The 71485-nt window shown below is 42.6% G+C and overlaps 3 protein-coding genes and 1 long non-coding RNA gene across 8 annotated transcripts; 2 read left to right on the forward strand and 2 right to left on the reverse strand.

The window, feature by feature from the left end:
- Window positions 1–1253: 1253 nt before the first annotated feature.
- Window positions 1254–17409, reverse strand: LOC106579266 (pleckstrin homology domain-containing family M member 1). The gene is made up of 12 exons (XM_014159021.3): window positions 17149–17409; window positions 15939–16030; window positions 13807–14054; window positions 12739–13386; window positions 11982–12411; window positions 10971–11148; window positions 8650–9618; window positions 4818–4963; window positions 4370–4563; window positions 3717–3780; window positions 3371–3528; window positions 1254–3267 (listed from the first exon to the last, which is right to left on the reverse strand). Exons 2-12 carry the CDS (start codon window positions 15990–15992, stop codon window positions 3159–3161), a joined length of 3198 nt encoding a protein of 1065 aa, XP_014014496.2. The 5' UTR covers window positions 15993–16030; window positions 17149–17409; the 3' UTR covers window positions 1254–3158.
- A 568-nt stretch (window positions 17410–17977) lies between these two features.
- On the forward strand, window positions 17978–32026 carry LOC106579267 (histone acetyltransferase KAT7). Of its 4 annotated transcripts, none has more exons than XM_014159024.3 (14): window positions 17978–18089; window positions 20536–20686; window positions 20889–21137; window positions 21288–21370; window positions 21493–21573; window positions 22075–22173; window positions 22474–22584; window positions 22733–22924; window positions 24859–24948; window positions 25313–25453; window positions 25612–25705; window positions 26025–26171; window positions 26732–26838; window positions 30919–32026. In XM_014159024.3, the coding sequence occupies exons 1-14, from the start codon at window positions 17994–17996 to the stop codon at window positions 31018–31020; spliced, it is 1743 nt and encodes a 580-aa protein (XP_014014499.3). In that variant the 5' UTR covers window positions 17978–17993; the 3' UTR covers window positions 31021–32026. The 4 variants fall into 4 exon arrangements, with proteins under 4 accessions (XP_014014499.3, XP_082821967.1, XP_014014501.3 ...); XM_082965841.1 differs by having other exon boundaries at window positions 17979–18089; window positions 22474–22582; window positions 22719–22924; XM_014159026.3 differs by lacking the exon at window positions 17978–18089 and adding an exon at window positions 19748–19981.
- On the reverse strand, window positions 31725–33659 carry LOC106579270 (uncharacterized). 2 transcript variants are annotated; one of them, XM_014159027.3, is made up of 6 exons: window positions 33342–33659; window positions 33066–33162; window positions 32837–32872; window positions 32547–32600; window positions 32186–32260; window positions 31725–31992 (listed from the first exon to the last, which is right to left on the reverse strand). In XM_014159027.3, exons 1-6 carry the CDS (start codon window positions 33453–33455, stop codon window positions 31955–31957), a joined length of 414 nt encoding a protein of 137 aa, XP_014014502.1. In that variant the 5' UTR covers window positions 33456–33659; the 3' UTR covers window positions 31725–31954. The 2 variants fall into 2 exon arrangements, with proteins under 2 accessions (XP_014014502.1, XP_014014503.1); XM_014159028.3 differs by lacking the exon at window positions 32837–32872.
- A 7766-nt stretch (window positions 33660–41425) lies between these two features.
- On the forward strand, window positions 41426–46820 carry LOC106579265 (uncharacterized). The gene is made up of 3 exons (XR_001322618.3): window positions 41426–45321; window positions 45420–45552; window positions 45679–46820. It is a non-coding gene; the product is annotated as an uncharacterized LOC106579265 (long non-coding RNA).
- The last annotated feature ends 24665 nt before the right edge of the window (window positions 46821–71485 follow it).

Raw genomic sequence — 71485 nt, forward strand, 5'->3', positions numbered from 1 at the left:
TTGCTGGACACTACTTCAATGTGATGAAAGCAATGAAAATTCTAAAATAATACAGTAATGGAAAAAGTACCCAATTTTCATACTTGAGTAAATGCATAGATAGCTTAACAGAAAGTTACTCAAATGAAAGTTAAACTCACCAAGTAAAATACTAATTGAGTAAAAGTCTAAAAGTATTTGGTTCTAAATGTACTTAAGTATCAAAAGTAAATATAATTGCTAACATATACTTAAGTATCAAAAGTAAAAGTAGAAGTCATTTCAAATTCCTTATATTAAGCAAAGCAGACAGCACCATTTTCTTGTTTTTAAAATTTACGGACAGTCAAGGGTATACACTCGAACACTCCGACATAATTTACTTTGCTGCAGGAGGGTCTGGTGCACGTCACAAAATAGATGGCATTATGAGGAAGGGAAATTATGTGGATACATTGAAGCAACATCTCAAGACATCAGTCAGGATGTAAAAGCTTGATCGCAAATGGGTCTTCCAAATGGACAATGACACCAAGCATACTTCCAAAGTTGTAGGAAAATGGCTTAAGGACAACAAAGTCAAGGTATTGGAGTGGCCATCACAAAACCCTGACCTCCATCCTGTAGAAAATTTGTGGGCTGAACTGAAAAGAACATGTGTGAGCAAGGAGGCCAACAAACCTGACTCAGTTACACCAGCTCTGTCAGGAGGAATGGGCCAAAATTCACCCAACTTATTGTGGGAAGCTTGTGGAAGGCTACCTGAAACATTTTACCCAAGTTAAACAATTTAAAGGCAATGCTACCAAATATGAATTGAGTGTATGTAAACTTCTGACCCACTGGGAATGTGATGAAATAAATAAAAACTGAAATAAATCATTCTACTATTATTCTGACATTTCACATTCTTAAAATAAAGTGGTGATTCTAACTGATCTAAGACAGGGAATATTTACTTGGATTAAATGTCAGGAATTGTGAAAACCTGAGTTTAAATGTATTTGGCTAAGGTGTATGTAAACTTCCGACTTCAACTGTAGCTAATACTTTTGGGTGTCAGGGAAAATGTATGGAGTAAAAAGTACATTATTTTCTTTAGCAATGTAGTGAAGTGAAATAGTAAAGTACAGCCACCCCAAATAATGACTTAAGTAGTACTTTAAAGTATTTTTACTTAAGTACTTTACACCACTGGTAGTACAATAGTACACACTTTCTACACAGACAAACTATTTTGGAAAATGTGAATGATGCAATGGAACTACAAAGCGAACGATAACTAGATAGTCTTTATTCTTATGTTCATCATAATATAATAATTAGCATTTATAAAATGACCACACGAATAGAGACCTTCACACCAAGAGCAGTCCCCATCAGAAGCTGTCAAGACTAGAGACTTCATGCCATATTTTTTGCTTAAACTTTTTTCTTTCTTTTTTGTCTGTATACTGCAATTCAGCTTTTAGCTGTGAATGTGTACAAATCAGTCTAACTACTAATAAAACCTTGATATATGTCATAAAAACATGGGAAAAAGAGATGTAATGATATTCTGGTACCTCGTGAGTAACCATTGGAGCCCAGTGGCATAGTGTAACATAATTTCAGGACTGCTTTCAGTATGTAATTCTGCTTTACACATCGTCTTACATGATCTCGGCATCAGATATCAGGAAAGCCATCCGTTTCCTTCAGTTAACATTTAAAATAATGACATCTTCTCACAATGGTTGAATGGTAAAAGCATTCCCACACAAAATGATACATTAAATAATTAAAAAGGCCATATACCCTTTGAAAAAAAATCATGATTTCTCTGGGAGGACAACTGGCTGAAACTATTGAATGAAATAACTACAGGATAAACGCAGACCAATGTGTTAAGGTGCAAGTATGCAAAATGATTTAGAATATCCTGAAACATTGAGAAGTTCAGTTACGAAGCAAGAACATTAACGAACCAACACTCACTCTACAAAGCTGCTTTTTGGTTTTGCTGCAACATAAGCATTTTTTGTTATGTTAATCAACATCCTGTTATTTCATATGGCTTATCATACTGGTAGCATACCATAATGGGTGGGGAACACATTTCTGAAGACTATAAGCTTCTTTTCAATGCTAGCCTGGAACTAGTCTGATATTTTGCAGCAAAAGGGTTTCGGGGTAAAGTGGAGCATAAATCCTAACCCAATGCATCTAATTAATGACTAGCTCTTATAACTTGGACAGAATAATTTTTCTTTATGTGGTCAGAACTTATCAGATGGTGATAACATCAAGACATTAATTAAGAAATTCCCATTCTGAATTAATGGATTTGTATCAAGATGTAAGTACTCACAAATGTTGACATTTGGCAACTAACATTCAATAATGACAATCTACGCTTTGACCCTACAGTACCTAAAATCGCCCGTTTCTTAATTTTCTGTTTGTGTCACAACTTCATTGATGTTGCATGATACATAATTCTACAATCAATGGAACATTATGTTTTTGAGTGTAAAAGTTAAAAATAAAAATGAAGGCACGATCTAAGTTTGAGAACATTTTCAAGTGCAGATTTTTTTGCAGGTGTATATATGTATCCCGTCTTGTGGAACTGGAAGCAGTTTAATATTTATTTTATATGAGTGACTTGCTCCTTTGAGCTTCCCAGAAAGTTCTGTACAAATTTACAGCGAGCGTTTCCTGTAAACATGAAATAACTAGGTAACAAAACACCACAAGCCCCCAAACAATGACAACATCAATGTATAAATGTCATAGAAATTGCATCAAGGAGATTCTTGGCATCATCCTTTACTGGATTATATTGTTCATATGATTCCTTGGCTTGGACACTCAAGACATAGAGCTAATTCAGAGAGGTAAGAACATATCAGCTTGCTTCACCTTGTCAACCATGTCAATAGCAGAAACCTCTCTATGTTAGTGCAAGTTGACGAATAGCTCCTGGCTCTACCACTATCCAGTTCGGTTGATCACGTTTGGTCTGTGGTCGGTCCATACAGTCACACTTCCTAATTGCACTTGAGGTTAGTTCATGTAGAAAAAAAGAACCTAGAAGCAGGATGTCAATGTCTGCTCTTGTCGTTTGTCATTTCATAGGTCTCTGCAGCTATGGGAAGCCCACTGGGTCACAAAGAGCATTCCTGCAGGGTTGCCGGTTAGTCCTGCAGATCTCTCTCGAGGTACCTCTGAAGACGCAGGCATCGTGGACAGGAAGGCGACTTGGCCTTGCAGGTTGCGTGAAACACGGCCTTACAGTCTTTACACCTGTGTGGGAGACAGAGGGAGAGTATGTGAGGGGGGGTTGGGGGTAGGGTCAGTGAGTGATTACATTTCAGTGTATTGAAGTGATAAATGTCCAGGGCCCTACCTGGTGGTGGTGTCAAACTGGAAGGGGAAGATGATGTCACTGGCATGACACATCTGGCAGATGAAGCCCCTCTGGGTGCAAAGGTCACAGTGGTGGACGTGGTTGGAGGCAAACTGGATCAAAATGTTCAGGTAGGCCACATACATTCCCTCCGCTATCTGAACGAACACACACACACACACACACACACACACACACACAGAGAGAGAGAAAAAGCAAATTGAAACTTTTTACCTCCATCTACTTGGTTTTTTGGTGGTGTAGTTTTGCAGGTAAATAATGTGCATTGTTTCATTTAAAAGTGAATTGACTAACAGGGATAATTAAGTAATGACTGTATTGATACCTGTCGTAAGTCCATGACACTGTAGAGATGGCTTGACTCTAATAAGTATGTTCTTGGACCCAGTCTTGAGAGAAAAATAACAACACAATAGTTAAACAATAAAGGTTTACTGGTATGTGGAAATCATTAATCTAATCTTTGCCGTTTGGCCCAAGTCCAGATCACCTGAAGAATGACCTAGATGACCCGAGTTCTCAGGAAGCAGGATCAATATGTTAACCAGCTCACTTTGATAAACTTTCATTCTGCAATACTTAAAGATGCACTATGCAGAAATCGCTCCGCCATTTCCTGGTTGCTAAAATTAAAATAGTTTCGCTTAATTTCAGTTTATGTGACAAAACAAGCAGGCATAGTTTAGAGAATCATTTTACCATCTAAACTGCTGTGAAATATATTTTCCATATCCCAAACTATTTTATTTTCAGCTGGTATTCAAAACCGAAAGTAAAAGACGCAAAAACGCAACTTAAGGGATGCATAGAAATAGCACACATAGAACATATCTACCACTAATTAGACTTGCTTTCAATGAGAATGACAGTTCTCTAACATACATATCTATGTGGATTTGGTCAGGTCACCCAAAAAGTTACATATTGCAGCTTTAAACAAAAAAGACAAACATACAAAAGTGGATCACACACACACACCTGGTCTGGATGTTCTTGCACGCTCCGCTGCGGCAGGTGAGCAGGTAGTCTCCTAGGAGACGCAGCCTCTGTCTGAGGCTCTGTGCCTGGGCCATGGCCTCAGCATGCTGCCACAGGTCAGGGTTCAAAAGGTCAAGGTTGAGCAGGGGCTCATGTTCAATCTGAGCCAGCAGTTTAAGGGCATGCCTGGAGACCTACATTTACACAACCAGGGCAAAGGATGCATACAAGAGCATTTTAACAACAAACACAAATAATATTAAGGACAACAGTACTGGTTTAGTTCAATGTCAAAGGTAAAAGAAAAAAAAAAGTTATGCAAGGAGGAAGTTACGGTATGTTTCCATTATGATTATGTTGGAAAATTATTTTTATTTTTTATTGACCATTGATATACTTTGGCACAAATACTGTGTGTGTGTGTGGTCCATAGACCCTTGAGACTCACCTCCCGAGGTGCGAGGTCCCAGTTGTGCACCATGCGGGAGGGTATGACGATGGTGTCGCCCTGGTGACAAGCGACGCAGTAGTACTGCCCTGAGAACTCACACAGTCTGGCTTTCCCTCGGGAGACGCCGATCACCTTTGGACAACCTGCAGAGAAGAAAGGCGTTAATACAGTTAAAGTCGGAAGTTTACATACAGTGAGGGAAAAACGTATTTGATCTCCTGCTGATTTTGTACGTTTGCCCACTGACAAAGAAATTATCAGTCTATAATTTTAATGAACAGTGAGAGACAGAATAACAACAACAACAAAAAATCCAGAAAAACGCATGTCAAGAATGTTATAAAATGATTTGCATTTTAATGAGGGAAATAAGTATTTGACCCCCTCTCAATCAGAAAGATTTCTGGCTCCCAGGTGTCTTTTATACAGGTAACGAGCTGAGATTAGGAGCTCACTCTGAAAGGGAGTGCTCCTAATCTCAGCTTGTTACCTGTATAAAGGACACCTGTCCACAGAAGCAATCAATCAATCAGATTCCAAACTCTCCACCATGGCCAAGACCAAAGAGCTCTCCAAGGATGTTAGGGACAAGATTGTAGACCTACACAAGGCTGGAATGGGCTACAAGACCATCGCCAAGCAGCTTGGTAAGAAGGTCACAACAGTTGGTGCGATTATTCGCAATGGAAGAAACACAAAAGAACTGTCAATCTCCCTCGGCCTGGGGCTCCATGCAAGATCTCACCTCGTGGAGTTGCAATGATCATGAGAACGGTGAGGAATCAGCCCAGAACTACACGGGAGAATTTTGTCAATGATCTCAAGGCAGCTGGGACCATAGTCACCAAGAAAACAATTGGTAACACACTACGCCGTGAAGGACTGAAATCCTGCAGCACCGCAAGGTCCCCCTGCTCAAGAAAGCACATATACATGCCCGTCTGAAGTTTGCCAATGAACATCTGAATGATTCAGAGGACAACTGGGTGAAAGTGTTGTGGTCAGATGATACCAAAATGGAGCTCTTTGGCATCAACTCAACTCGCCGTGTTTGGAGGAGGAGGAATGCTGCCCATGACCCCAAGAACACCATCCCCACCGTCAAACATGGAGGTGGAAACATTATGCTTTGGGGGTGTTATTCTGCTAAGGGGACAGGACAACTTCACTGCATTAAAGGGATGATGGACGGGGCCATGTACCGTCAAATCTTGGGTGAGAACCTCCTTCCCTCAGCCAGTGCATTGAAAATGGGTCGTGGATGGGTATTCCAGCATGACAATGACCCAAAACACACAGCCAAGGCAACAAAGAAGTTGCTTAAGAAGAAGCACATTAAGGTCCTGGAGTGGCCTAGCCAGTCTCCAGACCTTAATCCCATAGAAAATCTGCGGAGGGAGCTGAAGGTTCGAGTTGCCAAACGTCAGCCTCGAAACCTTAATGACTTGGAGAAGATCTGCAAAGAGGAGTGGGACAAAATCCCTCCTGAGATGTGTGCAAACCTGGTGGCCAACTACAAGAAACATCTGACCTCTGATTGCCAACAAGGGTTTTGCCACCAAATACTAAGTCATGTTTTGCAGAGGGGTCAAATACTTATTACCCTCATTAAAATGCAAAACATTTTATAAAAATTTTGACATGCGTTTTTCTGGATTTTTTTGTTGTTATTCTGTCTCTCACTGTTCAAATAAACCTACCATTAAAATTATAGACTGATCATTTCTTTGTCAGTGGGCAAATGTACAAAATCAGCAGGGGATCAAATACTTTTTTCCCTCACTGTACACCTAAGCCAAATACATTTAAACTCAGTTTTTTACAATTCCTGACATTTAGTCCATGTTTAAGGTCAGTTAGGAACACAACTTTATTTTAAGAATGTGAAATGTCAAAATAATAGTAGAGAGAATTATTTATTTCAGTTTTTATTTCTTTCATCACATTCCCAGTGGGTCAGAAGTTTACATACACTCAATTAGTATTTGGTAGCATTGCCTTTAAATTGCTTAACTTGGGTCAAACGTTTTGGGTGGCCTTCCACAAGCTTCCCACAATAAGTTGGGTGAATTTTGGCCCATTCCTCCTGACAGAGCTGGTGTAACTGAGTCAGGTTTGTAGGCCTCCTTGCTCCCACACACTTTTTCAGTTCTGCCCACACATTTTCTATAGGATTGAGGTCAGGGCTTTGTGATGGCCACTCCAATACCTTGACTTTGTTGTCCTTTAGCCATTTTGCTACAACTTTGGAAGTATGCTTGGGGTCATTGTCCATTTGGAAGACCCATTTGCGACCAAGCTTTAACTTCCTGACTGATGTCTTGAGATGTTGCTTCAATATAACCACAATTTTCCTACCTCATGATGCCATCTATTTTGTGAAGTGCACCAGTCCCTCCTGCAGAAAAGCACCCCTACAACATGATGCTGCCACCCCCGTACTTCACGGTTGGGATGGTGTTCTTCGGCTTGCAAGCCTCCCCCTTTATCCTCAAACATAACGGTGGTCATTATGGCCAAACAGTTCTATTTTTGTTTCATCAGACCAGAGGACATTTCTCCAAAAAGTACGATCTTTGTCCCCATGTGCAGCTGCAAACCGTAGTCTGGCTTTTTTATGGCGGTTTTGGAGCAGTGGCTTCTTCCTTGCTGAGCCGCCTTTCAGGTTATGTCGCTACAGGACTCTTTTGACTGTGGATATAGATACTTTTTTACCTGTTTCCTCCAGCATCTTCACAAGGTCCTTTACTGTTGTTCTGGGATTGATTTGCACTTTTCACACCAAAGTACGTTCATCTCTAGGAGACAGAACGCATCTCCTTCCTGAGCAGTATGACGGCTGCGTGGTCCCATGGTGTTTATACTTGCGTACTATTGTTTGTACAGATGAACGTGGTACCTTCAGGCATTTGGAAATTGTTCCCAAGGATGAACCAGACTTGTGGAGGTCTACAATTTTTTTTTCTGAGGTCTTAGCTGATTTTTTATTTTTTTTCCCCATGATGTCAAGCAAAGAGGTACTGAGTTTGGGGGTAGGCCTTGAAATACATCCAAGGGTAGACCTCCAATTGACTCAAATGATGTCAATTAGCCTATCGGAAGCTTCTAAAGCCATGACATAATTTTCTGGAATTTTCCAAGCTGTTTAAAAGGCACAGTCAACTTTGTGTATGTAAACTTCTGACCCACTGGAATTGTGATACAGTGAATTATAAGTGAAATAATCTGTCTGTAAACAATTGTTGGAAAAATGACTTGTGTCATGCACAAAGTAGATGTCCTAACCGACTTGCCAAAACTATAGTTTGTTAACAAGAAATTTGTGGAGTGGTTGAAAAACGAGTTTTGATGACTCTAACCTAAGTGTATGTAAACCTCCTACTTCAACTGTACACACACGGTCTCTCCCATTAACGGCATGGTAAGGTAACTTAATGGAAACTAAAGTGTTGCCTGGTTAAGGGCAATTCCACGGTAACAGATTGACACAGACTAAGATTTGTCACTTAAAAAATAATTATGATTGCAAAGTTAAACAAACCATACAACTCTATGGACAAGGTCCACTTTTAGCAATTTCCACTGAAAATTTTACAAAAAACACTTGAAAAACAGTGGAGATGCAAGTTTGGTAACAAAATGACAGTTTGTGCCGTCATTTTGTTACCAAACTTTGCATATGCATTGTTCTTTAAGTAAATGTGTTTTTGTAAAATGTTCTTGTTTGCAATCCTTTGTTTTTGCTTGACTTGAAAAATCTGAGCATCAGTGTCACTGTTACTGTGGTATTGCCTGTAACAACTAGTAGGTTGATGAGATTTAGAGCTACCTGCACACTTGAAGCCCTGAAGGTCCAGTCCCTTCTCTGTGGGCACTGTGCATAGATGGGCCAGCAGCACCCCGTCCCCCTTCAGTCTATGCTGCACCAGTCTGTGGATGTTCCCTCCCGCCCCAGGTGCCACCCCGGGGCTCTCAGGCTCCCAGTCTTCTCCACTTTCCAGGTAGGAGTCCAGGGCTCCCCTGATGAGGCCCCTCCAGGCACGTGCCTCCTCAGAGCTCTTGGCCCTCAGCTTGAGCGTATCCCTGGCCGTTACAACCCTAAAGAAGGCTGGTCCACCCAGAGAAACGTCTGGGACCACGTCTCGGATCCCCTCGATTGGGTGGGAGCAGCGCAGCACCTTCTGCCCGCCTTGCATCCAGAAGCCCTTGAGAGTTTCTAAGGAGAGGGAGAAGACGAGAGGAGTCCAGTTGCGAGCCTCGGAGTCCTGGCAGAAGTACAGCACCGCTTCCTTAATGGCGTCTGACTCTGGGTCTGTGGGACGCGTCCAGTCCAGCTCCAGCTGTTGCTCCTGCTCAACCACAGTCCCCCCTCGCTCGGGACTGGCGGGTACGGAGGAGGTGGATGAAGGGGAAGATTTTGGGGGCTCATCCTGGGTTACACTGCTGTCAGAGAGCTGCAGCACCTCCCACTGGTCATCAATGAGGTGAAGCGGGCGGCACTTGTTGACGGCTTCAGCAATGCGGTCCACCCAGTCCTCGGCCTCATCGAGGTTGGCCGCCCGCATGAGGAGCCTTTTCCCGGGGAAGGCAAGGTCGAAGCGGCCCTCGGCCGAGGTGACGCGGGCGTCCTCGCAACGCAACAGGGAGCAATTGTCGCAGCAGGTGCGCTCCTCTGCATTCAGGTAGAGGCGGAACTCGAAGGGCGAGAGTTCGCAGTAGTAGTCGCGCCACATGCCCACCGTGCCCCGCCGCTCCAGGTGGCCCAGCTTCAGCAGTCCGCGGAAAGGGTTGGAGAGGCCTGAAGGACAGAGAGAAAGAGTGAAAGAGAAGAGGGAGAGAAAGAACGAGTTAAGTCAACAAGGATGCTATAGAAAAACTGCACAACAGATCTCTAAAGTGCATGGGTCTAATTTCTGTCCAGATAAAAATTTGCATGCCACCCAAAAAAAACTTATTTTTTTAATGACACTAAACCGGTATAACAGGTTTTATCTGAACATGAAACCACCGGGCAAAAATGATATTCAAACATACCATAAGGAGGAAGTACCAATAATTCTGTGAAGTTGTCAGCAAAAACGAGGAAGCACGATCATATACCAAAAAGGTAAGAGAATTCATGAACATTACTGGTAGGACTAAAAAGTTCTTCCTGGTTTGAGCCTAGATATTTGTTTCACAATTGACCCTTTGCTAAGCCCCGCCCCATACATTTGAGCAACCAACCGCAGTGCTCCAATGGACACATCGGACAAGCTCACGTTTCAAACGCATTAAAGCCACTGAAAGCTATGGAAAAACGGAGAGCATTCATGAAAAAGAAGACAAATTGTTTAAATGGCTGAATAACAGTGCACCAGGGGTACCTGAAATGTAGAGCCTGTTGTAGTATTTTTTTCATCCTAAATTATACTTTTGTTACATTGTTTGCTAGCTCAGCCGGTTAGCTAGCTCAGTCTCATTGACCACCAAACGTTGCTAACGCTTGCTAGCTAGCCAGTTAATATAACTTGTTTTCTTGAAATGTACAGTATGTTAGATAAGTTAGCTATATTATGAATAGAACTACAACATCATCTGTTGTTGACATCAGGATACGACTTGAGGGAACTAGTTAGCTCCAAAAGGGGTTAGTAGTAGCTTTGTCTGCATGACAGCGCATTCAGTGTCCATTCAGTGGCTAGCTAGCCACGCTACAAACTTACTTGTACCAGGTTCCTGTGAAGCAATTGTAATGACAGTCCACCATAACATACTCAACAGTCTCCTGATTAGCAAGGGGTTGTCTGTGTTGAATTTTATTATATATTAAAAACACAGTTTGAGATCATTGTGTAGGGTTTCTGAATGAGGAACGGAGCTTCCTTGGAATATTTTGGCCGAGGTTGCAACAGTAACCAATGACTCACAAACCCTGCCATTGAACAACCAAGTCTTTGGTTCATCTTAATTTCCTTGAACTTAATTTCCTTGAACTAAAGTGTGACAAAGACCAGAACAACATGTGCTGAAAACTAGGAACAATCCTTTGGCATACTGTCACCTCATGACCAAGGCCATTCGTATGGTGGTTACAACAGACTGCATCACAAGGTGTTCTGTGTACAAGAAGTGCTAGAAGAGTTGGTGTCCCTGGTTTTGGGAGCTTACCTATCTGCCTGCGGTGAACCACGCTGGGGGGAGACTGGGGGGTCTCGGGCTCTGGAGGGGGAGAGGTAAATCCGTTCACACAAGCTGGGCCAGACCCTAGCAAAGACTCTTCGGGGTCAGCCAGTTCCTCAAGGTGTGGCTTATAGATGTCATCCTCAGAGATCCAGGAGTGGGAATGCTAAGAAAGGGTAAATGGGTCTTAGTGGTGATTGGTTGCTAATTTATCAAATCTGGAAATAATTGTTGTTTCAGCTTGTAACCATATAAACCCACAGATGCTTTACTATTTAGCAAAGCTTTGCACAATATAAATTCTACTAATGCAGCCTAGACTACAGTGGAAAATATATCATTATCTAGGGCAAAGGTCAAGGAGAACTCAAATAACTTAAAGAGCGACTGAACACACCGATTAGCACGTTTTTTCTGTTACCCATTAGAAAAATGAGACACGGTAGACGTGGAAGCCTATTTCACTTCCTTAAAATCCCCAGAATGAATCTAAGACAACTCAAGAAATCGATAATTAATTTAGATGTTTTTGTCGAAGATGTTTTCGTTGCACAATTATACACCTAACTAAAGGATGTTTGGTGCAGTACTTCTCAAGTTAAAAAATTTGCAACATGTCTTATGTAAACCAAGTCAGAGCTGCTGGGCAGGTCTGTCTCACTGTCTATGCTATTGGATAGAGAGCAATCACCGCGGCTGTTCACCCCATGCTAAAGGTAAATGGACATCATCAACACCAAACGGCAACTTACCTGTTATACGCACGGATGCTACAAACTCCGTTTTAGGCTAGACTGACTTTATGACCAAAATTATCATACTTACACTTTGTCGTCAATTTTGACACGATAATAACTGTTTCTGACTCATATCGATGCCACATAGGCCATTTTCAAAGGGATTCGTTACTTTTAAAAGGCAGTCGCTCTTTAAGGTAAATCACATGACGAGTCAGACAGACAGAGGAATGGGAGGGAATAAGAGAGAGATTAAATTTACTGCGACTGAGTCTGTAGACACCGTCCGACTGAGCACGCTGGTAGTGCGGTGCAGGTTCATGTGGGCTGAAGGCTCCGAGGCGCTCTTAACAGAACATTCCGTTTTTTTCTCCTGTGGCGTCTCAGTGACAGGCAGGTGAGGAGTTGTCGATGTGCTCTCCACACAGTCACTGAGACTGGAGGGCCCTTCAATGTGCGAGTACACGTTGGAGGGGACGTGGGTCTTAGTGGAAGGCTCCTCCTGGTCTGACCCCAGTGAAGCAGGGTTAGAGGGGCCAGTGAGATGTGTGACATGCCCCTGGGTCTCGCTGTCGGAGCCACTGAAGGCAGTGTTCTCAGAGAGATGGTCTGCGCCGGGGGTGGACACGTATGAATCCTCGCGCATGGAGTCCTGACTGGAATGGGCACTCTCCCTGAAGTCTGCCAGAACACTGCATGGTTACAGAAAATAGGAGATGACAGAGGTCGTCAGAAATCACCAAATAAAACAAGGGACAACATGTTAGACAGTTCCTTTAAGTATTTAATACATTTCTTTAAACATTGTTAGTCGAATCATGTTGCTTGCATCACCATAATTGTGGTGGGTTTCATTCTTGCATAAGTATGCCTACAGGCATTTAGCTCAAGTTGCTTTGGATAAAAGCATTTGCTAAATGCAGAAATTATTTAGGCCCATGTCTAATACTGCTTTGGTGATCTGCCAAGGACCTCATTTATTAGCACAGGTACACTAACAACCCCCACACATTACTTACTCTTTGAGAGGCCTCTTGGCATTGCCATTGTTCTCCATGTTGGAGATTTCCAGGTCACATGGCCAGGTCTCCTTGTCTGGGCTCTTGGGGTCGTGACCTTGAAGCAGACTGTCAGAACTCAGACTGGAGGAGAGCTGAGATGACCCTGTGGTGTCCAGGCTCAAATTGGATGAATTCAGTGGGGTCTTAAACCCTGAGACCCCCCCAATCCCCTTCCCCAGTACCCCTGGCCCCCCTCGCTGCACTTCAACCGTATCCGACCCGCCGGACGACTGTGACGCCGTATCCCAGGATTCCTTGCGCTTGGTGAGAAAGGGGAGGTCGAGCGCTTCAGCCTGGGCGGCAGGGCAGAGGCCAGCCAGAGCCAGAGGGGTGGTGGTCCACTCGTTGAGCACGGCCGATTTGTAAGAGAGGTTGAAGGTGAGGGAGGCCAAGCCCTGGATGTAACTGAGCAGCACCTCACGTTCCTCAGGGTCCAGAAGCAGGGCGGAGGGCTGGTAGTGGGCCTGCAGTTTGGAGCCCTCGCGGAACAGGGAGGCCAGGTAGCACTCCATCAGGCCGTGGTTGAGGGCCAGCCGCAGCCAGGCCCGGCAGCGACCCGTGTCCGTACCCACGAAGCTCAGCTTCTCCAGCTCCGTGATCACGTCACTGAGGGCACCAGGAGGAGACATTACATCATTTATCATTACAGAGAATTGTTTAATGTACAGTATACACTACACATATTGAAACAAGCTACACCATCTGATCTGAAACCTTTACTATTGTCATTCTGCTTAACTTGTGTAGATAAAAAGCATTCAGCTTAACCACTGTAAATAAACATTATTCTGCTTAACTACTGTAAATAAATAGCATTCTGCTTTACTACTGTAAATTAATAACATTCTGTGATTTGTTATACACACTTATTGCAACATAAGAGGATATAAACATCCCATTATCTGAAATTCAACTTCTCTAGCACACTAACGTGATTGAGGGTGGAGACACTGCACTAGAGGCGTCTGTAGGGCTATCTTTTGGGGAAGTGGGATTCTCATTGTACAGCTTCAGGCATCGACCCACCCGTGAGTGACCGTCTTGAGCAGGCTCCAGAACACAGGTTGGGGGAGGGGTCCCCGGGACCCCCCTTTCCTGCCGCGTCCCCCGGCCTCGGAGCGAACATATTTGCTCTTGATGCCGTGGATAAAGATGGCCTCCAGTGTGCAGCACAGCAGGTTGGCGTCACCGTCCTCGCTGGTAACCACGACATCGGTTGTCACGTAGCGCTTCTGCAACGCCTTGAGTGACCACGCCAACTTCTCCTTAATCCACTAAAGAAATGATAAGGTTGGGTTAAATCACATAGCCCAACAGCTGAAACATTTCCAAATGTCTTCAACTGTTTGAAGTGCCACAATTTCGCAATGGACTTCCCCCGAAATTGGAAACAAAATGATGGCAGAAAAGATGTGTCATCACTTCGGGAAGGGTCATTAGCCATGTGAACATGAAACATACCCTGACACACATACTAGTCGCCTGATGTCAGCTGACACTGGCGAAAGGGCCAGAGAAAATCCATTTTATGCAATAACACACAAAACAGATTATTTATGAGCTACTGTTGGGCTGGAATGGGTTTTGGCATTCATAACAAAGCGTGTTCTGGGCATCTAATAACACTTGACCAAATACATGTTTGTCAAAATGGCCGACTACAAATAGGAACACTTTTTATCTTTATTTTCCCCAGAAAACAGGAACAGTGGACACTAGCCTACAATTTGAATTAATAAAACAATCCTTTGCCTCATTGACGTTGTCGATAAAACTTGACAATGACAGCATATTATTGATTATCTATGACATTTATCCCACAGACTACATTGCACAACATCTAGCCTAAATCAAACATCAACAGAGGTCAGTTAAAGGAAAACTCCACCCAAAAACTATCTTTTAGTATTTGATTCATTAGCCCGTTATTGATATAGACCCAAATTGTTTTGCATGTCAGTAATCAAATTTTCTAGATGTATAACTTTTAAAAACCAGAAACAAAGGCGGTATGAGACATTTTGCATCATATAATGGTGCGTTTTGCAGTCTATTACTAGAACAGCAAAGATAGCCTACACCACTTAAACAAACATAAAATCAATATCTGAAACTTATTTTAGTCACTTAGTTTAAAGCGTCTGTTATAAAGTAGTGCAATCACAAACTGTGACATAAAAACGCCACTACATCAGGGGCCGCATTAAAGCAGAAATCTGTTTTTTCACGCAAAAAAAGAGATAAAAACGCATAAGAAATATCTTGTTGCGTTTTGTAAACGCAGATTTAAAATGCTTCTTATTGTAATTTCTGCTGTGCATCAGACTAATTGTGTGCTTCAGTTGCACTTCACTTGGATGAAAATTCACAAACAGGCATTCTATCAGCAGACAGTGCTCTGACTGATGCGTCGCTACTTTTCTCCTGTACTTTTCTCGGTGTAGCCTACTTTTCTCCTGTAAAATGTAAGATTAACTTCCAGCAAAACATTAAGAAATGTAGCTGGCTGCATTTTTCTATGATAAACATTCTAAAGATCTGGCCATGCATTGTTTTGCCAAAAATACCTTGCTTTTTTATTGTAAGCTCATTTACTTGTGACTATTAGCCAAATGGTGTTGCACTTCTGTTGTCATCTGATGAAAATGATGCCATTTTCTGTCGAATGTGTTGCACTTATGTATTTTCTGCGAAGGAAAACTATAGTTGCAAGCACCCGATGACTCTATTGAAGCATAAAACACAGTTTTCTTTCAATATAAAACGCTGGTGAACTGGTTTAAACACAGATTTTTTTTGATGGTCTGCATTTTGAAAATGCATATTTTTGAATTCTAACGCGACCCCAGCTACTTGTCCACACGGTCACTTACGTGAATAACTATGCCATGTCATATAGGCTAACGAGTTTAACATAGTAACCTGGACTTCAATGTCTGTAAGAAATGTGAATTAGGGCATCCCAGTAAGCAATAAACATTAGGCTAAGAAATAAATATTAACTTAGGCTTAAAATACTAACATTGGTCACACATAGACAGGGTCGATGTGTCACTAAAACAGTGTCTGTGAGAGAGATCTGATCACCTTTTCAGAGTCACATGGAAGTGGTTTATGGGATTGGGTGGGCCATTAACAGTAAAAAAGGTTTAGCCTACCTGCTTGACGTCTTTTGCCTCTGGCCCTGTATCTGGGGTCTGTGTGGCTAGCATCTCGCCTCCAGGGATGAGAGTTACTCCCACATGACACGCTGTGACATACACATAAGATATCTCCGGTGGTTATGCTGACAACAAGCTGAACAAATAACCCCATGAAAAACACATTGTTACAGGGCTCTACAGTGTGACCATTTTACTTGCATATAAATATTTTGCTGTACTTCTTGACATTTTAATTTAGGAGCACCAGTGCGTCTAAAATGTACTATTCTAGCTTTATTACCTCAAATATTTGTCCTTGTGCTCCTAAATGCATTTGTGTGAGACTACATTTCTCAATTTAGGAGCACATGTGCTCCTTGTAGTTCTGCAATTGCCAGCCCCCTTTATTATCCATTTAGGTGGCATTTGACATAATTTAAGTAAACAAACACATCAAGAGCTGTCAGTACAATATTCTAGTGATAGTGACATTCATTGACAGAAGAGAGACTGACAAAAAGAGTATTTCCACATCCTGCCGAGTCACACAATTTAGAGATCACAAGATTGTTTTAGCTTACGTCTACATTTATGTTGTGTTGACACCAGCTCAGAAATCAATCACACGGTCTACTGAGGTTTTTGTTGACAGTAAGACAAATTGCCACAGAGAGAAAAATGATACCAGTGAGGAATAGAACTTCCTGGAAGAAGGGAACGTGAACGTACAGTGAGTGCTCACGAGAGCATTAACATGTGTTTGTCATAAAAGCTTTGTCTTGATCACTGGAGCCCGTCCCTTTATCCCAATTTGTATGACACTTATCTAACGGCTGTGTCTATCAAGTGGACAGAAACAACATACCTTTAAAAACACACACATACATACATACATACATACATACATACATACATACATACATACATACATACATACATACATACATACATACATACATACATACACACACACACACACACACACACACACACACACACACACACACTTAAATATATATGCTAAACCCTAATTCCCAATGACAATGTTAACGTCTACAAATGAGCTGATTGAGAACCCCCGGTACTGTCGTAAAGAGATGCTCTTAATAGAAGGCTAAATAAACAATATAGTTACATAAATACAAAAATGCATGTATAGATGACAAGAAACACAAAGAAAAACACAAGGAACATTGCGTTACTAACAAGCTAGCTAGATACATACGGTGTTATTGTTGGGCCAACGTCGTTAACTAGCTAGTTAGCGATATCCAAAACAAGCGATGTTACAGGATTTTTTTCCCACTGCTTTGTCGTTCTTGTTTGACTCCTACTTGGACAGCAACATTGTATCGCATGACGCCATTTCACAGAATCGTTTCTTTCACATGTACATTCCTGAATCGGAGACAGGAAGAAAAGTCGAATCGAATGTGTCTGCAACCTTTAGCTCAGCTTCAGGCAGAGATGTTCGAGAAAGTAGGAGATAGGAATCCCATTGGACAATGAATTAGGTATAAGCCTCCACCCAGCAGACTGTCGACCAATCGCGTTAATGTTGTTATGTTGCGTCACACGGTTGCTAAACTAATCGTTACGTAATCCCTTCTTAAAGTCCGGGTATGAGTCGAGAAACCTGCTATTTTCCTCAAAAGTACGCAACGTTACGATTCCAAAGCTATACGATATTACATGGAACAAGTTAAGTATCTCACATATCGGAAACGATTTGCAATGTTGTACTTCTTGTTCACGAAATGCATGCTAATGTTGGGTTTTTGAGCTAACGCCCAATTGACTCCCATTTACTCCTTGAAGGAGAGCTCTCCTTGGCCCAGAATAGGCTGCGCGGCCCATTGACAACGTATGGGTAAAGTAAACAAGGGGCATTAACACAATTCTATCTCCTCAAAAGTGTCTCTGGTTCAGCTCAGCTGAAGGGACAAATGCATCATGCAATATGTCTGGCTCTACATTCCTTCAGAACATATGGGCTTGCAGCAAAGTTATATGTGTGCTTGCATGCAACCAGATGGGACCACCTACTGTGCCCCACTACGTCCCCAAAATATGTCAGCTTCCTGTAAAAAGCGAAACGATTCTCATTCCTGTTCAGTGACGTTTTGTTGGATAAATAGTCTGGCTGCAGAAGTCTTCCAGAACCAGGTATGCTCTTGTATTTTAATTTAGCAATATAGGACAACATTCCGCTCTAGCATACCCTTACCCCTATATTCTTTATAGGCTATTGCTGTCTGTCCTATAGGCCTAGGGCCCTATGCTATGTTTGACCATTAATAAAAGCTTTTAACTTTTCCACATGATCGTTTCTTTGAATTCTTTGGAGGTTTGCCCAATGCTTTGGATTTGTTCATGCTATTAGGTCTACTTATTTTTGTTTGTTTTATGTAGTGTGTTGTCCTAGTTTTTTCTAAAGCATTTATATGTGTGTGTTTTCTTCAATTCTTTTTAAAATATAGGATGTGTGTGTACAGTTCAGCAATAGAAAAGTAAAAAAGCATGAGAAATAAATTCGATTGATTGAATTCAAGTGATTACTGTAACATACCATAGCTTTTTTTTTTATCTGTTCAAAATCAGTATTCCAGGAAATGTTGCACAGCACTACGAGTTATTTTCTCTCTCGCTTTACCAAGGTTTCTGCTGAGTATGAATGATTGTGCCATGGTATTTACTGTTTGATTGAAATACACTATCAGTGTATAGACAGTTTCTATTTCGCAATGATACTTATCTCTCATATTGATGAAAGACATTTACCGCAAACAATGGTCCAGAGACCAATATCAAATAGAGGCCAAGCAGTAGCAGCTAATGTATTTATTTATCCTTTGATGAGCAGTGATCTGAATAACAGATAGGCTTGTTACCATATAGACTATTTTTACATAGAGTTACTGAGTTTCTCAATAAAAGGTGAGTAATGTCCAATTGGTGGGATAATCCATTTAATCATCAATGATATGTCTGCTTTGGTTTTTGACAAGAGACAACACATAGTTATCCCATAGTACATATAGCTTTAAAACTCACACCAATGTATGTAAACTAGTAGAACTGTAAAATAGTCATACAAAATAGAAAGAAACAAAGAAAGTGTTAGCAAAGATGGCAGATAAATTAAGAGTTCAATCAGGCCGTTTACCATTGAAAAAATTACTTTTCTTATTGAAAAGCGATATCCCAAGTATTAATACAGTAAAGTACACACACTAAAGGGTAATTATTATTATTATTGTTTCTTCTGTAAAAGTGTTTTTAGACACAACTGCAAACTTCAAGGAATATGGCATTCAAGGCTTTGGTGTGATGGGAAGTCGTAATGTCATAGGCCACCCCTTGCTTGAAGAACAATATTATGTTTCTTCAGATAAATTATTTTTGTAGTGATAATGATTTAGAGTTTTTGTAGTGGTGGTGTAGTGGTTTTTGTAGTGGTGATGTTTTTTCGTTATTGTATTGGAATTTGAAATTTAATATAATAATAATAATAATAAAGAGGCGAAGCGAGGGACAACTAGGCCAAAAATCTATCTTCTCCCCAAAAATAAAAACAAGAGGGGCAATATAGAACAAAAGAGGGAAGGCCCACCCCCACACTTGTGCTATTTCATGATATACAAGCATTTCTCTACACCCGCAACAACATCTGCTAAACACGTGTAAGTGACCAATAAAATTTGATTTGAATGTATCTGGACTACCGATTGAGATGTGTCTTTTGATAAGTAGATCAAATGTTAAATGAGTTGAAAAGAAGACTGGCGTGCCACCTATACAGTGCCACCCAGTGGAGACAGTACCACATGTGACATTACACAGAGGTTCCAAACGGAAGTGTGTTGTGCCGAAAATGTGGCGCGAGACATAGCCAATGTTGTGTGTACATACACGGTTTTTTTTTTTAAAGTAAAAACTTAATCTAAAACAGTTCCATCCACTGCATTTATTATACAATTTGGGAACTACGTTGTTTTATGAGACGGGCGGCATAGGGACCGGCGTTCATCAAGGCAAATATGCCCCGTAGACGACAGGTACGAAACATGTAGGTCGGAAGCTAACGTTACGGCGTTAGCTAGCTAGCTGGATAAGCTAACTTGACTAGCTATACTGCTAGCATAACGTTGCTAAAATGTTAGCTAGTTGTTAGCCAGTGGTCTCTATTATGCATTCGAAAGTATGTATCTTTCTTAACTAGCTAGATAACTTAATGCTAACTATCTAGTTAACTACTGCAGATAACGTAAGTTAGTAAGCTAAAATTGTGCTTTCAAGGTAGATTGCTAGCTAATGCTACAATGGTGTTTTGCTAATGTTGCGTTGCCTATTTGGCTAACTAATGTTAACTGACTAGCTAGCTAGCTATTAAGGCTGTGTTTACATTCAGATTTATAGAGAGTAATTAGCTAGCTGTATATCTCATTCATGAGAAATGGATACATTTGAAGGAGCTAACGTTAGCAAAAATTCTAGAACCTAGTTAGAGCCATCACACGTAAATAGTTAACGTTAGCTAGCTTGATATCGTCTAGTTACCTGGCAAACGCGTTAGCCCTACCAGTCTTACTTTTTTTTCATTCTATCACAGAGTGTGCATTTGGGGAGCGGCTCTGATGGGACTGAAGATTCAGACTCTTCTGCAGAGAGAGAACAGACGAACAGCTCAGAGAGTGATGGAAACATGCCCAAGAGAACACGCCTCACAAGAGCATCTCTACGCCTCAGCCAAAGCTCACAAGGTAAAGAAAGCCATGGGATGGATGCTGTAGTTGTGAATCAAAACCTACATTGCAACTGTAGTAGTTAGGCTAGCGAACAATGAGTCAATCACCTGTATAGGAGACCTTGTGAGGGCTAACAATTACTAGAAGATTCCATTATTTTATCCTACATTGTCAGTGTAGCTGAATGTTGTGCTGTTTCACCCACATGCCAATGTAGACACACCAGATGTGAAGCGAGTCGGCGACCATGACGAGTCTCCGCCGTTGACGCCCACAGGCAACGCCCCATCATCTGAGTCTGAGCTGGACATCTCCAGCCCCAACGCTTCCCACGACGAGAGTGTGGCCAAAGACCCCGTCCTCAGAGACTCAGACAAGGACCTCTCCCACCGGCCCAAGCGCCGCCGCTGCCATGAGACCTACAATTTTAACATGAAGTGTCCCACACCGGGATGCAACTCACTGGGTAAGACAAGTGACCATTTGGTTAGTGGAACCACTGCTAGTTTAGTGGATGCTCAACAAGACTTGTCATGATTCTTATTATGAAACATCTCTAGTCAATTAAATTAATTATATGTAAACTCATTGCTTTTCTGTCTCATGTTCCTTGCAGGACATCTAACAGGGAAACATGAACGCCATTTTGCGGTTTCAGGATGCCCTCTTTACCATAACCTCTCTGCTGACGAATGCAAGGTAAATATGTCATAAAAATATTTGGCATTGCTTATTGAGGTACATTAACTTCATTGTCTCGTACAATGAGAGCCACAGAGAATCAAATGCCCAATAAGTTTATTCATCCTTTTTATTGACAGGTGAAAGCAACCACTCGTGAGAAACACGAAGAAGAATCAAAGGTGCAGGAGGAAAGCAACAGACACGCCACACGACATCAGGTAAAATGAATTAAATTAATATATAATCCTTTTTAAGGTGATTAATTTGATCACGTAAAAATAAATAAAGGGCCTCCCGAGTGGTGCCGTGTCTAGGGCACTGTCTCACAACCGGCCGTGATCGGGAGTTCCATAGGGCAGCGCACAATTGGCCCAGCGTCGCCCGGATTAGGGGAGGGTTTGGCTGGGTGGGGCTTCAATTGGCTGACCACGCTCTAGCAACTCCTTCTGGCTGGCTGGGCGCCTGCAGGCTGACCTCGGTCGTCAGGTGAACGGTGTTTCCTTCGACACATTGTTGCGGCTGGCTTCCGGGTTAAGCAGGCGGGTATTAAGAAGCGAGGTTTGGCTGGTCACGTTTCGGAGGACGCATGACTCGACCTTCGCCTCCCGAGCCCGTTGGGGAGTTGCAGCAATGAGACAAGATAAAAAAATACAATTTAAAAAAAGGGGGTAAAATAAAAAATAGCTAAAATCACAATGAATTCCTGTTGTGTCCACCAGGCGCCCACATCAAAACAGACAAGATACAAAGAGCAGGTGACGGAGATGAGAAAGGGGAGGAACTCTGGGCTTCCCAAGGAGCAGAAGGAGAAATACATGGTGAGACACAGGACAGATCTCCCCCATTCAAATGACTAGAAGGAGAATCATGTTTGCTATGGGGATCCTCTGGTCACTTTGCCCTCCCACCCCTACGGGAGGGCAGCTCCCGATCAGCCCAGTCAAAGCACCCCAATGGTGGAACAAGCTTACCCCTAATGTCAGGACAGCAGAGTCCCTGCCCATTTTCTGAAAAAGTCTGAAACGCTACCTCTTTAAAGAGTCTATTCAAAAAAGCCCATTTATTGACACAATCAGCACTCCGTCACCCAACTCTTTTTCTTTCCATCTCGTCTACAGGAGCATCGACAGAGCCACGGCAACACCAGAGAACCTCTTCTGGAGAACATCACTAGTGAATATGACCTGGAGCTTTTCAGAAAAGCCCAGGCACGCGCATCTGAAGATCTGGTAAGACAAAAACCTCAGTGCACCTTCGTCCTTCATGCATAATAAACCAATAGTGATTTAGATGGTATTGTAGATAAGATGTTCTTGGTAGTTTAGAAGAATTTCATATTTCTCCTCTCTTGTTTCGCGCTTATTGAAAACGCCACAGGAGAAGCTGCGGATCCAGGGACAGATCACGGAGGGCAGCAACATGATCAAGACCATCATGTTCGGCCGCTACGAGCTGGACACGTGGTACCACTCGCCCTACCCCGAGGAGTACGCCCGCCTGGGACGCCTCTACGTCTGCGAGTTCTGCCTCAAGTACATGAAGAGCCAGACCATTCTGAGACGACACATGGTAAGATAGATATACAGTGCCTTCAGAAAGTACCCCTCGACTTAGTTATTCCACATTTTGTTGTTACAGCCCGAATTCAAAATAGATTAAATCTAAAAAAAAATCGCTCGCCCGTCTACACACAATACCCCATAATGACAAAGTGAAAACATGTTTTTAGAAATGTATTGAAAATGAATTACAGAAATATGTCATTTACATAGGTATTCCCACCCCTTTGCTATGCCACCCAAATTAAGCTCCGGTGCATCCAATTTCCTTTGATCATCCTTGAGCTGTCACTACACCTTGATTGGAGTTCACCTGTGGCCAATTCAGTTGTTTGGACATACATTTAGAAAGAAACACACATGTCTTTATAAGGTCCCACAGTTGACCGTGGATGTCAGAGCAGAAACTTCTCAAGTCCAAAGAACTGTCTGTAGATCTCTGAGATAGAATAGTGTTAAAAGTTTTGAAGAGAGCAGTGGTCTCCATCATTGGCAAATTAAAAAAATATGAAACTGCCTATATCTGGCCGTCGGATCGAACTGGGTAAGAAGGACCTTGGTCATGGAGGTGACCTAGACTGAACTACAGAGTTCCATGGCTGAGATGGGAGAACCTGCCACAAGGACAACGGTCTCTACAGCACTTCACCAATCTGGGCTTTATGGGAGAGTGGCCAGACGGAAGACACTCCTGAGAAAAAGGCACATGACAGCATGCATAAGGCAAAATATTCTGTGGCCTGATGAGACAAATTTAACTCTTTAGCCTGAATGTAAAGCGCTATGTCTGGAGAAAAGCAAGCACAGTGCATCACCCAACGGGGAAGAATCATGCTATGTAGGATGTTTTTTAGCGTCAGGGACTGGGAGACTGGTGAGGATAGAGGGAACAATGACTTGAGCCAAATACAGCAAAATCTTGATGAACCTGCTTCTTCAGAGTGCAAACGTACTTAAACTGGGGCATAGATTTCATGTTCCAACAGGACAATGACCCCAAAAATACAGCCAAAACACCGCTGGATTGGCTTCAGAACAAGAATGTGAAAGTCCTTGAGTGTTCTAGCCAAAGCCAAGATTTAAATCCCATTGAAAATCTGTGGAAAGACTTGGGAGAGGCGATGAACAGCAATCTAGCTTAACAGAGCTTTGAGAAAATCTGCAGATGTTCAAAGATTCTTCCAAATGGTCTATGGCACAACTCCTGCAGCTGCACTCCTTTTGAGAAAAAGTATTTTCCTTTTTATCCTGACAAATGTTGACTCTCCTGAACACCAACACCGGAGTACAATGTTAATGGCATAGGGTCTTATCATGGTACAAAAATAAACATTGTTCTCAGCTCATAGACATACCCAAGACGACTCAAAGCTGGGCTTTATAAATACATTTTATTGAATCGCCACCAAAGGTGCTTTTACAAAGTATTGACTCAGATGTTTGAATACTTATGTAAATTACATTTGTGTTTCATTTTCAATGCATTTGCAAACATTTTAAAAACATGTTTTCATTTTGTCGTCATGGGGTATTGTGTATGGATGGGTAGGGGGAACAAAATTGATTTAATCCATTGTGAATTCAGGCTGTAATACAACAAAATGCGGAATAAGTCGAGGGGTATGAATACTTCCTGAAGGCACTGTAGAAAATCCAGTCCTATCACCTCTTAAGCTGGGGTTACACGAATCAACTTTCACACAACGTTTGTTGCAGTTTGCAAGTGACATCCTCTCAAGCAACTTTTGCTGATACTCGAAGCAACTCTAATGTGATTGAAATTGCATGCAACAGCCAATCAAATGTTATGCTGCTTTTGTCATATGTTTGGGAATTCTAAACTCACCCAATGTCTTCAATTTCAGCTGAAACTGTTCAGAGAGGCCTTTTTAATGGGGTTTGAATGAGCAAATCAATAGTGTTGTCTCCCTGTGTGTTTGTTAGGCCAAGTGTGTGTGGAAGCATCCGCCCGGAGATGAGGTCTACAGGAAGGGAGCCATCTCTGTCTTTGAGGTGGACGGCAAGAAGAACAAGGTGAGGGGGCCTATACACTTGAACTAACCCTGGACTCGTACACAGCAAATGCTTTTTTTCCTGTCTCCGTTTTATTCTCCGGTCTAAAGAACTAAGAAATAATCATGGTTGAATTATTACCTTTCGTTTTGTCATGTCTCACATTTCTTCAGGGACCCTAACCCCAGGGGTGCCTTGCACTCCTATAAAACAAGCTACATATAATATAAATATATGGTTTTATTGTCACGTACTCTGGATAGGTGCAGTGAAATGTGTTGTTTTACAGGGTTGGCCATAGTAGTACGGCACAACCTTTCGCCCCCAACATTATGCCTGGCAAGGTCTTTGGAGAATTTAAATGGTGTGTGGTTTCCTTTTCCAGATCTACTGCCAGAACCTGTGTCTACTTGCCAAGCTCTTCCTGGATCACAAGACTTTGTACTACGACGTGGAACCCTTTCTGTTCTACGTTATGACTGAGGCAGACAACACAGGCTGCCATCTTGTGGGATACTTCTCTAAGGTACCCATCCATTATACTCCGTTCACATTGATAGTGTCTACCATAACTTTTTGATATGGTTTATAAGGAGCTTTTTTTTATTATTATTATTAGGGACGTCTCTGTTCTTACTTTAGTTTTAAAGATGAGATTCAGGCGCATATCCTCTGTTCTTTCAGGAGAAGAACTCTTTCCTCAACTACAACGTCTCTTGCATCCTGACTATGCCTCAGTACATGAGGCAGGGCTTTGGGAAGATGCTGATTGACTTCAGTAAGTATAGACTAACTCTGTTTTCCCCTTGTTAGATTGGCCACTGCAACTACAGCCAGGTGGCATTTCGAGATGCTGATTTATTTTGTTAAGCCTCTCAGGAATGACTGCGGAGTGTTGCTGGTCAAAAATGGCTTTTAATGTCCTGAAAGCAACTTCTTTGTGTTGTCATTACGCGGTTATTGCAGTAGAAACTACAGTTCATTTAGCAGTTCTTTTCTTTTCTCCACCAGGTCTCATTGCTATGTAAGTGCAGTCCATCTCATTACTTATTAGAACTGCTAGTGACCAACCTGCCGGCTCTCTCCCCTTTCTGTAGGCTACCTGCTGTCCAAGGTGGAGGAGAAGGTGGGCTCCCCAGAGCGGCCCCTCTCGGACCTGGGCCTCATCAGCTACCGTAGCTACTGGAAAGAGGTGCTGCTGCGTTACATGTACAACTTCCAGGGCAAGGAGATCTCCATCAAAGGTGACAGAGGACTTTACCAATAAGAGGGTTTAAAATTACCCTGGTAAATTATGTAGCTTGTTCCGGTCACACACACACCATGCACAGACACTCAAACACAATCTCCAAAGTGTCCTCTTTAAATTTCTCCCATGGTTAAGCATATGCATTTTTTTTTTCTCATTTAGAAATATTTTAATTTGGCCTTGTCTATATAGGCTAATTCTCTTCTCATAATGAATTAGTCCGTATGTGGGGCATCAAACTGCTTAACGAACATGCACTAAGCATTAAACCTGGGAAGGGTACCCTTGATTTCACTCTATTTGTCATGTATTCGCTGTAGCTTGTGTGTTTACAGCCCTATCAATCTGTTTTATGGTTGTCAAGTCTGTAAATGTTGATTTAATGTTAATTATTTAGCTTGTTCAGGTTAGCCTCAGTTTCATTTGAACACGTGAGATGATTTCCTACCAAGCATTTGAATGACTAGGAATAGCATATGAAACGGTACTCTTGGCACGATTCAGTATTTTCAATGAGTGTGTGAAGAGCTGTGTGTTGTACTTGTGTGTGTTCAGAGATCAGCCAGGAGACCGCGGTGAACCCAGTGGACATTGTCAGCACACTGCAGTCCCTGCAGATGCTTAAGTACTGGAAGGGAAAGCACCTCGTCTTGAAGAGACAGGTAAGTGTCCCCCTTCATGAAGGTGTGTGTCATGACAATATCTACATCGGGTTAACCCTTTATACTCTGATCCCATGTACGGGATCAAAAATGGGAGTTTTGGTCACTGATAAGAGATTAAATTGGAGCGCGATGGCTGTACAGTAACATACTATACATTACATCAGAACTCTGGCTGTCCGCTTTACGATGTATAGCTTTCAACTGACAGGCTTTCTAAAAGGGACGACCACCCGCTAGCTACAAGTGTGATATGCTCAGTTCCTCCAAAGGCACAGCCAGGAAAGCTAAAGAAAAATGAACTAATAGTTGACTGCTCTACTGCCTGAGTCATACCTGTATTGAAATGACTGTACACTTTGGAGTGGCCACTTGAAGACACCAGTGAGACCTCTCACTCAAACCCTTGTAATGTTATATCTTATGTTGTATCTACCCCAGATCTTGCAGGAATATTCTTATATATTATTGAATGTATTCAGAGTTTTAGTATTGCCCGATTTTATTTTTTTTATCGAAAAAAAATGGCTGCAAAAAGTACAGTGCCAGTAAAATGCACATGAAATCAACAGTGTAATGTTTGAATTCGGTCCTGTCTCAGGTGAACTGTTTGTTCAGATAATTCTCCAAAGTGTTCCTTTTCAATTGCAAAAAAGTGATTATGCATATCCTTCTAATATTTTTTTTCTGTTTGAGCATTTCAGTTGGGGCCTATTCATATAGGCCAATTCCCCCTAGTGTAAAGGGTTAAGTAATGTCCCCCATCATGTAGCCAACAGTGTGTGACATCACAATATCCCATTCAGCCCTGTTTGTCAGTTAATACCCTAGACTAGGCACCTAAAACCTGCGAAGGAGGAGTTCTGTGAACATTTGAGATGTCCTTGATTTTGCACTGTAAGTCATGTATTTACTGTAGCTTGTGTGTATGTAGCCCTGTCCATCTGTTTTGTGGTTGTCATCTGCTGTGGGTTGTCATCTGCTGTGGGTATCATAATTATTCACCCCCTTGGATTTCTTCACATTTTGTGTTGCAAAGTGCGATTTAAAATGGATTTAATTGTAATTAATTTTTTTGTCAACGATTTACATAAAATGCTAATGTCAGTGGAAAAACATTTTTATATATACACTACCGGTCAAAAGTTTTAGAACACCCATGCATTCAAGGGTTTTTCTTTATTCTTACTATATTTTCTACATTGTAGAATAATAGTGAAGACATCAAAACTATGAAATAACACACATGGAATCATGTAGTAACCAAAAAAGTGTTAAACAAATCAAAATATATTTTATATTTGAGATTCTTCAAATAGCCACCCTTTGCCTTGATGACAGCTTTGCACACGCTTGGCATTCTCTCAACCAGCTTCATGAGGTAGTTGCCTGAAATGCATTTCAATTAACAGATGTGCCTTGTTAAAGGTTAATTTGTGGAATTTATTTTCTGCTTAATGCGTTTTGAGCCAATCAGTTGTGTTGTGACAAGATAGCCCTATTTGTTAAAAGACCAAGTCCATACTATGGCAAGAACCACTCAAATAACAAAAGAGAAATTGCAGTCCATTACTTCAAGACATGAAGGTCAGGCAATCTGGATACTAATTATGTTCAAGTGCAGTCGCAAAAACCATCATGCGCCATGATGAAACTGGCTCTCATGAGGACCTCCAAAGGAAAGGAAGACCCAGAGTTACCTCTGCTGCAGAGGATAAGTTCATTACAATTAACTGCACCTCAGATTGCAGCCCAAATAAATGCTTCACAGAGTTCAAGTAACAGACACTTCTCAACATCTTCTGTTCAGAGGAGACTGCGTGAAAAAGGCCTTTATGGTCGAATTGCTTCAAAGAAACCACTACTAAAGGACACCAATAAGAAGAAGAGACTTGCTTGGGCCAAAAAACACAAGCAATGGACATTTGGTCTGATGAGTCTAAATTTGAGATTTTTGGTTCAAACCGCTGTGTCTTTGTGAGATGCAGAGTAGGTGAACGGATGATCTCCACATGTGTGGTTCCCACCGTGAAGCATGGAGGAGGAGGTATGGGGGTGCTTTGCTGGTGACGCTCTGTGATTTATTTAGAATTCAAGGCACACTTAACCAGCATGGCTACCGCAGCATTCTACAGCGATACGCCATCCCATCTGGTTTGTTCTTAGTGGGACTATCATTTGTTTTTCAACAAGACAATGACCCAAAAAACACCTCCATGCTGTGTAAGGGTTATTGGACCAAGAAGGAGAGTGATGGAGTGCTGCATCAGATGATCTGGCCTCCACAATCACCCGACCTCAAGCCAATTGAGATGGTTTGGGATGAGTCGGACCGCAGAGTGAAGGAAAAGCAGCCAACAAGTGCTCAGCATATGTGGGAACGCCAAGACTGTTGGAAAAACATTCCTCATGAAGCTGATTGAGAGAATGCCAAGAGTGTGCAAAGCTGTCATCAAGGCAAAGGGTGCCTACTTTGAAGATTCTTAAATATTTTGATTTGTTTAACACTTTCTTGCTTACTACATTACTTCCATATGTGTTATTTCATAGTTTACGATGTAGAAAAAAGTAAAAATAAAGATATAACCTTCAATGAGTAGGTGTGTCCAAACTTTTGACTGGTACTGTATATATTTTTTTGATTAACGAACAATAAAACACTAATATACTGTACCTTTTTAAGTATTGAACCCCCTGAGGCAATACATGTTACTAACACCTTTGGCAGCAATTTATAGCTGTGTGTCTTCTTGGGTCAGTCTCTAAGAGCTTTGCACCCCTGGATTGTGCAATATTTGCCCATTTTTATTATTTGTAATTCTTCATGCCGTGTCAACTGTAACTTGGCCACTCAGGAACATTCACTGTCTTCATGGTAAGCAACTCTAGTATATATTTTTCCTTGTGTTGTAGGTTTAGGTTATTGTCCTGCTGAAAGGTAAATTCCTCTCCCAGTGTCTGGTGTAAAGCAGACTGAAGCAGGTTTTCCTCTAGGATATTGCCTGTGCTTAGCTCCATCCTATTTATTTTTATCCAAAAAACCTCCCATTCTTTGCCGATATCAAGAATACCCATACCATGATGCAGCCACCACCATGCTTGAAAATAAGGAGGCAGTTACTCAGTGACCTGTTAGATTGGCCCCAAACAAAAGGCTTTGGATTTAGGCCAAAAAGTATATTCCTTTGCCGTGTTTTTTTATTTTTATTTTTTTTAGGTGTTACTTTAGTGTATTGTTGTATACAGGATGCATGTTTTGGAATATTTTTTTATTCTGTATATTTGTGTTATTATTTTCTGTCATGTAGGTAATTATTGTGGAGTCATTACAATGTTGTTGATCTGTCCTCAGTTTTCTCCCATCACAGCCATTGAACCCCGTAGATGATTTAACATCACCAATGTCCTCATGGTGACATCCCCTGAGCAGTTTCCTTCTTGTCCTGCAGCTCAATTCAGAAGGACGATTATCTTTGATGTATCTGGGGGGTTTAATACATCATCCACAGCATAATTATTAATGTGACCATGCTTAAAGTGATATTCAATGTCTTATTCGTTATTGTTACCCATCTACCAATCACGGCCCTTCTTTGAGGCTTTCCAAATGCCTACTGGTCTTTAGTTAAATCTATGCTTTAAATTCAATACGTGACTAAGAGACCTTACACATGTATGGGGGACAGTGGAAGGGGTAGTCATTCCAAAATCATTTCAACCCCTTGTGATTTGTTAAGCCAAATTTTACTCCTGAACTAATTTAGGCTTGCCTGAACAGAGGTGAATACTTGACTTATATTTGAGTTTTTTTGTACATTTATATCTTTTTCTTTTCATTTGACATTATGGATTGTTTTGTGTAGGTCACTAACAAAGTCACAATTCAATCTTTTCCATTCCCACATTGTAACACAACAAAATGTGAAAAAATCCAAGGGGGATGAAGGATGAATACTTATGATACCCGCTGTATGTCATATCTGTAAATGTTGATCATTTTATGTCTGACTCGGTGCTCTTGAATGCGAGGCAAATTCCTCAAGGGCATATAAATGAATTGAACTGAACTCCCCCTCACAGGACCTGATCGATGAGTGGAAAGCCAAGGAGACCAAAAGAGGCAGCAACAACAAAACCATTGACCCCAGCTCGCTTAAATGGACCCCACCCAAAGGGACATAGGCTATAGGCTCACAAGTGAGCCACTTAATAAACTTGACTTTCTTCTACCACACCTGCCGGGATAGGAGTCCTATAATTACCACAGTGATCTTTCTTCTACCACACCTGCCGGGATAGGGGTCCTATAATTACCACAGTGATCTTTCTTCTACCACACCTGCCAGGATAGGAGTCCTATAATTACCACAGTGATCTTTCTTCTACCACACCTGCCGGGATAGGGGTCCTATAATTACCACAGTGATCTTTCTTCTACCACACCTGCCGGGATAGGAGTCCTATAATTACCACAGTGATCTTTCTTCTACCACACCTGCCGGGATAGGGGTCCTATAATTACCACAGTGATCTTTCTTCTGCTGGGATAGGAGTCCTATCAATACCACAGTGATCTTCTATCCCTAAACCCACCCTGTAGCTGCCCCTTACTTGTTTTTTTGTGTCTGGAGGAACTCTCTTCCCTTTTTACATTTCGACTTGTATTTATATTTTAGTAATATGTCACCATGTCACCATTCAATCAATTCTTGGCTGAAATATTGTTAAACAATGAAGGTTACAGAATTTGAGTTGATGACTTGTTTTAAAAGATCCACTTAAAGATGAGCTATGAATGTAGATACATCTCGTCTGAGCTCTGACACTAGTGGATCACATGAGTGTTTTTGCTTCTTTGTCCACAAAAAAAGATATCTCTGACCAGCTGCAGCATTCCTGGCTATTTTATTTCATTCAACACAGTTGCGGTTGTTTGCGGAGACAAGTACATTTTTTGGGATAGAATATACAATAATCATCAGCATGAACTTTGATACCTTAGATATAGCATTTTGTTTCTTACAAGTATGAGATACAGTTTCGTTTTGTATGGTAGTCCTTTTTGAGTCGATATCAAAATTGTATAGGTCATGAAAACAAACTTTTTTTTCTAGCTTTAGTAATATTGGAGTTGGTCCCATTCCTCTTGTGAATCTGCCAAATGAAGAAATAAAAATATTACATACAAGTTCAAATGTTTGGTTTGCATTTAGTCAACACGAATACAAGTTTTACATGTATGTTTTAAATTGCACAGTAAAACTTGTATTACATTTTACAAGCTGTACATTACAATGTTACAAAGTGCTCTCTGGTTTTAACCATAACATCAATGCATATGACAGACCTGGTTGTGTGTCTGATCCCTCAGTGACATCGGTCGCAGTGCTTGGAGCATCTGGAATGATCCTCGTGAACGATTCTGCAGCAAAAAACATTGCATTTGGTTATGACACACGACTGCAATTGTTGATACCTTTTTTAAATTGTACTTCTCTCTGCTTTGTTTGTCTAAAAAAACAAATGCCTTGAGATTTCAAATAATATAGAGCATGCCATTTAGCAGACACTTTTATCCAAAGCGTTTTAGTCATCCATGTATACATTTTTACGTATGGGGGGGTCCCAGGAATTGAACCCACGCTGCAAGAGCCATGCTCTACCAACTGAGCTACAGAGGATTTTATATGAAGTGTCATCATTCTTACCCCCACTTAGTGCTCTTCTTCCCATAAGTCCAACAAACATATCCCCTTTGTTTCCTGTTGAAGACATCACCAGGAAAGAGTCATTTAAAAGGAGATGCATATTTTTTTCTCATGTTAAATGTAAAACATGTTTTGAATCCATATAATGCAGAACATTTGCTCATTGTTGTGTTGTCGATATTTCGTATCTAAATCATAATCTACAATATAGTATATGGACCAGAGTGTGCTGTATAGGCTACCACTATTCTAAAAAGTCTTTTTTTGTTACTCCAGTGTGCTATACTCACGTTTTCTATCCACTTTAATAGGCTGCGGCTGATCGTCTGTAATTAAAGTGACCTGATAAGCACTCAAACGTATTTGAGTTCAAAATATTTGCTTTTCTTGTCAATTAGATATAATACGTACTCAACATACAGTACGCATCATACAATTTGTATTCTAGTCTACCTCCTTCAAGATCCCTTTCAAGTCTTTCATTCTTGTAATGGACAGGCAGAACGTTATAGTGCTTACCTGAGCGTTTGCCCATGAGCCCGTAGAACTGACGGGCTTTGGATCTCTTTATCAGACTAGCCACGTGGCTGGACAACCTCTCTTTCAGTGGCTCATCCTGGGGAAAGGATTAAAGATGTCTTTTTCACCACATTTTTTTTCTTGATTTATTTGTGGGGGGAAAAAATTCAATTGTGACAATTATTACTCGCAAATATTTTTTGTTCTTGGTTCAAATCAGGAATATACTAATTATATAAACTATTCTTGATAATAGAAATTAAACGTTCCACTTACCTGCCAGTCTTTGGATACCCAGTGTTCCTTGTCAACACTAAACGACAATCCTTGACATGTGTACACCAGTGCAAACAGGGTAACTATTACCAGCTGGAATTTCAAGATATCCATTGAATGTAACGATACTATGCAAAACTATATTAAAATAAGACTCTTTTTTTTTTTTTTTACTTCAGAAGTATATATCTTAAAGAAATAATGATAGTTGGCTGTTGAGTGAGCTCAGAAAAGGTCTGCTATCTTCTCTGATGGATAGAGGACTGAGTCTATTCCCTGTCGGTCTGATCCTGCACTGAATACAACGTCCATTTTATAATACAGTACCTCATACAACCTCGTGTCCCCTCCCCTCTGGACACCGTCAAATCATCAAGCTCATACTATTATTATGCAACATTTAACAAATATGACGTGTTTTTCACATGCAGAGAGATGCATGAAATATATTTTTGAATACCTGTAGTATACAGGTACATCATTAAGTAAACGAAATATAGGTGAGGTGAATGCAACAAGCTGTAGTCCAGTTTGAGCACTTGGGCTGATGATATATGCATAATGCCCAATATCCAATTTACGGAAAGGGCCAATGTGCTTATACTTTATAATCCTTGGTTTGCTTTAAAGGTTTTACCGGGTGCTCACCTCGCTTCCTTGGGTTTGATTGGGATCTGAGTTTAATTTGTGTAATTGATTTGCCTTATATTTCCTAGAATGTACTGTGTGGAAAGCACTATCTGATCTGTATGTGATTCACAGTTTAAATATTTGAATTTTTTTTTATTTGGTTCTGTAATTTCCATGTTTGTCAAACCTACAACCAGAACTCTATATTTGCCAGAAATGTAAGTCAGCAGCCTAATTTCTGACCTTGTGATCTTTCTCTTTGATGCGAGGGTGCTTGAAAACTGCCGCCTGACATCTTTTGAACAATGTCTTGTCAATAATGGCTCCTGTTGCACAGTCAGTGTTTGCCTGTTCATCTATTGACTGAGTGAATCATACCTAGGACAGGTCAGCCCAATATAGACCTCATAAGGTTAAAAAAAACGACATTAAAAACTAAATGGCTCGTTCAATCATCTGAACTTGAAGCCGTATGTCTTGAGAAAGCAGTGTGCGCCATGGTCTAGTATCCTGAGTGATCGGGTTGGATACCGCTCTGTGTCTCATGTCGGCCAAAGTGTGCTCAGCTGAGATGAGGCTTTTCTTGAGAGAGATGGCTATAGCGAGCAGATGGTTTTTCCTTACAGCACTGAGGGTAGTGTGATGTCCAGCTGAGAGCGATGTTCTCGAGCCACAATGTCATGTTGTGCTGGAACAGCTGAAATGTTTTTTTTATATATTTATTTTTGAGACACAAATCGACTAATAATTGTTTTAAAAAAGCCATCCATTTATCTCTAGAGGATAATTAGTGTAACAAAGTCTTTTATATGATATTTGGTTGCTTAGTCCATAGACATTAATAACTGCTTAGTCATTCAAATGCTTGCGGTTTTACTTCAATCATATAACCTTTTCATTATTAGCAATACATTTTTTCCCCCAGTATAATCCGGCTACAAATTGTTTTCAAGGAGCAATTACTTGTCAATCGGGTGTTCTAAGGATGTCCTCTTGAAATGTGGGCAACACACACATCAAATGTTTGGAACTCTGCACAGGTGCTCCACAATGCAAGAAAAACAGGGCAATTTGAGCTCAAAGGCAATTACACCAGAACAACCCTCGTGTCATGTTCCCGCAGACGCGACGGCTAACGCTGAGTGGCAAATCAAACGGAATCGGAGGACCTTCATTTGCATGTGAAATTGCTTCCTACTTCCTATAATGACTAGGCCATTATATTTCCATGTTACACAGAGTGAACCAGTGGCAGTCGAACAACCCCAGCCTTCCACTGGGGATTGATTTTGACTTGACATAGGTCACTGCATTCCTTCTAGTCACGCTTTTTAAAGAAATCGTATCATTACAATTTCGGAAACTCAATGAGATGTCGACATGGTAATTCACCCATTTGCTGCGTTGTCTCTATGCCATTTGAATGTCATCTCATCGAACAGTAAGGGTGACATTTTCCGTCAGGAGCACCTCTGCACTACTCTATGAACATGGCCACGTCATGCTACTTCAAAGTCCAATCATGTCCGTACAATAACCATGTTCAGAATGTCCTGGGCACAGTACTATCCAACAGAAAGTCAATGGGAGGCTGCTATCTTCACTATGTTCATAGCTGCCAAACTTCTCAATGAAAAGAGAGGGATGCAGTGCTATTGGACTTTGCTCCATAGAGAAATGATCCGATTTTCAAGTATAATGTATTTCCTTGGAACCCCTTGACCCCAGTTACTGCAAAACTGTCACTTTTGCCTTGAAAGGATTCTTGGTGGTCTGAGACTCGCCCAATACTAGAAATATTCTGACATCTTTACACGCCTGAAATATGGGAGGATTCTTCAGTGCCTGTATTGATATGAAGTATATCTGAGCTGACAAGTACAGTAGGAACAGTCTGTGCTCTCTTGGAATTGGTTCTCTTTCAAAGAAGATTTTTGTTGTACTTGATTGGTTGCTTTCTTCATCATGTACATGGACTAAGTAATGGGACATGCCAAATTGATTTGTACCCGGTAATGGCCTCCAGAGTCCTCTGGAAGTAGGCTATTATTAAATTTGAGCCCTTTTTGCAAAAATGTGACTTGTGCGTTCCTGACTTCATTTGAACTTATTGCTTTCTTTTGATGCTGTGGGGGTTTTACATTCAAGGATTACTTTGAGAATTGATTTTTAACCAACCAGTGGAATAGTCCCAGAATGGCAAACTCTGCTCAACCTGCACGCTGGTCAAGCCATATGGGCAGACCAAGGAATCATATACTAAACCTGTACTTATGTCACAGGTGTGACTCATTTGCAACATTTAATTCTAACAACTATTTTTATTGGTTGATTGCCTGGTCATGTGACTTGTGCTGCATGTATTTAAACCCACCTGTTTTGTGCTTCTTGGTGGCTGTCAACAGGAAGTGATGCAGTCTGTAGGCATGGTGGAACTTTTGAGAAGAGCATGTAATGGCTTTGTTTAGTGAGAGAACATGGCTAAAATGGAGTATGATAAAATAGAATGTATGAAGAAATGGTTGCCTGCCTGCTGGACTGTCGCTTCCTCTGCCTCTTTTTGTTTGGTTTGTGTTGGTTTGTTGTATTTTCAATAGCATGGTTTGTAAAGTTAAGAAAATAAGAAAATGACACGAAGTGTGGACATGATTTACGTAACTGGAATGTGAACTGAGAACGTGTCTGAACTTTGATTTCAACTTGTGGAGAAAACTATGCCTTGACATTTATTTCCTTAACTTCCCTTTTTTATTGTCTGCCTCTGCTTCCCTCTGCTTGCTCAACCCAGACCTAGAACCTGTCACTTTCGAACCCGTTACACTTGCATCTAGAAGGCGCTGTACATTCTCCAAAACAGAGGCCTCACCGAACCAACCTGTGATATACGACACCAAATGTCTGAGTTGTGGCCTGTAATCTGGTGTTGACAGGTACTGTGTGTTATCAGATGGGCAGGCTGCCACAGATCGAACAATGTGAGTTTAGTCAGGACGCAGCCTATCCTCACCTTGGTTTGACAGAGCTGCTTTAAGGACCCCTAAGGCTCGTTGTCTTTATTCCTCATTGGTTATCTAAACACAATCCTGGGTTCATCTCAACAGGAACAAATGAGTCCGATCATGGAACTAAGTAGGGATGGCTTAGTGGACTACTGAGGTGACCAGAGGGGATTTGATTGGTCTCTGAAAAATATTTATGAATGGATTTCAACTAGTGTTAGCTATATCACACCGTGTTCAAATATTGTTGTATGTAACTAACTGACAATCCAGACTGCTTTGTGTATTTCAAGACTAGACAACTTTTTGTCTGTGCTAGCTTGTTAACAGATCAAATCATGATTAAATGACCGGTTTCATTTTCAAAATGCCGCAGGGTTAAAACTTGTCAAGCTGGCTCTTGTGGAATGTAGCCTTCTGTCCAGTAGGCCTGACATTATTCAAGTGGTCTGAGATAAAGTTCCTGTTTTAGTGGGGGTAAATTATTAGGTTTAGGGTTTAATTAAATCAAACTTTATTTGTCACATGCTCCGAATACAACAAGTGTAGATTTTACTGTGAAATGCTTACTTACAAGCCCTTAACCAACAGTGCAATTCAAGAAGAGTTAAGAAAATATTTACCAAGTAGACTAAAATAAAAAGTAACAATAAAAAGTAACACAATAAGAATAACAATAATGAGACTATATACAGGGGGCACCGGTACCGAGTCAGTGTGCAGGGGTACAGGTTAGTCAAGATAATTTGTACATGTAGGTGGGGGTGAAGTGTCTATGCATAGATAATAAACAGCGAGTAGCAGCAGTGTACAAAAGGGAGGTGGAGGGGGGGGGGTCAATGTAAATAGTCCGGTGGCGATTTTAGGAGCCTCTTGGACCTAGACTTGGCGCTCCGATACCGCTTGCCGTGCGGTAGCAGAGAAAACAGTCTATAACTTGGGAGAATGGAGTCTCTGACAATTTTATGGGCTTTCCTCTGACACTGCCTATTATATAGGTCCTGGATGGCAGGAAGCTTGGCCCCAGTGATGTACTGGGCCGTTTGCACTACCCTCTGTAGTGCCTTACGGTCAGATGCCGAGCAGTTGCCATACCGGGCGGTGATGCAACCGGTCAGAATGCTCTCGATGGTGCAGCTGTAGAACCTTTTGAAGATCTGGGGACACATGCCAAATCTTTTCAGTTTCCTGAGGAGAAAAAGGTTTTGTCGTGCCCTCTTCATGACTGTCTTGGTATGTTTGGACCATGATAGTTCGTTGGTGATGTGGAAACCAACGAACTTGAAACTCTCGACCCGCTCCACTACCGGCCCGTTGATATTAATGGGGGCCTGTTCAGCCCTCCTTTTCCTGTAGTCCACGATCAGCTCCTTAGTCTTGCTCACATTGAGGGAGAGGTTGTTGTCCTGGCACCACACTGCTGGTTCTCTGACCTCCTCCCTATAGGCCGTCTCATCGTTGTCGGTGATCAGGCCTACCACTGCTGTGTCGTCAGCAAACTCAATGATGGTTTAATAGTCACATGTACAGGGTTGCAGATGTAATTATATGGTACAGTGAAATTAAGCTCAGAGTTCCAACAATGCAGGACAAAGTGAAATAATAAAACAGTTAGAGGTGAGAATGCCAAACTGACCTTGGATCAGCATAAAAACACATCTGCCATACGCATTATAACCGAAAACATCACACAAAAACAATATGTATAATAATTTTGGTCCGGCTTATATTCTCTGATTAGAAAATATTTTAAGATAACATGTTGCAGAATTGTTGTAATTGATAGCTTGGGCAATAACTTCAAATCAACAAACATACACTATAGTTAGGCCTATATGATGGTTCAATCCCGTTAACAGATATCGTGCATTTTTAAATCGATCTGGATTCATGAACCGTCAGAGCACACCCAGACACAAATGTACAGTACCGCTGTGATTCCCTGTCATAGGCTCAATACAACATCTATGTGAGATTAGTGGGGACAAAAATAGCTGGAAATTTGAGTTGCTCTGTATTTGATTTGAAGGCTCAGAAAGGAAGCAGAGAAAGGGAATGATGTAGCTAACCTGTTAAGAGACTTAGCTACAGTATAAATGAAGTAGAAATGTATAGTTAGTGAGCTCTTTGGTCTTACATAGCCACAAGCTCATTTTTGACGTTCTCATTGATCTTTTATGTCAAAAATGTTTCCCTCATTGTTGAGATTTCTAGCTCACTCAGGAAAAGAAAACAATATATATATAAATAGATAAAAGAGAAGCAAATGGGTCTGATGTGTTCAATTAAATGGGGAATGAGTGATTTCTTTAAGTTTCTTAGATGCTCAAATATGTTACGTTATGTGCGCATGCGTAGCTTCAATAGAGACTTAAATTACAGCACCTGGTAATCACTTCCCCGTAGACAATCGTCAGGAGCACACAGCCCGTTGGTATGTAACTGCGAACTACTCAGTCTAGCATTGATGTTTAAGTCACTTATATGTTTGTGCACTGAACGTTTACTTCACTGTGTTGGTGTTAGTTTGCCGGGAGTAACTTGTAGCTCGCTGGGTGCGGTAGCTCAGCGACCCAGATGCTATATAGCATTAGGCTATTATTATCAGCCATTTGCATTGTGCTGATTGTTCGGAGCACTCTGCTGGTTTCTGGTGGCGGTGGTGATAGCGGTGGTTTGGTTCGGTGATCCATGGTGGAGTGCCGCATTATGTTGCGTTTGTGTGTAAATCCTTTGGACGAGGCATGTGGTGGCATGGGTTCTGTGTCCTGTGACAGTGTCCATAGCAACCTCTGGCGCTGGGCATTCTGGGTGATGTAGTCGGTGCTGTTTTAAGCCAGATTCGCCACATCTTTGATGGTGTTGCAGGCTTATTTTGATTTATTATACTAAATAATATATCTGAATAATATATTGTCATTACTTGTTTGTTGTATTTCAGGTTTATGACCTGTGGTCATTTGATTTAAAATAAAATTAAGGACAAAACACGAGTCATGACATTGTGTGCTTCCTGGTGAGCCTTTTCGGAGGGCTAAATAACGAAAATCCGACCACTCATTGCCATGGGCACTAAAGGCACTTCCTGTTTCCTGTGACAGACCAAGCTTATTTCAGAATGAGAGACCTTGAACATCAGGCTTCCAGCGATTTGACCAAAAACCTTAGTCAACCCCCAACCTTAGTCATCTTGACTCTACTATTGATCTCTCCAACCTATAAGTCACATTTACTCTCTTTGTTACAGCTCCTTGCTCTATACCCTGATGCTACAGTATGTGAAATGACTAGTGCAGGGACCTCTTCCTTCTCTCTGGCTCATATCTTTTAGCAACCCTGAGGTCTGCGACGAGGTCGTAAGAACTCTGAGGAGCATTTCCCTTAGCTTAACCTTCAATCCTTACTCCAAGCTGTGCTGTTCCTTTAATGTGGTGCTGGACATCTTTCCCAGGCTGCTCCAGGCCCTGTGGCCCCACCAGATGAAAGGCCCCTGTGACTGGCCCTGAGTGATCTGGCTGTCACCATGGTGATGGCAGTGGTGGAGAACCTCTAACAGGTCTGAAGGCCCCTCCTGCACCTCAGGTCTATTATTCCCTTTCCACTGGTGTCAGGATGGTCCACTTACTCAACCATAAGATCCAGCGCCTAAGCAGCCCAGAGGACCTTAGGAGGGCTCTTTTCATCCAAAGTCTCACTCTGGTCAGCACCGACATTGAAGCTATGACCACTAAAGTCCAGAGACTGTTTGAAGCTCCTGCTGATTATATTACATTCAGCTCTATCCATGGTTGGTTATCAGAGGCCAAAGCAGTGGCCAATTGGAACAACGTTCCTCCAAAGTGCCCTGACCAGCTGGTGATCCCATCAGAGCTCCTGAGGACCAGCATTGTTCTGACAACCATCCTAATCTATGGTGGGACACTGGAGAAAGGCATCATCAACCTTCATGACCGGCCCCTCATAGATGACATCATCAACCAGCTTTTGCTCTGTGGGGGGTCAGTTATGAATAAGAAGCGGAAAGCCAACTGGCATCTGGGCTGGGACCAGATCCTTGAGATGACAAACATCCATACTGACCTGCACTATGGTGGCACAGAGAAGATCTTAAAGTTTGTCACAACTTACAGCGCCACCATGCTAACGAGGCACATGGTTCACCTTGTGGTCGAATAAATTAAGAAGGCCAAGGACTCTTCGAACAACAAAAAAGTTGGTAATGATGAATACCATGGAGGTGAGCTTGGTCATGTACAGTGAGGGGGAAAAAGTGTTTGATCTCCTGCTGATTTTGTACGTTTGCCCACTGACAAAGAAATGATCAGTCTATAATTGTAATGGTAGGTTTATTTGAACAGTGAGAGACAGAATAACAACAGAATCCAGAAAAACGCATGTCAAAAATGTTATAAATTGATTTGCATTTTAATGAGGGAAATAAGTATTTGACCCCCTCTCAATCAGAAAGATTTCTGACTCACAGGTGTCTTTTATACAGGTAACGAGCTGAGATTATGAGCACGCTCTTAAAGGGAGTGCTCCTAATCTCAGTTTGTTACCTGTATAAAAGACACCTGTCCACAGAAGCAATCAATCAATCAGATTCCAAACTCTCCACCATGGCCAAGTCCAAAGAGCTCTCCAAGGATGTCAGGGACAAGATTGTAGACCTACACAAGGCTGGAATGGGCTACAAGACCATCGCCAAGCAGCTTGGTGAGAAGGTGACAACAGTTGGTGCGATTATTCGCAATGGAAGAAACACAAAAGAACTGTCAATCTCCCTCGGCCTGGGGCTCCATGCAAGATCTCACCTCGTGGAGTTGCAATGATCATGAGAACGGTGAGGAATCAGCCCAGAACTACACGGGAGGGTCTTGTCAATGATCCCAAGGCAGCTGGGACCATAGTCCCCAAGAAAACAATTGGTAACACACTACGCTGTGAAGACTGAAATTCTGCAGCGCCCGCAAGGTCCCCCTGCTCAAGAAAGCACATATACATGCCCGTCTGAAGTTTGCCAAAGAACATCTGAATGATTCAGAGGACAACTGGGTGAAAGTGTTGTGGTCAGATGATACCAAAATGGAGCTCTTTGGCATCAACTCAACTCGCCGTGTTTGGAGGAGGAGGAATGCTGCCTATGACCCCAAGAACACCATCCCCACCGTCAAACATGGAGATGGAAACATTATGCTTTGGGGGTGTTTTTCTGCTAAGGGGACAGGACAACTTCACCGCATCAAAGGGACGATGGACGGGGCCATGTACCATCAAATCTTGGGTGAGAACCTCCTTCCCTTAGCCAGGGCATTGAAAATGGGTCATGGATGGGTATTCCAGCATGACAGTGACCCAAAACACACGGCCAAGGCAACAAAGGAGTGGCTCAAGAAGAAGCACATTAAGGTTCTGGAGTGGTCTAGCCAGTCTCCTGGCCTTAATCCCATAGATAATCTGTGGAGGGAGCTGAAGGTTCGAGTTGCCAAACGTCAGCCTCAACCTTAATGACTTGGAGAAGATCTGCAAAGAGGAGTGGGACAAAATCCCTCCTGAGATGTGTGCCAACCTGGATGGCCAACTACAAGAAATTTCTGACCTCTGTGATTGCCAAGGGTTTTGCCACTAAGTACTAAGTCATGTTTTGCAGAGGGGTCAAACACTTATTTCCCTCATTAAAATGCAAATCATTTTATAACATTTTTGACATGCATTTTTCTGGATTTTTTTTGTTGTTATTCTGTCTTTCACTGTTCAAATAAACCTACCATTAAAATTAGAGGTTGACCGATTATGATGTTTCAACGCCGATACCGATTATTGGAGGACCGGGGGGAAACCGATACCGATTAATCGGCCGATTTGTTTTTATTTATTTGTAATAATGACAATTACAACAATACTGAATGAACACTTAATTTAACTTTATATAATACATCAATAAAATCAATTTAGCCTCAAATAAATAATGAAACATGTTCAATTTGGTTTAAATAATGCAAAAACAAAGTGTTGGAGAAGAAAGTAAAAGTGCAATATGTGCCATGTAAGAAAGCTAACGTTTAAGTTCCTTGCTTAGAACATGAGAACATATGAAAGCTGGTGGTTCCTTTTAACATGAGTCTTCAATATTCCCAGGTAAGAAGTTTTAGGTTGTAGTTATTATAGGAATTATAGGACTATTTCTCTCTATACGATTTGTATTTCATATACCTTTGACTATTGGATGTTCTTATAGGCACTTTAGTATTGCCAGTGTAACAGTATGGCTTCCGTCCCTCTCCTCGCTCCTACCTGGGCTCAAACCAGGAACACATCGACAACAGCCACCCTCGAAGCAGCGTTACCCATGTAGAGCAAGGGAAACAACTACTCCAAGTCTCAGAGCGAGTGACGTTTGAAACGCTATTAGCGCGCACCCGGCTAACTAGCTAGCCATTTCATATCGGTTACACCAGCCTAATCTTGGGAGTTGATAGGCTTGAAGTCATAAACAGCGCAATGCATTGCGAAGGGCTTCTGGTAAAACGCACGAAAGTGCTATTTTGAATGAATGCTTACGAGCCTGCTGGTGCCTACCATCGCTCAGTCAGACTGCTCTATCAAATCATAGACTTAATTATAACATAATAACACACAGAAACACGAGCCTTAGGTCATTAATATGGTCGAATCCGGAAACTATCACGTTTATTATTTCAGTGAAATATGGAACCGTTCCGTATTTTACCTAACGGGTGGCATCCATAAGTCTAAATGTTCCTGTTACATTGCACAACCTTCAATGTTATGTCATAATTACGTAAAATTCTGGCAAATTAGTTCGCAACGAGCCAGGCGGCCCAAACTGTTGCATATACCCTGACTCTGCGTGCAATGAACGGAAGAGAAGTGACAATTTCACCTGGTTAATGTTGCCTGCTAACCTGGATTTCTTTTAGCTAAATATGCAGGTTTAAAAATATATACTTCTGTGTATTGATTTTAAGAAAAGCATTGATGTTTATGGTTAGGTACAGTCATGCAACGATTGTGCTTTTTTCGCAAATGCGCTTTTGTTAAATCATCCCCCGTTTGGCGAAGTCGGCTGTCTTTGTTAGGAAGAAATAGTCTTCACAGTTCGCAACGAGCCAGGCGGCCCAAACTGCCTTATATACCCTGACTCTGTTGCAGAGGTGACACATTTTCCCTAGTTAAAAGAAATTCATGTTAGCAGGCAATATTAACTAAAGATGCAGGTTTAAAAATATATACTTGTGTATTGATTTTAAGAAAGACATTGATGTTTATGGTTAGGTACATGTTGGAGCAACGACAGACCCTTTTCGCGAATGCGCACCGCATCGATTATATGCAAAGCAGGACAGGCTAAATAAACTAGTAATATCATCAACCATGTGTAGTTAACTAGTGATTATGATTGATTGTTTTTTATAAGATAAGTTTAATGCTAGCTAGCAACTTACCTTGGCTTCTTACTGCATTCGCGTAACAGGCAGGCTCCTCGTGGAGTGCAATGTAAAGCAGGTGGTTAGAGCATTGGACTAGTTAACCGTAAGGTTGCATCCCCAAGCTGACGACAAGGTAAAAATCTGTCGTTCTGCCCCTGAACAAGGCAGTTAACCCACCGTTCCTAGGCCGTCATTGAAAATAAGAATGTGTTCTTAACTGACTTTCCTAGTTAAAAAATATTTATATTAAAGAAGAAAAAAAGAAGAAAAAACATCGGTGGCCAAAAATACCGATTGTTATGAAAACTTGAAATCGGCCCTAATTTATCGGCCATTCCGATTAATCGGTCAACCTCTAATTAAAATTATAGACTGATAATTTCTTTGTCAGTGGGCAAACGTACAAAATCAGCAGGGGATCAAATACTTTTTTCCCCTCACTGTACACCGTATGTATGCCCGGCACAGGCCGTTCTGAAGCAAATTGTCGTCCGATTCCTGGAGAAGCTCTCCTGTACCAAACGGCAAAGTGTCAACGTCCTTCCCTTTGGCCAAGCAGTTCTGTATGCTGGTTCAGACAGTCATTGACAGATCCCACAGCGTGTTCACTGAGGAGCTGGAGAAGTGTACTGACTCTGACAGTAAGAGCTACTGGGCTGAAGTGTTCTACTGGGAGTACCTGAAGTGTGTTAACTATCACCCCAGGGGTCTGGGGATTGAAGCCTTCTCTGGGGATGAGGAGAGATGTTTAATGGTGGCCAACATGATGGTCGAGAAACATCTGGCTGACGTCGAGCCCCAGCTGTGACACTTCGATCTGAACCTGTCCAGTAAGGGACAGAAGGAGAAGCAAGGTGAATACTCCGATTGAATCGAACACCAGCTCCAAAGACCATTGAGGTAAGCAACAACTTTTTTGAGTTCTCAAACTTTTATAGAAATGATCACTATTAGTAAATTGGTTGTAAGAAATGGTATTGTGTCTTTCCTGCTTTCAGTCTGTTGTGCGCGTGAATACTCCTGGGTCAACTAACCTGCTGACAACACCACCTGAGACTCCTGGGTCAACTCCACTGAGCACGACCTCTATACACTGAGAAATGAATGAGGTAACAGCTGACCTCCAGTCAGGTAAGTTTGCACAGAGTCCCTTGTCATTAAGTATTTTCACACTGATATACCTCATCTACTTGCCTGTGTTCGATTCTTTCATGAGGTTAGTGTGTATGAGACATTGATCCTCTGTGTAATTCCCAGGAGATGTGGTCAAGCTGAAGAAGAGCAGTGTCGATCGTTTCCTCCGTAGACTTCTGTGCTGCTGCATCTAGTAAAAGATTTAGTGAACCTGACCTTTTCTTCACCTGCTTTTCACATGCCCTGCTCACCCCGCGCATCTCAGTTTAGATGGGAATTTTTTTGTGTGTTTTAGAATTTGACTGATTACTGTAGCGCCACCTAGGGGCCAATCAATGCCACTTTTGGCATGCCAGTTACTCTTTCAGGGTTCTGCCATCATGCCATATGTTACAACCTTTTACTAATTGGTTGTTTAGTTATTGTCTGAAAATAAAGAAATAACTGAATAATCGGAACACTAACAAAAAATAGGACTTCATGCACTTTTGCTGCTAGGAGCCCTAAAAGAAAAACTATGTTTAGATAAGATTGAATACATTAAATACATTGCAGTGTTTTCATTCGTTTTTTTTTTTTTTAAATACAGCATTGATAAATGGATTGATTAATAATGGTCCAACAACACTTTGAATGTGTGTTTAGATTGAGTTTGTTGGCCAGTCTTTCCATGAATTTGTATTTCTTCAGTTCACCAGAAGAGGGCAGTCATGTCTAACATTTAAACCTATAAAATACTATGACCTGACATTTGAATTCATACTTCTAAAACAAGCCTGTTTGTCTTGACTGTAGTTGTTTAAATAGGTCTTAGTCTGTGTGGCTTTCATTCATTGTCATGTATTCTTAAAAATTTAACACAACATTATTCCCAAACAGGCTACAAACCAATTTCAAACTTTCTTCTGTATGTGGCTAAGCTTTGAATAGGACGGAGAGATGAGTAAGAATGAGGCATGTATTTAATTATTACGTTTGTTTGTGGTTGTGACCCTTTTTGGAGATCTCTGAGACATCATACTGTCGGCATATTTCCATCTCTTCTTATATCGGCCTCTTATTTCGGCGCTTTACATAAGACATTTCTCAATTTCAAACACTATGGCTGCTATCATGATTTAAGTTTATGGAGAGAATTGAACTGTTTTCTTGCTTTTCCAATCACTTAATGACTGTTGCATTATGACAACACAAACCACATATATTTTTAATATTTACTGTGCCCTCAATTAAAGGTGTGCATTACCTCTGATGCTGCCACTACACATTCATTGCTTTGTTGTTGTCTAACAATCCGACACAGACTGACATTTTCAAGAAAAACTCTCATCCTTCACAAAGTTAGGCTTTGGAATGAGTCTGCTTTCTGTCTATAAATGATCATCTTAGTTTTCACTGTTGGAGTTGGCCTAAATGCTTCACTCGGCTCTCGTGTTCCTCAAGTTGTTTTTCTCGTTTGGTGCCCTGTGGCACTTCTGTGTGGTTCCTCCAGAGAGCCATAAATTTGGACTTTGAGGTTCACTGTGTCAGGGTAAAGCCCAACTGTCTGACACTGCAGGCTGGGCCAATCTGGTTCTTTGTGAGGTCTCCTGCTCCCATGTTGCGTAGGAGACGTGAACTGCTCTGGGAAGCTGTGGTTTTAGGTACAGAACTAGGATCAGTTTACCCACCCCAAAGCCATTAGGATAGAAAGTGCCAAACTGGCCTGAGGTCAGGGTCTATTGTGTACGACTTCATTCTACCCTGTACCAGTAGACACTTGACCGCTGCAGGCGTACTGCTCTTACAGAAAGTTTAGTGCTATCCGGGATCCTTGTGATGACCCTACTGTAAACCCTAAGCCTAACCTTAACCCTTACCCTAACCATAACTCTTACCTAACCCTAACCTTTATCTTAACCCTTACCTTTACCAGTTTAAATTTCAACTTCAATGGGGGTAGGGAAGTCCCAAGGATTCCAGATAGCAAGGACCCTTACAGAAAGGGATACAGAACCGTTGGTAAAACATTCTGGAATGGCTGTGTTGGTGTATGCTAGAGAGAGTATTATTTTCACAAGTTTATTACAACATGTTACAGATGTAGTATCTTAAATTGATCACAGTGTTGCAGGAGAAATATAAATTGTGTAGTGTATTTGAGGTTTAAAAACGCTTCAGAAGTTTTTAATTTCCACATAGAAATTCCAGATTTGATTTTCAACCCCTACAAAAATGTCCATTAGTTGTAATCCACATAATAATTCACATTTCCTGTTTCTGCAGGATTATTTTTTGGCTGTAGCAAATTGGCTCAAATTAAGATTCTACATCTGTACATACTTTTTTTTTTGCTCTGTTGACATCTCAGACACCCTGGACCCATTCCAATTCACATACCGCCCCAACAGATCCACAGATGACACAATCTCCATTGCACTCCACACTTCCCACTCCCACATGAACAAGAGGAACACTTACTCTACGTGAGAATGCTGTTTGTTGACTACAGCTCAGCGTTCAACACCGTAGCGCCCTCAAAGCTCATCACTAAGCTAAGGACCCTGAGACTAAACACCTTCCTCTGCAACTGGATCCTGGTCTTCCTGACGGGCCGCCCCCAGGTGGGAAGGGTAGGCAACTACACATCCACCGTGCTGACCCTCAACATGGGTGCCCCTCAGGCGTGAGTACTTAGTCCCCTCCTGTACTCCCTGTTCACCGACAACTAAGTGGCCGCGCAGGACTCCCAACACCATCATCAAATTTGCTGATGACACAAAGGTGGTAGGCCTAATCACCGACGACAATTAGAGAGCCTATAGGGAGGAGGTCAGAGAGCAACGACAGCCTCTCCCTCAACGTCAGCAAGACAAAGGAGCTGATTGTGGACTACAGGAAACGGACGGCTGCACACGCCACCATACACATCGACGGAGCTGTAGTGGAGCGGGTATAGAACTTCTAGTTCCTAGGTGACCACATCACTAAGGAATGAACGTGTTCCACACACACCAACACAGTCGTGAAGAGGGCACGACAATGGCTCTTCCCCCTCAGGAGGCTGAAAAGATTTGGCACTGGCCCTCAGATCCTCAAAGTTCTACAGCTGCACCATTGAGTGCATCTTGACTGGCTGGATCACGTTTGGTATGGCAACTGCTTGGCATTCGGGTAGTGTGTATGGCCCTGTACATCACTGGGGCCGAGCTCCCTTCCATCCAGGACCTCTACACCAAGTGGTGTCAGAGGAAGGCCCAAGAAATTGTCAAAAACTCCAGCCAACCAAGTCATAGACTGTTGGGTTAACTATTTGGTTAGCTATTTGGTTAACTATTTAACTATCTGCATTGACCCTTTTTGCGCTAACATTTTTTTGACTCCTCACATACACTGCTGCTACTGTTTATTACCTATCCTGTTGCCTAGTTACTTTATCCCTAGTTATATGTACAAATCTAAGTCAATTACCTTGTGCCCCTGCACATCGACTCGGTTCTGATACCCCGTGTACAGTATATAAGCATTTCACTGTCAGTCTACATGTGTTGTTTAATAACATTTGGTTGATTTGATTCTCTTGAGGAGATACTGGTGTTTTCGCTATGCTTTACTGTCCTATTTCGCACAACTAAGGCAATTAGCAGCTTCCAAACCAGTCAAACTGAAAACACCTGTCATCACCAAGCAGTAGACGGTGACCCCTGGCAACACACTCAGACAGGAGCTGGTCGTGTGGACGCCTTATCTCCTCAGTTACGCTGTATGACAGTGCGTGCAGCTCCGTTGGAGCGACACAAACACAACAAACCCTAACACAACAGTATCCTCAGCGACTGATTTGGAGCGCTCTGTCGGAGGCCAGCGAAGTATAGATGACATACAGGCTTTGAAGTTGTCCAAGTATTTGGAGACACTTTAGTCCTACTTGTTTGTCTCACTGAATGCCCATAGGCCTACCTAACGCTGTCATGGGAGTGAGAGTTTAAGAGGCAGCCAACAAACAGTTGCTTGGAAATGCCTATTTTCTTTTTTACTTGAGGTAATATCAATGTGGAGCGCTTCAGTGTAGGAAACTGTTCTACTCATGATCTTGAACCTGGATTCAGAGTAGTTCAGTCAGGTCAATTTCATATTAGCAGCTGTAAGCTATGTATTTCATCGGATCTCCTCATCTGTTTGAGTCATCTGTGTACATGTTGTTTTTGCCTGATTTAAGTAGTATGTCTAATTGCTTGGTAAGAACCACTTGGTCCCCAGGGCCTATAATCGGAATAGTCAGAGATGTGCTTATTGCTTGTCACGCCTGCTCCCGCTCTACCTCTCTGGCGCTCGAGGGTGCCAGGCTGCCCACCATTATGCGCAGCAGCGCTCACTGGACTCACCTGGACTCCTTCCCGTTGTTTATTGCCCCGTCTATAACTGTCTGTTCCTCCATTGGTTCCCCGTGTCGCCTTTGTCATTTCCGTTTCCCCTGTCCAGACGCTGTCCGTATTCTGTTCCTGTCTGTGGTTATTAAATGTTCACTCCCTGTACCTGCTTCTCGTCTCCAGCGTCTGTCCTCACATTGCTAGGTCATAATTGGACCAGTCAGATGTGCATGTTGCCAAATCTCGTGGCGTCGTCCTCTCGCAGGCAGCGGATTGCTCAGCTTCATTTGGTCAAAATGAGCTCGTCTCTGACCCATACTCATTCATTCATTCGTTCATTCAGAAACCCTCAGGAGTTTAAAAGCCAAGTGCATGATTACGCCTTAAATCAATCTGCATATTTAGTGGTCTTCAAGCAGCAGTCAGTTGGCCCAGAGTCATCAATTCACCATGAATGGCCATCTACTGTAGGCATTTAGAGTCACAGCAAGTTGTGTATCTTGGGGAAAATATCTGTCTAACTGGAACAGATCCAGAATGGGACAGAGATTCAAGCCACATGAGTTCTACATTGGAGGATCAGTGTGATCTATTCAGTTTCCTCAACCTTTATGGGTATCATTCTTGTCTTTGTGGTTCTGATGGGGTCTAGGGCCACATAGACAGTGTCCTAGTGTCTCTTCGTTTTACCAGTGTGTGGGTGGGTGTATGAGACTTAACTGACTTCAGTCGGCCGCTGCATGTCTGTTTGAGAGAGAAACAGGAGACAGGCAGTGTGGTTGGGGCAGTGTCACTTAATAACAGACAGCTCTCGTCTCTCTCCTCTCTGCTCTCACCTTAATAACAGACAGCTCTCGTCTCTCTCCTCTCTGCTCTCACCTTAATAACAGGCAGCTCTCGTCTCTCTGCTCTCACCTTAATAACAGGCAGCTCTCGTCTCTCTGCTCTCACCTTAATAACAGGCAGCTCTCGTCTCTCTCCTCTCTGCTCTCACCTTAATAACAGGCAGCTCTCGTCTCTCTCCGCTCTGCTCTCACCTTAATAACAGGCAGCTCTCGTCTCTCTCCTCTCTGCTCTCACCTTAATAACAGGCAGCTCTCGTCTCTCTCCGCTCTGCTCTCACCTTAATAACAGGCAGCTCTCGTCTCTCTCCTCTCTGCTCTCACCTTAATAACAGGCAGCTCTCGTCTCTCTGCTCTCACCTTAATAACAGGCAGCTCTCTCCTCTCTCCTCTCACCTTAATAACAGGCAGCTCTCGTCTCTCTCCTCTCTGCTCTCACCTTAATAACAGACAGCTCTCGTCTCTCTGCTCTCACCTTAATAACAGACAGCTCTCGTCTCTCTGCTCTCACCTTAATAACAGACAACTTCCATCCACACCCGTTGATGCCCTTGGCTTTACAAGCCTCGCTTTAATACACATCGTCTCTCTTTCTCTCCCTCCTTCCCTTCCCCCTCGTCTCCCTGCTATATTTGCAGGCAGCTTTAGCGCCAGACACCCTGAGGCAGCAGTAGCGCCAGTGAGTCTTCCCACCTCTGTTTTTGTGGTGGGAGATGACATGTGGAAGCTTTGAAGGGCAGGAGGAGGGCGGGAGAGCAGAGGAACACATCACTCTGCAGCAGAGGGACTGAAATGTCATGTGGCCTGCAGTCCGCCCAGATTCCCTGGCTGTCTATGTGGGCAGTGAGGAATGGCGACAGGAAGAACCCCCCCCCCCCCCCCCCCCCCCCTTCCCTCGTTCTCTCACTCCTTCTCTGGTCTCCCCCCTTTTCCCTCCCACCATACTCTCTCTCCTCTCTCTCCCTCTCAAATTTGGGCCACATTTTAACTGTGTGTGAAATCCGATTTTAGACGAATCGTTGTAAAAGTAGTTTTTTCCCCCCTCTGTTTTCTCCTGGGCGTGACGACCTGTCACTCATAGCTCAGTGGTGTGTGAATGGGCAGGTGTCAATGAGCAGAACAGACCGAACATGTTGAATGCAGATCCTCAGGCATTACACACCCCTGAAGAAGAGTGAGGAAATCAACAGTACTTTTCCAAAAGTGGAGCAGGTTTGTGTTTGTAGTCATGTACGGAGCTGGACACACCACCTGACACAGGCCATTGTTGACGAATTATCAAAAATAAATGTCTGCGAGGAAAAAAAAGCTTATTTACATTTTTTTGGGGGGGAAACCCTAAACTTGTCAAAATGTATGTAAAACCGTATTAGGCTACATCTCTGTGCCTAAAACAATAGCAGGGATTACAGAGGAGGCAGACAGACCCTCCAGACAATTGCTACTCTCCTCTGTTAGCATTATGGGGGCTTGTTTGCATACAACAGTTTGCATACTATAAAGGTAGTAGAACCACCTTGATATCTCCCAATCATGGAAATGAAAGTCTGTTAAGGGTTTGATCTACTTTGATTGCCGCCTCTGATGGAACAATAGTTGTTTTATGTTACTTCTTCAACCATACCTGGATGTTTTACTGTGGGTTATGTCATGTTTTCCCCTGGGTGTTACTCTACAAACCAACGTTGGAAAGTAACATCCGTACCCGTTGTTATTAGGTGAATGTCAGTTGGCGGAGTGACTAAAGAGAGATCTTAACTGGACCCAGACTGTCTGTGTTGATGCATTGCAATTAGTATGTGAATGAGTGAGAGTGTGTGTCGGTTTGCCTATCTTTTACTAAAACCTTCTCCGGGGAGAACATCCAGCAAGGTCGATTCCCACGCCGCGATCAAAGAATAGCTTCGAGAGAAACCTAGGAACCTGTCTTTCTAAGAATGCATCATGCCAGTTATCGACCGAAGTGGCTGTCCAGACTCCACCCATCTCATGCCTACAGTGGGGTTTGTTGCCTACAGTAGCCTGGTTTGATATTGGGGAGACACATTGGGGATAGATTACAGGGCAAAGCAGTCGTTACACAAACCATTAGTGCGACAAGGTGTTATTATACAGTAGTCGTCAGGTGAGATGCCAGACCGCGCTGTGTCACTCCCGGGCTTTCCAAGATCAGCGCTCTCATCACAGAGGGGATAGCCTTGTGTTCTCGGACTGAATTCTCATGGGAATTCACAATGGCGTTTCATGTTAGACTGTCAAAATAGGACTTTTCATGGTACTTTCTCATCAGGAGATGTAGACTGTTAATGTAACAATTACAGCCGCGAACGCAGCGCCGATAGTTCGCTACGTACCGAGAAACCCAACGCTTGTTTCGCAACACGAAACAGTATTGAATTGTCTGAAAATAATGTTGAAATAATGTTTGTTTTTTTGTTTCACTTTTCTATGTCAAAGCCCCTAGCAACTCTTCCCTAAAGCGTGTTAAAAGCTTCAGGAAAATGCTCACTGCAACAAACGTGAATAAGAACATAAATTACACCCGCGGTCCCCCCCCCCCCTCCCCTCATCTAGTTGCATCTACATTTTCCGCGGCTGGCCTCCCAACTGCTGAGAGTGCTGTTCCTTGAAGCCGCAGTGTATTTTGAAACGAGGTTGAGAGATCCAGCGGCTCCAAAAGCAGGCACAAGGCTGCCAGTGTTCCAGTGTTCAGCCTGGGGCTTGGCACTCACCCTGACCAGAGGGGTCCAGCCAATGGCGGCATTTGCTGTGTTTGTGTGTGTGGGAAAGAAAGAATGAGAGTTTGTGAAGAGGTGCGTGTGTGTGTGTGTGTATTTGTGTGTGCATGTGCTGATGTAGAAACACCTTTCTCCAAGTAGAGCTCTTCCTCAGAGCCTAGGTGAGTCAGAGAGTCTCATGTTTGGTAGTTTGCGGTTTTGTCAGTTTTTTGGTAATAAGCTCTCTCTCCCCCTCCTCCAACCCCCATGGTGCAGTCTGCTTGTTACTGAGCTGGAGGCGGGCCAAGATGTGCACCACAGGAATTGGACCAATCCACACAGTAGAAGACGGGGAGCATTGCTAAATTGGTTCCATACCTTGGCTGACAGTGGTTAGGTCTTTGAGCTCTGAGAAGAATGGCCTACACTGGTGATAGATAGTGAGCTGGTGACAGTGACACAGCCGTCCCCAAATTCCATAGCTGCTCGTTGGCTGTCATTATAGTTTCAAGGCAACGTTCCCCCGCTGGGCACCTACATCAGTTCAACGTCTAGTTTTGATTTACATTTGGTTAAGCTGTCAACTAACATGACTTCAACGTGAAATCAAAAAGAAAATTCACCACGTCATTGGATTTAAGTTAAAAGTTTGGTTTAAAAAAAGACGAAATTCCCTTATGTTGACCTTTTTTTCGAAACCAATCTGTTTTCCACGTTGATTCAACGTCATCACGTAATTGTTTTTTTTGTTTTTTTGCGGGTTTGGTTGAAATGACAGGGAAACAACGTTGATTTAACCAGTTTGAGCCCGGTGGGATGTAATGAACTGCAATTGATGTCGGGCCTACATCGGGTCGGTAGAGGGGGACGGCACGTAAAACCCTGAGTCGTACTGTTTACACACATGGATATGACATTAGTCCGGAAAGCTCTATGAGTATGTCAGAGTGTTCATCTGTCTTCGTCCTCTGTCGGTATATCCTCCCGGGGTCTGGAAGTCTAGAACGCAAAACACGCAAAACCGCCACAGAAATCTAAATAAATGGCTGTATTTCTTCTTCTTTTGTCTGGTCAGGATACTCTGCTGTGGCGTTGCCAAGTTGAGCATCTACATTTGGGTTTGGCTGTTCCCTCCTCCCGTCTGCTCGGTCGCCCCAGAAACCACAGGAAAGGGAAGCCGGAACCCTCCGAAAATATTGTCCTGGGTAAAAATGGCCACTTGAATGGCAACATTCAGCCCCCATCCACTACAAACAAAAGGACTTTGACAGAGAGAGAAAGAGATGTGCAGTTTAATTTTTGTTTCTGCTTTTCTAGCTACATTTACACTTTCATTTTCTCTTTTATTTAACAGTTAATGTGAATACGGGTATATGATTCATATACTGTATCTACTGCAACTACACTTTTTTTTATACGTTGTTTGTATTCCATCATCTCTTGTCTGCTGGTAGTTGCATTTGTGGATTTATAGGGAAAGAGAAACTTCATGCATAATGAGGTCAGGTCTGTCACGCTCTAGCTGTAATAGTAATGCCTAGCCATGAAAGTGACTTGAAATGTGGTGGAACTTTAGTCAAAGTCTCCCCATTGCCATCTTTTTCCATCCCACTACTATGGAACTTTTATCTCCAACAAACACATATACAGATGCAGGATCTTAATTGGATCCACTTTGGAAAATAATCCTGCAGAAACAGGAAATGTGAATTATTTTGTGGATTTGAATTCATGTATATGTTTGTAGGGGTTGATATTTTTTTGTTATTTTTTTTGTATTTCTTTTTTGCGGGGGTAAAGGAAAATCAGGTCTGAAATTTCAAAGTGGAGATTACAAATTTCAGAAGCCTTTTTAAACCTAAAATACACTAAAATGTCCTTCCTGCATTGCAGGAAAGTTATCCTGCAACAGGGTGATCAAATTAAGATCTTACATCTGTAAACACACACTCACATAAAACCTCCAATGCCACCCAACACACACAGACACACATCCTGGCACTCAAATGCAAACATCCACACACATACACACAAACAGCCCCCCCACACACATTATTCTGGTGTCTTTGATGGAAGCTAAGGCGTGGTCTATATGGGTGGTGTGTGTATGTGTTTATATTTGTGTGTGCATTAGTGTCGGTGTCCTCCCTAAGTGAGGAGGGCCATCTGGTCACCCTGCCATTGCTGTCCGTGGTCCCTGTGAAGTGCTGTTAGCGTAGCCGCTGCGGTCGACTGTGGCGACTGAATGCTTGCTGCACAGCAACATCCAGGCTGGGCTCTCACCTCAGAAAAGGAGATTTGGGTTTTCTCAAATGGAGGGGTTGCTCCTGAGCTATTTACAGCTATTTACAAATGGACTTCTTCCCTTCTCTCACTTCCTTGGCTGCTCTTTCAAGAACCTCAAGGGGGGCCAGACCCCTGCTTGTTTGACGTTTGTATACACAGGGCATGATGATGTCTGCTATGTAACAATAAAAATGCACTATCTTGAGTTCATATGCATATTATGCATAAAACTGCCAGCATGTTGTAGTCATCATTCGTATGGGGTATGTTGAGCCCCTGGCTAAACGGCACAGTTTACTACAAAGCAACCATTTTGACTATATTAGCCCACACCGCTACAAGGATACACTTTCATGCTATGTTTATGACCTCATATTGTAGCTTATAGAGACCCCAACTGATGTATAAAACAGTCTTAAAACGATCTACTTTGGTTTAGATACAAGCATCATGAAACCTATAACACAAATTCATTTGACTTTGTGAAAATCCGTTTTTTGGACAGAACTTCTTTCCAACTTTTTCCAACTGGTTTCTTCCTTCACAGACTCTGAAATGATGACCTCATCCTAAATATTTGGTCAATCAGTTTATTTATGCCGAATATAAATCTACTGTAAATTAGCTACTGCAAAATAAAATATAATTTTACTCATCTACAGTACTCTAGCTGAAATAATACCTCCTTCCCTGAATGCCTATCCAAGACGAAAGCAACCAAATAAACTCCCAAACGCCTACACGTTAAACACGCAAACCACCCAAGTGGGGACGACCTCCAGCAACTCCAAAGAAGTCTCTCCGGGTTGTGAATATTAGGTTAAGGTTATTTTCGGCAACCCCTGCCTAGCTCCAGGAGAAAATTACAGCATAGAGACGAGAAAAGAAAAAGGAAAATCAGAAGTGGGCCGTTCCACCGTATAATTTTCCTGTTTCTATTTTCAAAGGATGAGGTATTCCTCGAGGAAGCTCTGTTCAATTTATAAGCCCTCTGGTCAGATAGTTGACCTCAAATCAATGGGACGGGGCTCGTGCCGCTCCTCTTAAAGGGCTGAAGAGACATGTCCGTGGAGCTTCTCGGTCTATCGTCTGAAAGAGCAGTAACCCTTACAGGACAAGACTAACTAACTACTCAGCTTTATCGCCCCGGTTAATCTCAGAAGTTATAGGGACGTTATCAATCAGAACAGGTATCCGGAAGTTTCAAATCAATATTAGTGGACAGAGTAATAAAAGCCCTTGAGATTTTGTTTTCAGGGGGCCCTGAATAAACATAAAAATAAAGCAATGTCAACATTTTAAACTAAACTGGCTATGAATCAAATAAAGCTTTCTTGCTACCTGCTTCGTGGAATGAATGTTATATACACTGAGTGTAAAACAACATTAAGGACAATTTCCTAATATTGAGTTGCCCCCCCCCCCTTCCCTCAGAAAAACCTCAATTTTTCAGGGCATGGACTCTCCAAGGTGTCGAAAGCGTTCCACAGGGATGCTGGCCCATGTTGACTCCATTGTTACCCACAGTTGTGTCTAGTTGGCTGGATGTCCTTTGGGCGGTGGACCATTCTTGATACACATGGTAAACTGTTGATCGTGAAAAACCCAGCAGCATTGCATTTGTTGATGCAAACTGATGCGCCTGGCACCTACTACCATACCCCATTCAAAGGCACTTAAATATTTAGTCTTGCCCATTCACCCTCTGAATAGCACACATACACAAGCCAAGGCTCAATTGTCTTTTAAAAATCCTTTAAAAAAAACATTGGAATCTATCTCCTCCTTCATCTACACCAGATATTCCCAAACTGGGGTACGCGTAATGCCGTCGGGGGTACGTCAGATAAAAATGTGATTCGTATTAAAAAAAATATATATATATTTTTTTTTTTTACGAAAATATAAAATGTGAAAAAAAGAAGAGAAATATATATATATATATATATGACTGCTCAAAAAAATAAAGGGAACACTTAAACAACACAATGTAACTCCAGGTCAATCACACTTCTGTGAAATTAAACTGTCCACTTAGGAAGCAACACTGATTGACAATACATTTCACATGCTGTTGTGCAAATGGAATAGACAACAGGTGGAAATTATAGGCAATTAGCAAGACACCCCCAATAAAGGAGTGGTTCTGCAGGTAGGGACCACAGACCACTTCTCAGTTCCTATGCTTCCTGGCTGATGTTTTGGTCACTTTTGAATGCTGGCGGTGCTTTCACTCTAGTGGTAGCATGAGACGGAGTCTACAACCCACACAAGTGGCTCAGGTAGTGCAGCTCATCCAGGATGGCACATCAATGCGAGCTGTGGCAAGAAGGTTTGCTGTGTCTGTCAGCGTAGTGTCCAGAGCATGGAGGCGCTACCAGGAGACAGGCCAGTACATCAGGAGACGTGGAGGAGGCCGTAGGAGGGCAACAACCCACCAGCAGGACCGCTACCTCCGCCTTTGTGCAAGGAGGAGCAGGAGGAGCACTGCCAGAGCCCTGCGAAATGACCTCCAGCAGGCCACAAATGTGCATGTGTCTGCTCAAACGGTCAGAAACAGACTCAATGAGGGTGGTATGAGGGCCCGACGTCCACAGGCGGGGGTTGTGCTTACAGCCCAACACCGTGCAGGACGTTTGGCATTTGCCAGAGAACACCAAGATTGGCAAATTCGCCACTGGCGCCCTGTGCTCTTCACAGATGAAAGCAGGTTCACACTGAGCACGTGACAGACGTGACAGAGTCTGGAGACGCCGTGGAGAACGTTCTGCTGCCTGCAACATCCTCCAGCATGACCGGTTTGGCGGTGGGTCAGTCATGGTGTGGGGTGGCATTTCTTTGGGGGGCCACACAGCCCTCCATGTGCTCGCCAGAGGTAGCCTGACTGCCATTAGGTACCGAGATGAGATCCTCAGACCCCTTGTGAGACCATATGCTGGTGCGGTTGGCCCTGGGTTCCTCCTAATGTAAGACAATGCTAGACATCATGTGGCTGGAGTGTGTCAGCAGTTCCTGCAAGAGGAAGGCATTGATGCTATGGACTGGCCCACCCGTTCCCCAGACCTGAATCCAATTGAGCACATCTGGGACATCATGTCTCGCTCCATCCACCAACGCCACGTTGCACCACAGACTGTCCAGGAGTTGGCGGATGCTTTAGTCCAGGTCTGGGAGGAGATCCCTCAGGAGACCATCCGCCACCTCATCAGGAGCATGCCCAGGCATTGTAGGGAGGTCATACAGGCACGTGGAGGCCACACACACTACTGAGCCTCATTTTGACTTGTTTTAAGGACATTACATCAAAGTTGGATCAGCCTGTAGTGTGGTTTTCCACTTTAATTTTGAGTGTGACTCCAAATCCAGACCTCCATGGGTTGATAAATTGGATTTCCATTGATTATTTTTGTGTGATTTTGTCAGCACATTCAACTATGTAAAGAAAAAAGTATTTAATAAGATTATTTATTTCATTCAGATCTAGGATGTGTTGTTTAAGTGTTCCCTTTATTTTTTGAGCATTATATTTCTCTTCTTTTTTTCACATTTTCAAAGAGTCCATTTATATTTTCGTACAGGGCTATACATTTGGGTGAGTTTTTTTCTTTCTCGCCTGAATAGCCTCGTTTCACTGGCAAAAATAAAATGAAACCATCTGGTGTTCAGCAAAATAACAACACAATGTCAAATACAGGTAGCCTAGTCAAATAATGAACATTCAATTAACCGTTACTCTCTCGTGGGAAACCTTCACTCTTGCGCAGACATTTAGAAACGAAACATGACAATTTGAAAAATTAACCACGGGAGTTTTTTGAGCGAGAATAAAGGGCTAGAAGCGTCTTATATGGTGAGCTACCGAGTGGCTAGGACAGGCAAGCCCCATACTATTGTGGAGGACTTAATTCTTCCTGTTGCCGCGGATATGGCTGGGAAAAGGCCAAAAACTACACAGACAATGCCTTCATCAAACAACACTGTTTCACGACGCATCAGCGACATGGCAGGAGATGTTTTGAAACAATTACTGCTTCGTATACAAGTCAGTGAATTATATGCATTACAGCTGGATGAGTCAACAAACGTGGCGGGCCTGGGACAGCTCCTGGTATATGTCCGTTACGTTTATGGGGGGTCAATTAAGGAAGACATCCTCTTCTGGAAACCAGGACAACATGAAAGGATATTTTTAAAGCACTGGACAGCTTTGTGACAATGGGCAGCGACCATGTAACGCTTTTACAACATACAGAAGTGCCCTGGTTATCAAGGGGCAAAGTATTGACACGTTTTTTAAAAATTGAGAGACGAGCTTAAAGTTTTCTTTACTGACCATAATTTTCTTGTCTGACCGCTTGCATGATGATGACGTTTCTCACACGACTGGCCTATCTGGATGATGTTTTTTCTCGCCTGAATGATCTGAATCTAGGATTACCGGGACTCTCCGCAACTATATTCAATGTGCGGGACAAAATTGAGGCTATGATAAAGAAGTTGGAGCTCTTTTCTGTTTGCATTAACAAGGACAACACACAGGTCTTTCCATCATTGTATGATTTTTTTGTGTGCAAATGAACTCAAGCTTACGGACAATGTCAAATGTGATATAGCGAAGCACCTGAGTGAGTTGGGTGCGCAATTATGCAGTTACTTTCCCGAAACGGACGACACAAACAACTGGATTCGTTATCCCTTTCATGCCCTGCCTCCAGTCCACTTACTGATATCTGAAGCTGAGAGCCTCAACGAAATTTCAACAAGCGTTTCTGTGAAAATTGAATTTAATCAGAAGCCACTGTCAGATTTCTGGATAGGGCTGCGCTCAGAGTTTCTTGCCTTGGCAAATCGCACTGTTAAGACACTGATGGCCTTTGCAACCACAGACCTATGTGAGAGTGGATTCTCGGCCCTCACTAGCATGAAAACTAAATACAGGCACTGACTGTGTGTGGAAAATGATTTAAGACTTAGGCTATCTCCAATAGTACCCAACATTGCAGAGTTATGTGCATCCTTTCAAGCACACCCTTCTCATTAACCTGTGGTGAGTTATTCACCATTTTTGATGAACAAATAAGGTTTTATATGTAAGATGGCTAAATAAAGAGCAAAATTATTGATTATTATTATATTATTATTTGTGCCCTGGTCTTACAAGAGCTCTTTGTCACTTCCCACGAGCCGGGTTGTGACAAAAACTCACACTCATTCTTACGTTTAATAAATGTATCGTATGGTGTATGTGTGTGGCAGGCTTACAATGACGGCAAAATACAACATTTGAGAGTGTGCTGACCCTGGTGCTAGAGGGGGTACACAGCTGGAAGTTGAATGTTTGAAGGGGTACGGGACTATAAAAAGTTTGGGAACCACGGCCTTAAAAGAATGATGATGATCACTGCTTACTCCTGCTGTGTTTACAGCATCAGACGTCTGCTGCTGTGCCATAATTATGCCAGTGGTGAATCAAAGGTAAACCTGCCATTACTTTTGATACACACAGACAAGCGCCTGTACCTCTTCACAGACAGACACACACACGTACATACGTATGCACGGCGAACAAACGCACACACACACGCACAGTCTTGTACAGCTTACCTTGTGGGGGGGGACACAATTACACACACACACACACACACACACACACACTTTCCTCTCCCATCCATGCTTGTGAGTTCATAAAGTCCCTCAGAAAACCGTTTAGTTTTATTCTGCCTTTGATCTCGACCCAAAAAGCACCACTCGCTATAATTACATACTTAATGTCACATGCTAAAATACGACCCAGCAATTCATTACACTTGAAAGTAGCAGACGTGGTGTGTTGACATACGATGCTGCTGATGCGTATGCTTATACCACTCCCCACATATTCATCATCAATACAGTTGAATGATAATGCAAATCATGCATAATGTTCCCTGAAGGCATATCAACGATGTTGTATATCAGCGATTGCGATCTCATGAACAGTGGGCCACGCTCTTTCCGTCTTTCCTCTTCCCGTCCCGGGGCCCTTGCCCGCAGTATAGTGAGAGGAGGAAGGGGGGACTGGAGATGTGCTCTCTTTGCAGTACTGTGCTGGTTAATTATGGGTCTAAGTCAGTAGCTGTAGTTTTGCTCTGCTGGCCTGGCTGGGCGGGTAGTTGGAGCCAGTGGGTCTGGCACAGGGAGGTCTGGCCACAGACCCCGGCGGTGACGGCATGAAGTCTGGGACGAGTCAGAACACCAACTCCAAGGGTTTGGAGCATTCCTCGAATTCCCCTCCTTCCCTCCTACCATGGCTTCCTGCCTCCTCACTAGGCTAGAGCCTCCCCTGCATAGGCAAAAAGAGAGTGAGCAATGGCTTCCCTGTGTGTGTGTCACATAACATTTCAATTTGTCACATGCTTCGTAAACAACAGGTGTAGACTAACAGAGAAATGCTTACTTACGGCCCTTCCCAACAATGCATATATGAAGAAAATAGATAAATAACAGAAATTATAATAACACAAGGAATAAATCCACAATGAGTAATGATAACTTGGCTATATACACAGGGTACCAGTATTGAGTCGATGTGCAGTGGTACGAGGTAATTGAGGTATATATGTACATGTAAGTAGGGATAAAGTGACTAGTCAACAAGATAAATAATAAGCAGTAGCTGCAGCATATGGGATGTGTCAAAATGGGGTAAATTCAGATAGTCCTGGTTGCTATTTGGTTAACTATTTAGCAGTTTTACGGCTTGGGGGTAGAAGCTGTTCAGGGTCCTATTGGTTCCAGACTTGGTGCATCGGTACCGCTTGCCGTGCGGTAGCAGAGAGAACAGTCTATGACTTGGGTGGCTGGAGTTTAGAATTTTTTAAGGGCCTTCCTGACACCGCCTGGTATAAAGGTCCTGGATGGCAGGGAGCTTGACCCCAGTGATGTTCTGGACCCGCTACAGCGCCTTGCGGTCAGATGCCAAACAGTTGCCATACCAAGCAGTGATGTAGCCAGTCAAGATGCTCTCAATGTGTGTGTGAATGCGTGTGTGTGTGTGTGTGAGAGAGAGAGAGAGACTCAGTGTGTGTGTTAATGAGCATGTGGTTGGGTAATGCAAATAATGTACAGTAAGGCTTAGATGCAGGACAGTATCTATCCAGCTTATTCAAAACATACTGGGTCCCTGGTTGATGTGCAAGCGGTCTGTTTGCCAAGATTTCTCTCAGGGAGTGTGTTTGATGGTGTGTAGGATAACTGAATGTTTGCAGAATGAAAAAGAGGCACCGCGTGTCAATAAGAAAATATTTCCCATGACAAGTTTCCCATGGAATGTTTACCCTCTAATTACTAATGTACTTGCTATCTAGGGCCAAATCCTATGGATATACACACATGGATTTCTTTTAATAGTATGTCATGGTAAGTTCTACAAATGAAGGTAAGGAATGTCAAGACAAAGTGATGCATGTTGATATGAGGTGTCTTGATATGTGGCTGATCGCTCAAACGGCACAGTGTGCGTTTTCCTAGCAGGTGCCCTGTAGGGTGAATGTGGTGTGTGTGTTTTCGAGGCGAGACATGCTGCAGACACTGACAGGTGTGTGGGCTGTGGGGAACTAGAGGCGTGGTTACTGTGGACATGGTAATAACACAGATCAAAGCAGGTTGTGCGTCAAATGGCTCCAGTGTGTACGCAGCCCAGGGTCATCTTTACAAACCTCTATCACCATGACAAAACAATAAGGCATTTTCCACTGTCATTATGGAGACTAAAACATGGAATACATGTTAGCATAAAAGAGTTCAACAACCTTTGCTGTTGTTAGAAGGCTTGTAGCTTGTAGCATGTTGGCTTGTTAGCATGAAAGAGTTGTAAAAACCTTTGCTGTTGTTAGAAGGGTTGTAGCTTGTAGCATGTTGGCATGAAAGAGTTGAACAACCTCTGCTGTTGTTAAAAGGCTTGTAGCATGTTGGCTTGTTAGCATGAAAGAGTTGGAAAAACCTTTGCTGTTGTTAGAAGGCTTGTAGCTTGTAGCATGATAGTGTGACATGGGGGACCTTTTAGATTTCCACCACGATGGGGCACTTTAAGTTAAATCAAATAATGACCTGCTATCACTGTTAAAAGGCAACTGCAATCAGGCATGTTGAGAAACTGCTATGGGGCCTACAGCAGGTGGCCATGTCAGTTTGGTTTCCATTGTTTGAAAGTATAATTTCAAATGAGTAATAATATTCAAATTGTTTGTTTGAATATATTTATCATGTAAATGTTATTGCGCTGCATGTTGGTAGATATGGCGCATGCAACGTCAGGATAGTCGGTTCGATTCCCTGGACCACCCATACGTAAAATGTATGTGCGCATGTAACTTTGGATAGAAGGTGCTAAATGGCATATTATTATATTATAAAAGAGTAGAATGACTACCTTTGCTTTTAGTTGTTTGTTTTGCTAGTTTGTTGGAGGTCCTCCATCTTTTTTTACTTCTCTTAACCTAATGTCAATACTCAAATGGCTCAAGACCTTCACCAATTCACACATGCTATAGTTATACCATATTTAAAGCTACACTGTTTCAGGATATTGGTAGAACCTGGCCCGAAATAGGCACCAAAGTGGAGGAGAAGGTATTTCTTCTCTCCATGCATAAACTTCACTTTGACCAGGCTGGGAGAAGTGGGTATTTATATCGAGCTGTGTGCTGTGGCTTCGCCACAATTACAGACTGTGGCTCCCTAGACTCAGAGGTGTGCTGGAGGTTTTTAAGAGAGGGGGGACCGAGTGGGGACCAGCCCTCTAGCAACTAACAACCTGACAGGCATGCCTCTCACTAAATATTCATACGCACCGCCATATCATACACTCATAGACACCCCAGGGGGAAAAGATTGTGTGAACATGCAAAGGGATGTTTAGTTTTGGAATGATGCTTGGATGAATTACAAATTTATGAGGAGATGATGGCAGAAATATTGCAGTTGTGTCCTGCCCATGGGCCTATTCGTTTTTGGCTCATTTGGTTGTGTTGTGTGTGTTTTGATGTATATTCCTTGTGTAGACATAGCGTTGGCATTCAAGGTCGTCTTCATGGATCTATATTGACGTTAGGATATAAACGAGGAGTTTCTAAGCCCTTCGTACACAACCTCTGTGAGCCACGTAGAACAGAACAGTGGGAGTTTGTATTTGTTTCTTGGATATTCTGTTGACTCTGGCGCTGGTCGCAGAGGCGAGTTGAGGGGGTAACCGGGGTTTGTGGTTATGTTGGGCTGCTTGGAAGTCAGTCAGGGGCGGTGGCTAAACCACCTTCCCTCCACAACCCAACATCCACCCCACCCTTAACACACATACCACCCTACTCGTTCTCCCAACTACACCCCGCTATACACTTGCGCACATGCACACACACACCACACACCACACACCCTGATCCATCTCAACTTCTCCCCTGCAGCCAGAACAGTATAGTATATCAGGACTTACAGGATGGTGTCGTGCCGAGCAACAGGAAATACTAGACAGCCTTGTTTATGAGGACAGCGTGTGATGCAATTCCACGCTTACCAGAAAGACCGGTGCCACAAGCCTAGAATTCATTAAACACCTCGCTGACAATGTCCAAAAAACACAAGGCATACTGCTAAACTACCATGCATACTGTGGCATTCTGCGACACCAGTGAAGTTTACTTGCATTTAGACACAGGAAATTATATTTAAGACTAGATATTGCTACATTACATTAAACATTTCTCCAGTATTGACTTGGAAATGTATAGCTTATTTCTTATGAGGTGTGAACGTGGCGTGAGGTTGTTGTTGTAACTGGTTGTCTGACAGACGGCTGACAATTGAAAACAAAAAAGAAAGGTTGTTGATGGAACTTGACATACTTCCCCTGAGGATGAAGAGTCTGGCATAGCTTCTGTGGTGAAAACCTGTGTTGGCACCAGTACTACTACAGTGCTACAGGACATCTTTTTGTAATGGCAACCCCTTTTTCCTCATTACTTCACCCACGACTGTACTTGTCCATGTGTCCTAGGTATCCACTCTCACTCCGTCACCATAGCTTGCATAACAAATAGTAGCCGGTATGTACTCCAAAAACTGGTCTGAATAAAAATGACAAGCAAACGCAAAAATACCTCTTCCGGCCGTATGGGAGTAAATTAAGATAGTTGTTTAGCGATACTCCATATTTGGCGAGTAATGGACGTACACTACATGGCCAAAGTTATGTGGACACCTGCTTGTTGAACATCTCATTCCAAAAGCTTGGGCATTAGTACGGAGTTGGTTCACCCTTTGTTGCTATAACAGCATTTACTCTTCTGGGAAGGCTTTCCACTAGATGTTCGGACATTGCTCCAGGGATTTGCTTCAGCCACAAGAGCATTAGTGAGGTCATCACTGATGTTGAGCCATTAGGCCTGGCTCGCAGTCTGTGTTGCAATTCATCCCAAAGGTGTTTGATGGGGTTGAGGTCAGTTCTCTGTGCAGGCCAGTCAAGTTCTTCCACACCGATCTCAACAAACCATTTTTGTATGGACCTTGCTTTGTGCATGGGGTATTGTCATGCTGAAACAGGAAAGGGCCTTCCCCAAACTGTTGCCACAAAGTTGGAAGCACAGAATCGTCTAGAATGTCATTGTATGCTGTAGCGTTAAGATTTCCCTTCACTGGAACTAAGAGGCATAGCCCGAAATGATGAAAAACAGCCCCAAACCATTATTCCTCCTCCACCAAACTTTACAGTTGGCACTATGCATTCAGGCAGGTAGTGTTTTTCTGGCATCCGCCAAACCCGGATTTGTCTGTCGGACTGCCAGATGGTGAAGCGTGACTCATCACTCCAAAGAAAGTGTTTCCAATGCTCCAATGGCGGTGAGCTTTACGCTACTCCAGCCGACGCTTGGCATTGGGATGGTTGGTGATTGGTGATCTTAGGCTTGTGCTCGGCCATGGAAACCCATTTCATGAAGCTCCCGACGAACAGTTCTTGTGCTGACGTTGCTTCCAGAGACAGTTTGAAACTCGGTAGTGAGTGTTCAAACCGAAGACAGATGATTTTTACGAGCTAGGCACTTCAGCACTTGGCAGTCCCATTCTGTGAGCTTGTGTTGCCTACCATCTCGCGGCGGAGCCATTGTTGTTCCTAGATGTTTCCACTTCACAATAACAGCACTTACAGTTGTGCGGGGCAGCTCTAACAGAGCTTGTTGGAAAGGTGGCATCCTATGACGGTGCCACTTTGAATGTCACGGAGCTCTTCAGTAAGGCCATTCAACTGCCAATGTTTGTCTATGGAGATTGCATGGTTGTGTGCTCGATTTTATACACCTGTCAGCAGCGGGTGTGGCTGAAATAGCCGAATCCACTAATTTGAAGACATGTCTGCATGTAGTGTATTTTGAAATTATAATGCTTGCAGAGCTGTCTAATGGGAGTTTGAATCTGAGATTCCTGGGGGTTAGAGAGGAGACACGTCATACTCATCGTCGACATCTCTAACGCACAGATACTGCCGCATACTCTTCTCTGCCCACTGTTAAGGTACCAGGATTTGTCCGCGACCGGGAGACCCATGAGGCGATGCACAATTGCACCTAGCGTCGTCTGGGTTAGGGGAGGGTTTGGCCGGCCTGGGATGTCCTTCTCCCATCTCGCTCTGGCGACTCCTGTGGTGGGCTGGGAGCATGCATGTTGACACGGTCACCAGGTGTACGGTGTTTCTTCCGACACATTGGTGTGGCTGGTTTCCGGGTTAAGTGAGCAGTGTGTCAAGAAGCAGTGTGGCTTGGCGGTGTTGTGTTTCGGAGGACACATGGCTCTCGACCACCTCTCCGGAGTCCGTACGGGATTTGCAGCGACGGGACAAGACTGTAACTACCAATTGGATACCACAAAATTGGGGAGAAAAAGGGGGTACATTTTATTTCATTTTTTTTTAAATACAAGGTACCAGGGTTTCAGACTGATTGGCACAGTCATGTGCATTGTAATGGACACAATATGGTTTTGAAAAGACAAAACAGCTGAAATACATGGCAGTAATTTGTTCCGATGTCAGTGCCAATGATGCAACCATACACAACTTACAACTAAGAAAAGCTATGATGGTGGTCAACCTTTACGCTACTTTTTACACACATATCAATGTCATGTCCAGAATTATTATTTATTGCCTAGGTATCTACTGTAAAGCAATATTTCACTCCTACTAATCCTTTTAAGGCAGGCCTGTCACCTGTGACATAAATCTGCATGACAGAATTTTCTTAGCCTCTTCCTGCTCTCTCTGCACTCTTTTGCAGATCAAATGACTGCTGCTCCAGTCACCTGCCAGTGGAATGCTCCTGCTCTCTCCATCCATCAGCCACTCCTCTCCCACAGCAGGCATGGCTGAGGCTGAGGCAGCACAACACAACACAGGGCCTCACTGACTGGTGGTGACTTCTACTAACAGAGGTGTGTTTGTGCGTCTGCGCACGCATTCATGCTCGTTCGTTAGGTTCCAATCAAGTGATGCCACCAACCACGTGACCCAACAAGTCTCGCTTTGCTCCGGATCGGTCGGCATGTTTGTCTGATGTCTGCAGTGGAGACAGGGCGTTTTACCGTGTCTCACTGTGTTCACGAGAATCCGACCTGACTGCGGCAGAGAAAGAAAGAGAGGGATTTGGCATGTTTCAACAGGCATACCTGTAACCCGGGAGCTCTCCCATCCAGGCACCTAGTGATTTTCTCATGATTGTCACGGCCAGACGCAGACGACAGGCCTTGCAAAAGTATACTTCTCAGCAGAACTGGGGTGGCTTAGTATGGCGTCAGCCAGAAACACTATCACATTAGGAGATGCTTTTAGTGTGCAGTTGGTGTTGGGGGAGCGATGTGTAAGTCAGAATGACTGTTTTTGTTGTGGCCACTGTGGGACGGTGGTGGCATGGTGGTGAATAGGGATGTAACACGTATTTGTGTGAGATGTTTGTGTGTGTTCTCATCCTACCCATGAGAACCAAAGCAGACGTCAGGGAAATAGGATAGACTGAGGGCTTAGGACTGGCCCCAAAAACAAACACTTTACTGTGTCTGTCGCTTCGGCTGCTGTGTACCGAAAAACAAGAGCTTTGGTGCATGGTATTTCTCATTGTTTTGGCTCCTTTTCTCCTCATATGTTGTTTATACCCCCATTAAGTGGCTTTCTTCCACTCCCTTAGAAGACTATACTTTAACTTGTGTTTCTTTTGGGTTTTACTCATGTTGAAATGTTTCTATATCATTCAAAATCCTCTTTCTCTCCCATGACACAATGTTTTTCTTCTTTTCACTAGCTATCTAGTGGCCTAAATTCAAGGTTGGGTACTTGAAGGTATTATTTATCACGGTCTCCGTGACAACACCGAGACAAAAGGAGGGTTTGGTTGTGTGAAAGTACAGGGGTCGTAACGTTGAACCTCGGCGTTGCGTGACAAACAATGGCCATGATTGTCGTCGGCTGTCAAGAAACAGAACATGAAAGGTTGCGCAAGATGGATGAAGACAGAGCCAGAGAGTTGACTCCTTCCTACACCCACATTTTTACCAACACACCTTAACAGCCACTGTGTGGCTGACTGTCTGCTGTTATTTGTCACTACTGTTGCACTGACTGGGGTTACAACAGAGAGATCCTTACATTCCTTACTATCAAAAGATGCCAATCAGACAGCCCACAGAGGGAAATAGAACTAGGAAGAAAGTGTGTTTGTTTGTGTGTGTGTGTGGTAAGGGTTACAGGTTGCATATTCAATGGCCTCATAATAGCAGTCATTATCTTGTAATTACCTGTCTTTCACTTGTCAATAATTTACATTAGCCGCCCCATAGAGGCATGGTCTAAGGCTGTTCAGCTAATTGAGGTGAGATGATATGATCATTAAGATAAGCTGGTGGTAGCTCCTACACCCTGGGGTGACTACTACTGCTAACATGGCGGTGTTGTGTAATAATAGTAGGCTCTTTCAGGACTCACTGCAGATAGCAACGGAATCTCTAATTGCCCTCAATTATCAACGACAGGAGACCTGCTTCATTACATTCCACTGGGTGGTTAGCAGAGTGCGTTAGCTAATGCTAATGGTTTTGAGTATTATGACGTTTAATATGGCATTAGCTAGTTATTAGCAACCGCGGCTAAGCTAATAACAGATATTCCCAACCCCAACCAAACCCTCTCACAGACAGTGAACCAGGTCATGTGATTTTTGTAAGATGTAGCTTTTTTTGATTGACAACTTTCTATTAAAAGCAAAGGCAAATGTTCTTATATCCCCAAGCCACAAGATTGCTAAATAGCTAACAACATAGCTAACAAAATGGCTTCATGGACTATCTGTGCTGACCCTTGTATTTTATTTTTGCATTGTCTCTATGCACACTCACAGGTCCCTACACACTTATGAACACTAACACTCCAACACACACACACAAACACTGAACTCATCATTTGCTCACACACACACATAATATGCACATACATTTATACTGACTCTACACACACACACACACACCCACACATATTCAATCTGCTACTCTGTTTATCATATATCCTGATGCCTAGTCACCATACCCCTATACATGTCTACCTCTATAACTCCAGTATCCCTGCACATTGCAAACATGGTAATGGAACTGACAGATTTTTAGTATTACATTGTTATTCATTACTGCATTGTTGGGTTTAGAGCTTGCAAGAAAGGCATTGCCCTGTACTTGTGCACGTGACATTAAAACGTAAAACTAAATCAAGCAGATTGTTTACAATATACGCGTACACAAATATAGCTGATGCATGATCAAATGTCCGTTTCAAAAGGCGTTTCTGTGGTCTGAGTGGGTGTGACATTTATGTCATGAGTCTTGTCCTGGAGGCAGAAACGAGCGATTTCCCCTTGGATAGTCAAAATTGTCTATATTGTAAAAATAATTATGAAAACAAAATGTTGCTTTTTGGTCTTAATTTAAGGTTAGGCATTAGGGTTATCAGTGTGGTTAAGGTTAATGTTTGGCTTAAAAGAGTTTAAAACAGATTTTTTTGACTTTGTGGCTGTGCCAGCTAGTGACCGCTCTGCAGAGCTGCCTCCAGAACAAGATTCATGACAAAAAAAATGCTATCCTGCGTCATAGACCAGTAGGGAGAGGCCTCACTTGCCATGCTGCCAATAACCGAATGGATGGGAACATATTGTACTATTTGCCGGTCCTTAGTGTTACTCTGAATCTTTGAGTTCTCATTAAGGGTTCTTCTCTTGTTTGGTGTTTTAGGCTAGAGTTTTGTGTGTTGTATTGCCAAGTCATAACCAAACATTTTCTCAACGTAACTGGTTCAACCACCTGGTTAAATCACATTTGTGAAAGGCCACTATTGCACGCACGCATTCCGTCACACATGTAACAGGGTTGGTTATGTTTCCACTTGCCACAGCAGGAATAAGTATTTTGTTGTTTTCGATCGGTTGGTTCAATCTAGACGTCAATAAGGTGTATTGTCAACGGCTACGCTTGCAGATTGAGGGAGATTGTGAACGTCTATTCTTCCCGGTCTGATATATACATGCAAGAGACGAATCTCGAATCCCTAGTTTAGTGTCCTGCATATCTAATGTGCTTCCTTGTGTCCATTGTCAGGATGAACACCAATCACCTGGCAACGCTGCCTGGACATTCATTTTTGGTAAACACAACGCAAGGGAGTTACGAAGTATTTGTTACA

Source organism: Salmo salar, chromosome 19, assembly GCF_965601325.2.
Source record: "Salmo salar chromosome 19, fSalSal1, whole genome shotgun sequence".
Classification (NCBI taxonomy): Eukaryota; Metazoa; Chordata; class Actinopteri; order Salmoniformes; family Salmonidae; genus Salmo; species Salmo salar.

What these genes read in the sequence shown, in the direction of transcription:
- LOC106579267 (XM_082965841.1), top strand. Translation starts at nt 17,994, where the DNA reads ATGTCAGCTTCCTGTAAAAAGCGAAACGATTCTCATTCCTGTTCAGTG. An exon ending in TTGTGGGATACTTCTCTAAG is followed by an intron (nt 25,454 to 25,611) that starts GTACCCATCCAT and finishes CTGTTCTTTCAG; the next exon opens with GAGAAGAACTCTTTCCTCAA. An exon ending in ACCTCGTCTTGAAGAGACAG is followed by an intron (nt 26,839 to 30,918) that starts GTAAGTGTCCCC and finishes TCCCCCTCACAG; the next exon opens with GACCTGATCGATGAGTGGAA.
- LOC106579270 (XM_014159027.3), bottom strand. Translation starts at nt 33,455, where the DNA reads ATGGATATCTTGAAATTCCAGCTGGTAATAGTTACCCTGTTTGCACTG. An exon ending in GGGTATCCAAAGACTGGCAG is followed by an intron (nt 33,163 to 33,341) that starts GTAAGTGGAACG and finishes TCCTTTCCCCAG; the next exon opens with GATGAGCCACTGAAAGAGAG. An exon ending in GGGATCAGACACACAACCAG is followed by an intron (nt 31,993 to 32,185) that starts GTCTGTCATATG and finishes TTCATTTGGCAG; the next exon opens with ATTCACAAGAGGAATGGGAC.
- LOC106579266 (XM_014159021.3), bottom strand. Translation starts at nt 15,992, where the DNA reads ATGCTAGCCACACAGACCCCAGATACAGGGCCAGAGGCAAAAGACGTC. An exon ending in AGGCAAAAGACGTCAAGCAG is followed by an intron (nt 14,055 to 15,938) that starts GTAGGCTAAACC and finishes TCATTTCTTTAG; the next exon opens with TGGATTAAGGAGAAGTTGGC. An exon ending in CAGTTTGACACCACCACCAG is followed by an intron (nt 3,268 to 3,370) that starts GTAGGGCCCTGG and finishes TCTCCCACACAG; the next exon opens with GTGTAAAGACTGTAAGGCCG.